This window comes from Lolium perenne, chromosome 1 (assembly GCF_019359855.2).
Source record: "Lolium perenne isolate Kyuss_39 chromosome 1, Kyuss_2.0, whole genome shotgun sequence".
In the NCBI taxonomy this organism is placed as follows: domain Eukaryota; kingdom Viridiplantae; phylum Streptophyta; class Magnoliopsida; order Poales; family Poaceae; genus Lolium; species Lolium perenne.
Window position 1 is genome coordinate 195,499,458 of NC_067244.2, and position 72,089 is coordinate 195,571,546.

A 72,089-nucleotide genomic window follows, 5' to 3' on the forward strand; every position below is an offset into this window, starting at 1 on the left:
TAGGATTGCCTGCACCTGCTCTGTTTAACCTTGATTCCAGGGAGGATTGGTCAGTCACGGAAGGTGCACTTAATGCATACATAGAGGGAGGAAGCCATCATGCAAGAGACAACACGGAGGAGGCTGAGGACCACCTCGACTCGTCATCCGATGCAGCAAGTTCTTCGCATCAACAAGTTGGGCATGAGGAGCCTCCACGCTTTTCTTCTGCATCGGGACCTTATTATGACTACGCCATGTATGATCCACCGGCATGGAACCCAGACCCTCGTTGGGGTTGATCTCCACTTAGGCCAAAAGCCTAAGCTTGGGGGGAGGTATACCGGCATCACTCATTCTTTGCATATTATGGTTGCTGGATACTTGTACATACTTGTTTAGTCTCTTTGAGTGGTTTTCTAATGAGAGGAAGATGATATTTGGGGAAGTGCTGCCTGAAAACAGATTCTGGACTGTTACTAAAAAAATTCGTGCGCACAGCCAGAACGTTATTTTAAGCTGCCAATTTTTGTGCTTGTTCCCCAGGTTGTTATCTAACTTTCATTAGTTGAACATTTTTCGAGCTGAGCAGCGTAAGATTTTCTTAAAAATCGATTATTGTACTGCTGTCAAGTTTTGGCAGATTTCTGCTATCTTGCTTTTCTGTGTTTCTTTTAGTTTTCATTTTCTTATTCTTGCTTTGTTTCTTTCCTAAAACACAAAAAGACCAAAAATATTTCTGTTGTTTCTCTTCACCACTTGTTTATTTTAGTTTCTTGCTTTTATCTTGCTTTATTTGCTATCGTTGGTTTGCTATAAGAAAATCCAAAAAGATTTTGCTTTGTTTGCTTGTTTCCTTTTGCTCTTGCTCTCAAATTCGAAAACACCAAAAATATTTGCTGTTCTTCTTTGGTTTTGCAAAGTTCATTATGAGTTTAATGGTCTTCGGTGGCTGGAGCGTGGTTTTTCATTCCATATTATTCAAGCTACACAAGTGAAAAGGCAATAATGACGATATTCGACGATCTGATTGTGGTGAGAGGCTGGTATGAACTCTATTTGTTTTCATTTTTGTACATATACTCATCCATGTGAGCATGCTTAGTTGGTTCATGTGAGGTATATGTCATTTAAGAAAGTCTAGTAGTTCATGATCTCTCATGTTTAGCTCCAATTTATTAATATGAGTAGCATGTCATGGATGTTTGCTTGCATTGTTTTATTCATAAATAGGTATGATATTGTAGTATCCTCCTCTGAATAATTCGTTTGAATTAACTTGGCACATGCTCACGCATGCATATGACTGAACAAAAGTCAATTAAGCCTCGATGATTTACATTGCTTCAGAATTCTTGTATCACTTTTATGCCTCAGTTAATTTATTTTGCCGCAAGCATGATTATGACAGTTACTGCTCTCTTGATTTGTCGCTCCCTAGTCTTTTGCTAGCCTTCACTTGTACTGAGCGGGAACACTGCTCGTGCTTCCAAACCCCTGAAAACCAAGTTGTTCCAAAGTGTCCACCATAAATACCTATGCATGGCATTTCAAACCATTCCAAGTAAATTCTCATGTGCTACCTTTAAACCTTCAAAATACTTCTCAATTTGTGTTAATGTTTCATAGCTCATGAGGAAGTATGTGGTGTTTAACTTTCAACCTTGTCATTTACTCTTGACGGACTTTCATATGGACTAGTGGCACATCCGTTTATCCAATAATTTTGCAAAAAGAGCTGGCAATGGGGTTCCCAGCCCCGATTAATCAAACTTTACTAATAATTCTCTTCACATGTTTTGCTCTGATTCATCAGTAAGCAACTTAATTTTGCAAATAGATACTGAAAGTGCATGGAGCCCCCATGTGTGGTTTTGGTAATTAATGACAATCCCTATGGACTAATGTTTGCATTGAGTTATATTTGTAGGAGTTGTCCATAGGCAATTCTTGAACCATATGTTGGCTTCAAGGTTGCAATAAGAAGAAATTGATGAAGGATATCAAGTGTCAAGTATGTCTTGAAGATGAAGATGAAGTGAGCCCTCAAGCTACTTCAAGACATCAACATGATGAAGAATGAAGAAATGAAGTGCAAGTTCAAGATGAGCCATCTCGAAGAGATCCTTTGCTTGAGTCTTGCCATCCATATGGTGATCATGGATATGTGAAGATGCGCCGAAGAAGAAGCTCTCCCATGGTGGATTATGGGGGAGCAATCCACATGGTGGTCATGGTTATGTGAAGATGCGCCGAAGAAGAAGCTCTCCCATGGTGGATTATGGGGGAGCAATCCACAAGACTTCGTCAAGCAAGCACAAGCAAGAAAGGCGTTCCATCTTGTTGAGGTCAAGATCGTCGTCATCGAGCTCAAGTGGAATGCGCAAGTATAAGGTTTGCTCTTGATAGGGTTTGTTTCTCACCGGTCTCATGGTGTAGTTGGAGACCGGTTTATAGTTTAGTTGCCGTACTATCAAGAGGGCTCTCGAGTGAGTAACTTGATCGTATCGTTCGGAGAGAGCTCAAACCTTTGCATCCTTGCATCATCTTTCTTGGTTGTTATTTGGACCTTATCCATGTGATGTTTTAGAGCTTGTGCTTATTCTCATGACAAGCTCTAGTTCATCGAAAACGGATTTCGCATAGATCACTTGTTGCGTTTTCGAGTTTGGTTCATCATCTTTCTTGGTTTTATTTGGATCTTATCCATGTGATGTTTTAGAGCTTGTGCTTATTCTCATGACAAGCTCTAGTTCATTGAGAATGGTTTTTGCATGGGCAACTTGTTGCATTTTCGAGATTGGAGGTTTTACCGGTATGTCTTTTTTAGATAGGTCAAACCTTTCATCATTTGTTTCTATCCTACCTTGTTGGACTATGATGGTTTCCTGCATGATCTTGTAGAGCTTGTTCCTAGCTTCAAAACAAGCCCAAGATCATCAAAATCGGAGTCCGGATGCTAAAGTTATGCCCGTTTTAGTTTTGGTGTTTCTGCAGTTTTGCCAGGCCGGATTTTTCAGAAATATCCGGGCCGGATTATCCGGGCCGGATTTTTACGAAATATCCGGGGCCCCCCCAAATCGTCTAAGGACCGGAAGAAAAGCAGCTCTGGATAGGGGCCGGATTTTTGGCCGGATTTTGTCCAGGTTTTGTCCACGAGGCCGGATTATCCGGCCCGGATAAGCCGGCCCCAACTTGGGCCGGAATATCCGGCCCTGTTTTTGCCCAAACGGCTCGATTTTCTTGGGGGGTATAAATACCCCCCTTCTTCCTCCTTGGGCTGGGCTTCTCTCACTCTCTCTCTCCTCCATTGTTGAACTAGAGAAGCTTGCTCTATCTCTCAATCCCTCCATGATTCTTGCCCCCATTTGAGGGAAAAGAGAGAGGAGATCTAGATCTACATTTCTACCAATCAAATCCATCTCTTTGTGAGTGGAACTCTCTAGATCTTGATCTTGGTGTTCTTTGTGAATTCCTTTGTTCTTCCTCTCTTATTCCCCAATAGCTTTTGTAGCTTTGTTGGAATTTGAGAGAGAAGGACTTGAGCATCTTTGTGGTGTTCTTGCCATTGCATTTGGTGCATCGGTTTGAGTTCTCCACGGTGATTCGTGGAGGTGAAAGCAAGGAAGTTGTTACTCTTGGGTTCTTGGAACCCTAGACGGATTCTAGGCCTTTGTGGCGATTTGTTGGGAGCCTCCAATTAAGTTGTGGATGTGTGCCCCAATCTTTGTGTAAGGCCCGGTTTCCGCCTCGAAGGAAATCCCTTAGTGGAACCGTGACCTAGGCCTTTGTGGCGAGGGTCACCGGAGATTTAGGTGAGGCGCCTTCGTGGCGTTCGGTGTGTGGTGTGAGTACCGCATCTTGGGGTGAGGCCTTTGTGGCGTTGGTGTGCATCGAGCAACCACACCTCAAGGTGAGCCTCTTGTGGCGTTCGGGAGCACTAAGCAACCGCACCTCTCCACCGGAGATTAGCACTCGCAAGAGTGTGAACTCCGGGATAAATCATCGTCTCCCGCGTGCCTCGGTTATCTCTATACCCGAGCTCTTTACTTATGCACCTTACCTTGTGATAGCCATCGTGCTTGAAGTTATATATATCTTGCTATCACATACTTGCTTGTATTGCTTAGCATAAGTTGTTGGTGCACATAGGTGAACTCTTGCTTAGAATAAGTTGTTGGTGCACATAGGTGAACCATAGTATATATGCTTTGGGCTTGACAAAGTAAACGCTAGTTTTATTCCGCATTTGTTAAGCCCATCTCGTAAAAGTTTTAAATCGCCTATTCACCCCCCCCCCCCCTCTAGGCGACATCCGTGTCCTTTCAGATACTCCTCCATGGTATGTGATTGATGGAAGGCACCCGAGGATTCGGTTAGCCATGGCTTGTGTAAGCAAAGGTTGGGGGGAGTGTCACCCATAATAAAACTAAAATACGTGTGTAAACAAAAGAGAAGAGGGATGATCTACCTTGCTGGTAGAGATAACGTCCTTCATGGGAGCCGCTCTTTAAAGTCTGGTTGGCGAGGTAGTTGGTGTACCCATTACCATTCGTTGACAACAACAAACACCTCTCAAAACAATTTTACTCCTGTTTTAAAAATGAAAAGCTCTAGCGCATGTTAATCCCTGCTTCCCTCTGCGAAGGGTCAATCTTTTACTTTTATGTTGTGTCTCCATCCTTTCTTTGAGCACTTTCTTGAGAGCACAACTGTTATTCTTAGTGTAATATGCTTGTCTCAAAATATGATTGATTGTGGTATAACTTTGATGCTTTTATCTTTGACAATCACTATTTCTAGTCTTTCTATGAACTTCAGAGGTGCCTGAGCATTTATGTTTTGCTGATCAAATATGGGCAAGCGAGATACCACTCTATCATACTCTTTTATGAACATTGCAATCATGCTTATATACATGATTCATGATGCTTATTATTAATTGTTGGTACCTTTCCATGATTGACATAGCTATTAGATGATCTTATTTGCATGTATCTTATTATGAACTGCCTAAGTGTTAGCCATAGCATGAGAATATTTACATCATATGAACAAATGTGTTCGTGAAAGTTCTTTTATCGCTCAGTTGTTAACTGAATTGCTTGAGGACAAGCAATAAGCTAAGCTTGGGGGGAGTTGATACGTCCAAAACGTATCTACTTTCCCGAACACTTTTGCTATTGTTTTGCCTCTAATTTGTGTATTTTGGATGCAACTAACACGGACTAACGCTGTTTTCAGCAGAACTGTTCTGGTATCTCGTTTTTGTGCAGAAATCCAACTTTCAGGAAAATCCTCAGAAATTATGCAGAAGGTCCTATTTTCCCAGAATATTGGCGGAGCCAGAAGGGCGAGCCAGGTGGGGGCCCGAGGGCCCCACACACTAGGCCGGCGCGGCCCAGGAGGGGCCCGCGCGGCCCTAGTGTGTGGCGGCCTCGGCTGGCCCCCGACGCCCTCCTTCGGACTACTTATTGCCTTCGACCTAAAAACGCACGGGAGGAAGTCGAAGTCGCCAGAAACCCTCCAGAACGCCGCCACATCGCGAAACTCCGTCTCGGGAGCCAGAAGTCTCCGTTCTGGCACTCCGCCGGGACAGGGAATTGGAGGAGATCATCGCCACCATCACCACCGACGCCTCTCCATCGACCAGCCATGTTTCCCCCATCCATGTGTGAGTAATTCCCCAGCTGTAGGCTGAAGGGGATGGTAGGGATTGGATGAGATTGGTCATGTAATAGTATAAGATTGTTAGGGCATAGTGCCTAGTGTCCGTAATTGGTACTTTGATGATATTGTTGCAACTTGTTATGCTTAATGCTTGTCACTAGGGCCCGAGTGCCATGATCTCAGATCTGAACATGTTATTATTTCATCATGATATTCATTGTTTATGGTCTTACCTGCAAGTTGTATACACATGTCGCTGTCCGGAACCAATGGCCCCGAAGTGACAGAAATCGGGACAACCGGAGGGGATGGTAGTGATGTGAGGATCACATGTGTTCACGGAGTGTTAATGCTTTGCTCCGGTACTCTATTAAAAGGAGTACCTTAATATCCAGTAGATTCCCTTGAGGCCCGGCTGCCACCGGCTGGTAGGACAAAAGATGTTGTGCAAGTTTCTCATTGCGAGCACGTACGACTATAATTGGAACACATGCCTATTGATTGCTTTGTGCTTGGACACCGTTTTATTATTATCTGCAAATGCCCTGCTTGATTGTTACATGAGTTTCTCTCATCCATGCAACGCCCGTTATCCGTCCCCGTGCCTACATTATTTTAATCCTGCTGTTTACTAAAATCAGTACTGCTGTCTCTGTTACTCTGCTGCTGTTATTTCACTACTGCTACTGCTATAAAACTGTTACTACTGATAAACTCTTGCGAGCAAGTCTGTTTCCAGGTGCAGCTGAATTGACAACTCCGCTGTTAAGGCTTTCAAGTATTCTTTGTCTCCCCTTGTGTCGAATCAATAAATTGGGTTTTACTACCCGCGAAGACTGCTGCGATCCCCTATACTTGTGGGTTATCAGTTAGTTGTATCCAAAATACACAAATTAGAGGCAAAACAATAGCAAAAGTGTTCGGGAAAGTAGATACATTTTGGACGTATCACCCTCTAATGAGTTTGTTTTGAGTTTGGTGTGGAGGAAGGTTTCAAGGGTCAAGAAAGGAGGATGATACAATATGATCAAGAAGAGTTAAAAGTCTAAGCTTGGGGATGCCCCCGTGGTTCATCCCTGCATATTTCAAGAAGACGCAAGCATCTAAGCTTGGGGATGCCCAAGGCATCCCCTTCTTCATCAACAACTTATCAGGTCACCTCTAGTGAAACTATATTTTTTATTCCGTCACATCTCATGTGCTTTACTTGGAGCGTCTGTATGTTTTTATTTTTGTTTTTGTTTGAATAAAATCGGATCCTAGCATTCTTTGTGTGGGAGAGAGACACGCTCCGCTCGTTCATATGAACACTGGTGTTCTTAGCTTTACTTTTAATGTTCATGGCGAAGGTTGAAACTGCTTCGTTCATTGTTATATGGTTGGAAACAGAAAATGCTTCATGTGGTAATTGGTATAATGTCTTGAATAATTTGATACTTGGCAATTGTTGTGCTCAAATAGATCATGTTTAAGCTCTTGCATCATGTACTTTGTACCTATTAATGAAGAACTACCATAGAGCTTGTTGAAATTTGGTTTGCATGATTGGTCTCTCTAAAGTCTAGATATTTTCTGGTGAAGTGTTTGAACAACAAGGAGACAGTGTAGAGTCTTATAATGCTTGCAATATGTTCTTATGTAAGTTTTGCTATACCGGTTCATACTTGTGTTTGCTTCAAACAACCTTGCTAGCCAAAGCCTTGTACTGAGAGGGAATACTTCTCGTGCATCCAAATCCTTGAGCCAAAAACTATGCCATTTGTGTCCACCATACCTACCTACTACATGGTATTTCTCTGCCATTCCAAAGTAAATTACTTGAGTGCTACCTTTAAAATTTCATTCCTTGTCTTTGCAATATATAGCTCATGGAAAAATAGCCTTAAAAACTATTGTGGTATTGAATATGTTACTTATGTATCTTATTTCTTATAAGTTGCTTGTTGAGCGGTAACCATGTTTCTGGGGACGTCATCAACTATTTTACCTTTGTTGAATATCATGTGAGTTGCTATGCATGTTTGTCTTGTCTGAAGTAAGGGTGATTTATCATGATCAAATGGTTTGAGTGTGCATATTGTTAGAGAAGAACATTGGGCCGCTAACTAAAGCCATGAATCATGGTGGAAGTTTTAGTTTGGACATTAATCCTCAATTTCTTATGAGTATATTATCTGTTGTTGAATGCTTATGCATTAAAGAGGAGTCCATTATCTGTTTTCTATGTTGTCCCGGTATGGATGTCCTAAGTTGAGATTTATCAAAAACGAGAAATCAAATACGATCTATCTCCTTGGACCTTTGTACAGGCGACATAGAGGTACCCCTTTGTGACACTTGGTTGAAACATATGTTATGCAATGATAATCCATGAAAATCCAAGCTAACTAGGACAAGGTGCGAGCACTATTGGTATTCTATGCATGAGGCTTGCAACTTATAGGATGTCTTATGCATAACACATATGAATTATTACTACCGTTGACAAAATTGTTTCTATGTTTTCAAAATAAAAGTTAGCACAAAAATAGTAATCCATGCGTCCCTCTGCGAAGGGCCATTCTTTTTTACTTTATGTTGAGTCAGTTTACCTATTTCTTCTATCTTAGAAGCAAACACTTGTGTCAACTGTGTGCATTAATTCCTACATACTTGCTTATTTGCATTCATCATATTACTTTGAGTTGACAATTATCCATGAGATATATCCATGAGATAAACATGTTGAAGTTGAAAGCAACTGCAGAAACTTATATCTTCCTTTTGTGTTGCTTCAAAACTTTCTACTAAGAATCTATTGCTTTATGAGTTAACTCTTATGCAAGACTTATTGATGCTTGTCTTGAAAGTACTATTCATGAAAAGTCTTTGCTATATGATTCAGTTGTTTAAGTCATTGTCTTTACCATTTCTTTGAATCACTTCATTCATCTCATATGCTTTACAATAGTATGATCAAGATTATGATAGTAGCATGTCACTTAAGAAATTATCCTTGTTATCGTTTACCTACTCGAGGGCGAGTAGGAACTAAGCTTGGGGATGCTTGATACGTCTCCAACGTATCTATAATTTCTTATGTTCCATGCTAGTTTTATGACAATACCTATATGTTTTATTCATACTTTATATCGTTTTGATGCATTTTCCGGCACTAACCTATTAACAAGATGCCGAAGCGCTAGTTCCTGTTTTCTGCTGTTTTTGGTTTCAGAAATCCTACACAGAAAATATTCTCGGAATTGGACGAAACAAAAGCCCACGATCTTATATTTCACGGAAGGTTCCAGAGCACCGAAGAGGGGCCAGAGGGGAGCCAAGGGGGCCCCACCCCACATGGCGGCGCGGCCAGGGGGGCGCCCCCTATGGTGTGGGTCCCCCAGGACACCTCCGAGGCTGCCCTTCCTCCTATAAAGCCTCTCCGTCGCGAAAACCCTAAAAAGATAAGCCACGATACGAGAAAAGTTACGCAGCCGCCGCCATCGCGAAGCCAAGATTCGGGGGACATAAGTCTCTGTTCCAGCACGCCGCCGGGACGGGGAATTGCCCCCGGAAGGCATCTCCATCGACACCACCGCCATCTTCATCGCCATTGCTGTCTCCTATGATGAGGAGGGAGTAGTTCTCCCCCGAGGCTAAGGGCTGTACCGGTAGCTATGTGGTTCATCTCTCTCTCCCATGTGATCTTTATGTGATCATGAGCTTTGTATCACTATTAATCTATGTGCTATTCTAGTGATGTTATTAAAGTAGTCTATTCCTCCTTCATGATGTAATGTGGATAGTGTGTGCATCATGTAGTACTTGGCGTAGGTTATGATTGTGATCTCTTGTAGATTGTGAAGTTAACTATTACTATGCACTCTAGAGTTACTTTAATATGAACTCCGGAATTACTCTCCATGGTGTGACAGTGACAGTGTTTGCATCGTGTGTGATTCCTTTATGACGTTGTGGAGCTTGTTTACTCCGGCTTGAGGGTGCTCTCGTAGCCCTACACAATGAATGGTGTTTGTTATTCAACAATAGAGTCTTTGAAAGTAGCATAAGAGAAGAGAACTTATTTATTTATGTGATCATTGTTGAGAGTGTCCACTAGTGAAAGTATGATCCCTATATATGCCTTGTTTCTAAGCATTGAAACACCGTTTCCAACAAGTTCTGTTACATGTTTGCTTGCTGCCATCTTTATTTCAGATTGCTATTACCACTCATATTCATCCATATCATTTGCATCTTACTATCTCTTCGCCGAACTAGCGCATCTATACATCTGAAAAGTGTATTAGGTGTGTTGGGGACACAAGAGACTTCTTGTATCGTAACTGCAGGGTTGCTTGAGAGGGATATCTTTGACCTCTACCTCGCTGAGTTCGATAAACCTTGGGTGATTCACTTAAGGGAAACTTGCTGCTGCTCTACAAACCTCTGCTCTTGGAGGCCCAACACTGTCTACAGGAATAGAAGCGTACGTAGACATCAGGGTGCGCGGGACGATGGTTAGGATTTCGCCTGAGTTGCCCCTGGGAGCGACGTGAGTATTTCTTCGAATGTTATCATTCTTGTTTGCAGTTGGTTTCTTCAAATAATCCAATTTTATTTCACGACTATCATGAGTTGTATGTACCTCTTCCACATCATCATCATCATTGCATTCATCACCAAATATATCTCCAGGACAACTTGCACTAGCCCATGTTACATGTATCTTCTCAAACAACACGTGCAAATCAGCCAAATGCTTCGGTCCATGCTTCTTGTACCTCACATGGTTGCATTTTATACATTTACCATGAATGTTGCATCTCTGAACTTTGATATATGTAAGTTAGCTAATGAAAAGATATAAATATGGTGCTTTTCTTAGCTGAATATGTTCATCCCGCTATTCTTTAGAAGCATCAACAGTTTGCTTTGCATCATCCCATTCAATTTTAGTAGCAGCAGTTTTCAACTCCATGAACCATGTGTACTCTTTCTTCATATTGTCTTATTTTATTCTTCAGTTGAAGCCTCTTTAACTTCTTTTCAGTTTTTGCTTCAAACTTCTCCACAAGGTTTTTCCAACCAGTCTTTCACCATCGATGTCTGCTCCATCCAGCGTGCGTGCTACTGATCCTACGTCTCTGGGATGGGCTCCTGCGTCCCTATCCTGACGCCACCTTCGCATATGAAGCCGCCGCCGTAGGTCATGGCCGCAATATCGCCCTCCCTGCGTCCCGCCCAATAGGTCTACGAATCACTGGATGTCAGACGAATGAAATACTCCAGACCGAGTGTTTGAGAGCGAGCGTACTGTGTCGTCCATCATCGGGGCGGATGGTGGCATTTCGTCATATAGGTTGTGGGGCACCGACATGTTCTCCTCTGGTACCGCTCGCGTCTTGTGTATCATGGCTGGGCACGAGTCACCGCTTCTTGGCGTCTGGTTGAGGTCAGGAACTGGACCGGCGCGGCCCCGGAGGCGAATCGGGATGCCGCGTGGACCTGCGCATAGGCGGAAGGCGTTCCGGTACACATATGGGAACTTACCGAGCTCACCGATGAGGCCGGGGGAGTGACGCCGAAGATCCTCTCTTGCTTGATGTAGAGCATGGCCTCCGCGAGGCCAGGAGGCAGGCCAACCTTGGTGTTGGCTTTTGCCTGCATTTCCTAGGCCAATTGGGCGGCTACCCTGACCTGATGTGCGACCGCAGTCGCGTCTTTCTTCTCCTTTAGATTCTTGCGCCTACCCCATCGCTTCTGGCCTCTACACCTTTCTCCTCCTTCGTCAGCACCCTTTGGCGCCTTGGCTTTTGTTTCGCGGCCGCCGGTGGCGGCACGCTTTGAGCCCGCGGGAGATGTGGTCTCCATCGGGACTGGGGTGGCGGTTGGGGCGGTTGGGGCGGTGGCTGCGGTGGTTTGTTCAGATTCCATGGAGGCTGCGGCAGCAAGGAGGACGTCCATCACAAGGCTGGGGTGTTGGTGCCGCCCAAATTTGAGTTTTTTGGGACTGCGAGTGGTTTCTGTCGAGAATGTGAGCGGCGTCTGAGCCACTGGCGTGCGGGCTATACATGAGGAACGCTGGTCCCTTGGCATGACCGAGCAGACGCAAACGCGGCGCACATAGGCCACGTTTGTGTCTTGACAAACAGGCCGGTCACTATGCGTCGAACCGATGCAGACGCAAATTTTAACCACACGGTCCGAAATGGTTGCTCGGGCCGTTGGAGATGCCTTGAAGGCGCTGCTTGCGGAGTTTTTGATTGAGACTATGCTTTAACACCACATAAATTGGCTGGAAAATCCAACCAAACGCACGACGGTGCCGAGCCCGCAGAAATTGTGGCATTGGGTCGTTCAAAATGGTCATGGCCGCTCGCCCGCTCCAGAGCCAAGCCAAAAAAGAACACGAAAAACATTGGCTTTTTAGGGTTAAAAAACATTAGGTTTTTAAGGAATCGCAGGGCTTTATTATTCACTAATGTTCACAACAGCAAAGCCAAAAGAAAAAGAAATAGAAAAAAAATTAGCTTTTCTTTAGAGTTGAAAAACACTAGCTTTACGAATAAAAACACTAATTAGCTTTTCTTTAATGTTCACAAGATCCTCCTCATTCTGCAGGGTGAATGATATTTTGTGTGGAAGTGAGAGAAATACGAGTTTCACGCTCCAAGGTCATGAATATCCGGTAGACGCCTGAAGACCAAACTTAGATTCTGGCAATAACAGTCAAGATACAAAAAAATGGAATATCCCATAATGTTAATGGAGTTTTTTTTTTTTTTTTGACACCGTTGCCTAGGAAGTATTTCTGTTACCGTTACAATATACACACTTGCACTAGACTATGCAATCCTTACTAAATCTCATTTACATACCATTACTTCAGGCTATGGAATGTCTCTCATTCCTACTTGTAATATGCACACTCTGCACTAGATTGCTTCTGTAGCAACAAGAAAAACGCACGCTGCCTAACGTTTCTGGAAGTTCAAGACCTTGATGGAATAGCCAAACACGAAGAAGAAGGCAATGATGTAGGCGAAGTGGCCTAGCACAATGTAGCCAAGGAAATCGTGCTGCATTCCCAGATTATCATGCAGAAATTTCTTCACTAAAACTGGGCTCCCACCGGGGACCGAAATAGAGCCGGTGCTCTCGCCAAACTGCGACGCAACGACGCCATAGATGGTCCAGGACACCGGGTCGGCCCAGTAGTACCACCTCCACCAGATTGGTATTGCCTGCAATAGTAACAACAACCATCGCAATTAAAGATTTTTGGTTGGTCGACACGCAACGCGATTAATATAAGGCTTTGCATACCACTCTGAAGACGAGGAATCCAGAAAACAAATTCCAAAGAGGAACTGCAAAGCCTGCCAGTATGTTTGCGAGCAGCGAGGATGGGGTCATTGCCACCAACATCATGCCAAACAATGTGAAGTAGTTGAAGCTTGAAATAATGAAGAACAGGAAATACAAGAACTTGTCAGCTTTCCACTCATAACCAATCATCGAATAGATGACGATTGTGTATAGACACCCCTGCAGGATGTTGTAGATGATCTCCACGCTTGTCTGCACAAATCCAAATTTGCACAAATGTTGAGAACGGATGGGTTTAAATTTGCTCATATCCAAAATGTTCAGAAAACCTCCACATTAGAACTACACAAGCAAAATTAACTCATTGGATTTTTTTATCTTGTTTTACCAAGTATACTAATGCTAATTCTTTTTTGTTTTTCTAGTTTTGGTACTGGTTACAAATTGCTTCCTAGATTTTTGCTGATTAATCGAGAACCAAGCAACATTGAAATGTATGCTCCTTGTATTTTGATCATACCTTTCATCCACAACATGCTCAATGCATCCAGAGCAATGAAATTTTGATCAAAATGAGCATCAGATTAAGAAGAAATTACCTGAGCTAATGCATAGGATAATGGAGAATACATCCCTGCCGCCTTTTCACGGTAGAAAACTGTTCGCTCAATTGCCACAACAGGTTGAACTGTAAAGCAATTGGCAGCCCCAAGGAAGAAGACAGCAGCATAAGTGGCTCCAAGTAGATTGAACAAATCTTGCTGTGAATCACTGCCCACAAATCAAAAACGTGCAAAAGTGTTAGTTTCTCCATAAGAGCTAATGTATCATCTTTCAATAGCACTAGTCTCAACTCTCAACTGTAGCATCAAAATGGGATCATACATTTTTGTTCCTTTTTGCCAAAACACCGTGCCAAAGACAAGCCCATAGAGCAAAGTCATAAGATAGCGCATGGCGTTGTGGGATGATAAGATTTATATTGCTTCCAGATGTTTGCAACACATTGGTTGTAGAAATTCTGAGAGTACTTCGTAGGAAATGAGAGATCCTTATAGCCCGGCGGAGGAACGCTCAATTCCTTAATAAGTTCTTGGTTTTCCCTGGTCATATTTAACAAACAGGAGTTCAGTGTGGATAGTATGAATGAAAACAACTGTATTTTTGGTGCTCATTTGAACGAAATATGCATTTTTTTAATGTATATGACAACCGCTGGTTAAAATGGCGAAGAATTACGCTGAATGACTGAGGTACTTACCTATAAAGAGCAGAATTAGCATAAATTTCAGCAAAATTTATTTCCAAGCGAGCCTCAGATAGAGGGGAGCTAACTTCCAGCATCCATGTTGCAGGATTATATCCTTCTGTGATCTTTGCAACACCTGGAATTGCCTGCAATGCAATCACAGACTGAACGGTTAGTTTCTTTCACTTCTGCTACACTGCAAGGAGTTAAAGACCTGTTTGGTCTTCAATGGCTTTTCTGAGCCCACTTATCACATTTGTAAGCAGGCGTTTAACTAAAAATTAGTGAAATTCTGGCTACCCCCAAACCAAAACATGCATGTAATGCAACTCACCTCAAAATATTCAACTAGTTTATGAGAGTGGCGACCGAGTTCACCAGCATAAATAACTTGCCCTCCTCTTTTCAAAAGCATAAGCTACAAAAGGAACCAGTTGTGAGTTAGATAAAGATAAAAATAAATAGAAATGGAGAGATACATAGAGAGAAAGAGAGTGTACATCATCAAAAGACTCGAATATATCGATGCTGGGTTGATGGATTGTGCAAACCACAGTACGCCCAGTGTTGACTGTATTTCTCACCGCCCGCATGACAATTGCTGCTGCTCTAGCATCAAGACCAGAAGTTGGTTCATCCATGAATATGATTGAAGGATTTGATACCAGCTCCACGGCAATTGTCAGTCTCTTCCTTTGCTCAGTCGATAACCCGTCAACTCCAGGGAGACCAACCATAGCATTGCGCAACACATCAAGCTCTACAAGGGTCATAACTTCCTCCACAAACATCTGCGTGGGTGGGGATTGATTTCTTTAATCAAAAACAGTTAAAAGTTTGCAGTTTCAAATATATATAGCACTGCATCTTTACTTGAGTTTGAATGATGGTATATACCTTTCTCGTTTTGTCGTCAACATCTGATGAAAGACGAAGCCAGGCAGAGTAGAGAATGGATTCGTATATAGTAACATTTGGTGAGTGGACATCACTCTGTTCACAGTAGCCACTAATGCGGGCAAAAGTTTCTTGCTTTTTAGGGTAACCAGAGAGGGTGATACTTCCTTCAATAGACCCACTAGTTTTCCTTCCTGCCAGGACATCCATTAGAGTGGTCTTTCCAGCTCCACTCACGCCAACTAATGCTGTCAGAACACCTGGCCTGAAAGCACCACTGATATCAGTGAGCAACTGGAGACGACTTTCTGCGAATCCTTGCTCCTTCATTTCCTGAAACAAAAGATGACACATTTTACCTTTGTGTCCACTTCTGCAGATAAGTTGCAAACTTACGTCCTAACACAATATGTATGAGGAAGGTAGGTATGCTTACCGCAGGCATGTCCACGTAATAGTTTATATGGTTGAAAGAAAGTGAAAGAGGCTGGAAAGGCAAGTCAATTTGTGACCGAGTTGGCCTGGTTTTGGCTCTGTTAGTACCTACAGAAACTGAAAGTGCAAATAGTGACTAATTAGTATTATTATGAAGGCGCCAACTGGTCTGATACTTAAAGAAGACTGCTAGGGATGTTATAAAGGCTGCAATAGCCGAACATAGATACTTAAAGAAGACCTCACCCATAGGTATTGAAGATGCCGTGGTTGATGATGCATTGGCTTCTGACATTGGCTCTTTGTTTGTGTCATACTCATTATTTTCGTCTGAAACTAGTGTGTTTGAGCTGCCGCTAGCTGGAAGAGAAAATATTATATGTAATGTAAGTACCTAGCTCTTCAAGCCATCAAAGATTAATCTCAACCAAAAGAAAAATAATTGTACTCACGGCTCAAGTACGTAAGGGCCAAGATAAACAAGATGTTGAACAAAATAGTGAATCCGATAAGAGCTCCTATGGAAAGCCAAAAGCCTGAGTCATCAGTAAACAAGCCTTTCGATTTAAGAATGGCCTTGCCTACTGTTGGTGCATCAATAGAGGTGTCGTTGTTCGGCTGTAGTAAAATTGAAAGACTCACATTAGTTCAGATGTTGTCACCTTTACAACACTAGGATATAATGGTGTCCGAGTTTAGAAAAAATAAAGGGTCCTGACGAAAACTTACAATGGCCCATCTACTGGCAAGGAATTCATTGACAGATATTGCGTTTTGACTGTACATCATAGGAGATGACCAGTAAGCCCAGATCCACCATGGTTTGATGTCACCTGTCCACATAAAATTTAGGGACGGAGAAGGTTACTTTCATCTATACAAATGCGGTTCATATAGTTGATTTATCGTGCCTAGCTAGCTAGATATAAATGATTTTGCCATGAAAGAATGCTTACCTCTAGGGATGAGAAATCCTCCAAATATGAAAATAATAAGGATCACAAACATCCCAAAAGTGTTGGCCACAACCATTGATTTCAAAACAGCACCCATCAATCGGAACATAGCCATTGCCATTTGGTGAGTAGCGAAGAAAGCTAAAAGCTGACGAAAGAACCTATAACGAGCAGACAGATGAATTGGAGTTATCAGTTTGAAATTTTCAAATGCAAACTGCTAAGTGGAAACACGGATTATACAGACATGCTTACCTTCCCGCAGAAGGTGCAAAGCCCATCACATAGTACGTGAGGATGACCCATACCCCAGCCTCCATAAGAGAAACGGGAACTTTTAAGAGTATGTTTGCAAGTCCAAAGGTCCACGGGGGGAAGAACAGGAGATCCCTTTGTTTGTAGAACGTAGGAAGCACCTTTATGGTCAGTTGTAGCTCCGCAAACCCATTAAACAAGATGGTGATTAAACTGAAAGTCAGAGCCCCAAGAAATTTGCCACCATCAGAAATTTGCCCACTAGGCATCTTTGTTCTGAGGAATACAGTCATGGCCATGAGCCCAAGGATGATCAACTGGGAGACCTTAAATATGTAGATGAATGAGTTGCGCTTCATCAACAACATCTCTCTCGACATCACTGCCTTGAGTGACTCCTTGCTGGATATGCCATACTTCTTGGTGGTCAACGCGGCAGGATGGGTTTTGGATTTTTCAAAAGGGATTTGCATCTCCTTGAGTATCTGCAAGCCTACATGAAATGACTTGAAACGTTCAGCAAACTCTGGGACTGACACGTGATGATATTGTTCCTGTTCACGGTACCAGTATTGTTGCTGGTCTTTCTTGGAAGTGACCTCTTGAAGGAAGTCAGCAACTCCTTTCCTCTCAGGGCACCGAAAACCAGAAGATTCAAAGAATTCCAAGATGTTCTCCCGTGGCCCATGGTACACTATGTATCCTTCTGATAGAAGAATAATGTCATCAAACAGGTTGTATGTCTCCGGCGGTGGTTGTAGGAGGGATATCATCACAGTCTCATTCATCACGTGGACTAACTGCTTCACATATTTTACGATCTGAAATGTGCTAGAGCTATCCAAACCAGTAGAAATTTCATCCATAAACAAGGCCCTTGCGGGTCCTGTTAACATTTCCCCTGACATAAGCAAATGTAAAATAAAATAAAAAACAGATAAGCATAACAAAGTTTAAATAATAAAAAAAATTGTCCACAATGAATTGAGCGCTTGTGCTTATCCTATCTAGGTGTGTGTGTGCATACCAGTTGTGACACGCTTCTTTTGCCCACCGGAAATTCCTCTTATCATGTCATCACCGATCATGGTATCAGCACAGATGTCAAGCCCAAGCACCTAAGCGCGAGTTTTTTCATAGATTCAATGAGCACAATTTTGTTAGAGAGTTGTCTATAATGAACAGATAGGTCAGAATCTCACCTTGAGAGTAAGATCTGTTACAATATTAGTGTCCTGTCCCTCCACCGCTGTAGCTTTCATGTAAGCGTCGATCGCAGGATCTGGCTTTATGCCCGCAGCACGCTCCCTCTTAGCGAGCTCTGCAAGCATGTCATATCTGGCACCGACACCTAAGCAGCGCCTGGAGAAATCCAGCGTCTCTCTTACGGTCATCTCTGCATTGTGGAGATCGTACTGGCTAACATACGCGCTGGTCCTCTCGGGGTAGAACTCCGATAATGTGTGTCCACAGTATGTGATGCTGCCAGATACCTGAGTGTGTTGCCAGATCCGCAGGATGGTGATTACTTTTATCTTTTATGCATGCAGCCATAAAGCATAATGGAAAAAAATTGACAATACGAGTTAAAACCTTGAGGCTTTTGTCAAGCTTGCCGGTAAGGGCTCGCATAAGCGTGCTCTTTCCTGAAGAAGGAGGTCCAAGAAGAAGAGTCATCCTGAAAATACAAGTTACACGAACAGGTAGAGCTGATCAGTATATGTGCCTGCTATACTCGGATGAACGGCATACCAATCGTAATAAATAAGAAGTAGCAGTAGCAGGACGAAGAAGAAGAATAAGAAGGTGGTGATGATTAGTTTGTTTTGTTACCTGGAAGGTTTGAGGATGCCATTGACGTTTTGGAGTATGCTGATTGTTTTCTTGTTGGAGGAGGCAAGCCGTCCAATAAGACTCTGCGTTCATCAGGAATTGTGATATTGTGTAAGAAAATCATGATATTCTTCAACTCGTCCACGGTGATGCATATACAGAAGAGAGGTAATGGAGATGGGTACATCATAGTACAAAAGATGTGAATAACGAGTGCTAGAAACAAGCAAGGATGCTAGTAGTACTACTAGTTGGTGATCAGCGTCAGTAGGGAATCGTTTGGTGGAATCAGCTCACGGCACGGATGAAGCAAAGGGGCTTGGCCTCTTTGAGACATTCCGTCGAACACCTCCAAGGCGACACCGTAGATTGGAGTCAGCTGATCAATGTAGCATCTACATTAGCTCTGTTCTTGCATACTGATGGACGGAATGTAACGATTTTCATTCCGGCCGCTGAATATGTAGCTCCCTCTTGTTCTCCATTCCTGTCCCTGGCCGCTGACGCCGCCGCATAGCTCCCTGGCCAAAATAGGAAAGTCCTCCTCCAACGGGTGGCAACGTGACCGCCGGCGGCAAGGAGCTGTCCATGATGTGGTATGAGCTGGCGTGCAGGTATGGCTCGGCGGAGGGAGCTGCAGGCTGCAGCCTGTAGTATGTGGTGAGAGGAGGAAGCCTGGGGTGACGCGGGAGCCTGCTTGCCGTACTCAAACCGTTAAAAAAATTGGTCGCCGAAATACACCTACCGTCCAAACCGAACTCACGTGAAAAGAAATAATTTATATAATCAAATTTCAAGAAACTTTAGTTTAAACTAGCACAGGGGCCCTCGCAAATGCGAGGGCATCACCTGTATTACTTTTTACAAACTCTTTCCGTCCCATTTACCTCCTTCATTGAGAAATTCACAATTTATTAAATATGGATATATTCCTAAATGAAATTGTATATGATTGTATTTCTAAGAAATGTCAAATCATTATTATAATTTTTATGGCAACATTTTATTACTTTATTGTGAAACATCTGAACTTTATTTTTTTTGCGGGTAAAAGCGGATTTTATTACTCAATAGGGATTACAAGCAGGTTGGATTCGAGGACCTGACGAAGACAATCAGGCCCCGAATCATCCCAGATCAAAGTTCTACCATGTAGTCTCGCAAAAGATGCAAGACAATCACTAGCCCTATTTTGTGTTCTATCCACTTTTACAAAGGAAATAGTACTACCAGAAATAACTAAAGCTTTAATCTCAGCTATAAGAAACGAAAACGGCGACCGGTCTAGCATAGGATTGTTGATAGCATCATATAGTCACATCTAATATTGGAATATATATATTTAGTAGATCCTAATAATACACGTAAGGTTGAGAAACAACTCTACGATTTTTAATTTTTTTGCATCAAACACGGACTACCCTTGTCGTATATACCTCCATTGCGTGGACATATGTGTAAAAGATTAAACTTGCACCATTCTAATTAGGACCAATCACGATCATGGGTAGTTTGGGTGAATAGCGTATTAGCTTACATTCTTGTACGGAGTATGTATATCTGTTAGTTAGAACTTAGAAGGGATACTTTATTTCCCAATTCAAGTATACAAATCAATAAAAATTAAAGAAGTTAGATTAGTTGATGCACCATTCCTTAAGCCACCTTATGGAGGAGGGCTTTTTTCAGAAGAAAGTCGGAGGGGCTTCCAGATATGACCGATTCAGTTATGAAGATTATTGATATATTGAATTTAAACTTCAAATTTAGTTTGATGTGCACACAAAATTAAATTGGCACGTACATAGTTTGGCTTCTTTTCCTCGTGCATGTGTGTTGCTTGTATACATATCAATGACTTTATCTGTCCGGTTAAAGTCCTTCGTAGCATACACTCTTCAATCACTTGTGAGCCATTTTTAAATCTTGACTATTTCATTAAAATTTTAAAGTACATGTTACACATTTATTAAAATTACAGGCCTAATAGCTAAAATAAATATAACATATATACGATTTATTATAGGCTATAATACATGTCTTTTCGTGTGATGTCAATGTACTTGTCTGGCCAAATGGAGGAAAAAATTGCATGTTAAACTGAACAAAAATATTGATGCAAGTTGTAGCTGGCTAGATCGAACAAACATGTCGGTGAACTGGGGAAATGCACTTTGGCTCATAGGAGCATATGCTCCCATTATGTGAATCCACATTTTAAAATGTTAAAAAATTCTAAACTAAACTTTTACATGTACATCTAGACATTTTATGTTGGTACACAAGTTTTCAAAAGAAAAAACATTTTTCTGTGGCTCATGTAAAAAAGACAAATTTTGATGCTGTAACACGACTACGTACAGGACATTTTTTGTCTTTTTTGTACACATCACACAAAATGTTGTTTTTCCACGAAAACTTGTGAACGAACATAAGATGTCACGATGTATACCAAAAATTTTATGTCATATTTTTTTTGACATTTTTAAAATTGTTTTTTTTATTATTTTCTATAATGGGTGCATATGCACGCGTGTGTCAAAACGCCACCTCCGGTGAACTGACCAACTAAATGTATACAGTAGGATATTTTATTCTTTTCTCTGCGGTGTCATTTTACATCAAGACATATATGTGCCACAATTAAGAGCAATTTTCCTTTACATCATACGTGAACTGAATAGCATATTTTTCTATGCTTAGCAGCTCCATGTCTCTCACCTACTTTATCTATATAGACTCCTACTTTACTTGATTATACAACTCCAAGTTTCTTAGTCTAGAAATTTTTCTATCAGAAGTAATTAGAGTCCCATAGTGACACAATTTGATGCTAAAAAAATTAACGTGAACGCTACGGGTTCCTTTTTCTTTTTTCGCGGTGATCTAGCACGTGTCCTTCCATATTTGATAGTACATAATATTAAACGTGTGACCTATTATCAGATTCTTCACGGTTATTTGCCTAAATGGACTTGCCTTTTAAGGGAACGGACTTGCCTATTAGTACGGATCTCTTCCCCTCAAAGGTTGCTTTCCGTGTATAAGCAATAACGTGAGACCAAAATAAAAAGGAAAAAGTTACGGAGCCCCCAGGAAAATATCATACGTGATCTCTCACTTTCCATGTACAAAAATGTTAAGTGAGTCCAAATTAAAAAAAGAAATACGGCAGCCCATCAAAACTTATACTAACGTGTGAAACTGGAAACTGCACCCACGTTCAGCTAGCTAACTTGATTTTTTTTGTAAGAACCAAAATAGGATACTTTAAATTTGTAGCTAGGTTGACACGTTATTGTGCAAAAAAGAATAACACTTAGTATGAGGAGACTATCAACGTCACGATCAGATTTGCCTTCTGCGCCCGATCTATTCTATCATGTGGAAAAAAAACGTTGATATGTAGTTTCATAATTGATCATGTCAACTGGCCTGCTTTTCAGTTACGTAACAATTAATATTTATTTAAATCATAGTCACAAATTTTAGATATAACTGTTAAAATAATTTAAGTGATGTTGATTAACGTAGTGTCTCTATTTTAATTTCGTATTTTGCTTTTAGTATATAATAGATGGTAATCAAAGTTGAGCATGAACTTTGTTGGATTTCAAACTCGTACTCATGTAGAAAAACAACTTCATTCAACATGAATAGGCAATTAGGCATGCATGATTTTCACGGAAAATACTTTTGTACATACAACATTCTCCATTCCACTACTTGTTGCTCAATGGGGTAAGTTAATTTTCCCTTGAAGAAAACATGGAAACGTGAAATTAATCTAACCCACATATACATAGTACTGAACTAAAAATATGCTCTCTAAGTTCATAAAAGAATGCCTTGGATTTATCTAAATTTAGATGTATATAGATAAATTTAAGATATCTTTTTATAGATAGGGGTACTAGGGTAGTACTATCTTATCAAAAGGTAGAACTCTTGAGTGTGGCGTTTTATAGCTCGAGCTAGATGTAGAATTTTTTTTTAAAAAAATCAAAATTGGCGTTTCATCATTTCAAAAAAATATGAACAAAAAATCTTTAGATAGATAATGTTGTACTTTACCACTGTGAAAAAGAAACAATACGAAAGACTGAAAATTTTGGGTTGTGCAAAATTCACAAATCCATGGATCTGAATAAGTGAACAGTACAGATTTTGAAACCTCCAAAATTTGTCAGAATTTATCATTTTTTGTAGCCTCGAATATAATGTATTTCATCCTAAGATTTTGCACAGTAGTAGAGTACATCATTGCCTACACCAAGAATTTTTTTTTTCAGAATTTTTTTAAACTTCAAATGTTGAATTCGAATTTTGCAAAAAAAAAAAGAGAGCCATGTAACTCGGGCTACATTTGGACTTTCCGTAGAACTCTTATTATACTTGTGCTACAGTTTACACTCGTAAATTTGTCACATGTTGTAGGTATCTCTTAGAATATTGAGATCATATGGTGGCACCCAATTGAGTAGCCCAAGGGCTAGGAGTCCACGTTAGTCGTTTTTATGTCTTTTCATGTTTTTGATATTTGTACTTCATAAATTATGAAAATCGAATTTTTGTTGACCATTTTCTGTTGTATAGACTTTCTTGCGCATAGTACTGAACTAAAAAGATGGGAATATGAAATAAAAAAGATTATATAAACATGTAAATAAGAAGACGGGAAAATAAAAGGATGAAGCAGAGCATCAGAGCATGCATGGTTACAAGTGAAGGAGACGGCGCCTACCTGGAGGAAGTTGGTGGTGACGTTCCAGAGCGTGGGCAACGCCCTGCTGCCCACGACGGCGTCCACCTCGATGGACAGATCCTTGTACCGCACCTCAATGGCCGGGAGCTCGATGCCCACCCTGTCCACCCTGTCCCTCAAGCTCCTCAAGAGCCGCTCGCTGTCGTCCTGGAACACGCGCTCCAGCAGCAACCGCCCGCCGTCCCCACTGGCCAGGTGCTCGATCTCCACCAGGCCGGCCATGTCCTGCAGCTGGTGGTCGCCGCCGAGGAGGATGGCCCGGCGCATGCGGTCGTACGTGGGGAGCTTCTCGAGCGCCGCCCAGCGCAGGTTCTCCTCGTCGTCGTCGTGGCGCCGGGAGGAGGACGCGGAGCCGCGCCGGAACGGGTCGTCGTCCATGCCCGGCTGCCTGAAGGAGTGAGAGATGGAGCTGCCCCAGCTGCGGCTGCTGCGGCGGCTGCCTGAGAGACCTGCCGTGCCGAGCCCCGGCGCACCGGATGATGGCTCCATGGCTGGCTACAGTCTAGAGAGCTATGCTTCCTCTCTGCCTTGCTAGCTAGTACCTTGTTGTACTTCTAGCAAGGCCAGGACTTTATATTCAAGTGGTACAGAAGCACTCTAGAGGAGAAGCTAGCAGGTGCGGAGATGGAGATTGATCTTCGATATGCATGTATCCCTTTCCTGTGCAATCCAATCAAATTAGAGTAGGGGTGTAAACGGAGTGGATAATTTCCGACCGATCGATCGGAGGTACGGAGGGCGAAATGGAATTCGGTCGGATGATTGACGGATACCACTAGTAGTTATTGGATACTGAAAAGAATATGGTATTGCTTACATCCATCCCTATCTAAAAATATACCGTATTTTACGGTTATATCATACCAATATTCGGTAACTAATACATCAAATCTTTGACTTACTAATATATAAAATTTCAGCCAATCCCACAATGGTGACCTCTTTATACATACCCTAACATTGTCGCCCTACACTCCTTCAGTTGCCCCTACACCATACCCATGGTTGCCAGCTCCTTGTAACACCCATAGCTTCTAGGCGCTAGTAGCATCTACTCCTGATTTGTAGAAGAATTTTTACAAGGTAATTTTAGTCCACCAGTCGATCTTATTTTTATTTTCAAAGATAGATTCGACAAAATGTTTATCCACAACTGAACCGTATTCGCCCTATATTCGGATCGTAACCGATAGGCTCTGATTCCGTATCCACACACCATCCACTCTGATTTTGAATCCGAAATAAATATGGATACGAATATGGTTTCGCTACTATTTGATTGTATCCTCTCCGTTTTCACCCCTATATTAGAGCCATCTGGTTCTGGTGTTAGAGCATCTTTAGCAGACACAGATACCTCATTCGGAGTTTCTGCCTAAAAACGGGCCCAAACAGATGTTGTATTTCAACCCACATCATGAAATGCGATGCACGAAATCCCTATATAACTAGGGTTGAGGGTTTGGATGTGGCACCTGCATCCTTTTTCTCCTCTCCCTCCTCCCACTTCCAGCCCTGGCAAAACCGAATCGCCACCGCCGGTCGCCTCCTCTCCTCCCCCCTCTACCTTCTCCCCCGATGGAGGGACCGAATTCTGTGCGTGGCGACCGCACTAATCCATCGCGCGGCCACGGCTACGGGCCGGCGACGCGAGCGCTAGAGACACCCACCGAGCGTACCGCGAGCATCTCCGAGCAAGCGCGTCGGCGCGGCGCGCTCTCCCATTGCAGCCCGTGTTCCCCCTCGTGGGTTGGCCTCCTCTCGGGCGTGCATGACGGCGAGGCCGTCAACGGCATCAGAGCAGGTTTGGGTGCCGACGCCGCTCGGGAGGCCTCTGCTCCCGCCGATCGAGCTCGACTCAAGCCCGAATGAGGACTAAGATGATACCACGCAGGGGGCGCGCCAGCTCGCGGTGGCACGACACAACTCCCTCTTGACGATCGTCACCGACCTGTGGGAGAAGGCAAAGCGCGTCGAACGACATCTGGGAGAAAGCAAACCAGACTTCTGCGACGCTGCCAAGGTGGAGGAACACGACATCCAGCGGGCGAAGCACACGTCTATCTACTCGGAGATGGCGCGTTGTGGCTACCCCATTATCGACTACTCCAACGATGAGTTGGATGTCTCCAACGACGACACTGATGCCGACAACACCACCAACGAGGACGCGTGAAGCTCCGCGTCCGCCGTTTCAGAAGACACCCTAAGTCCCGGTGATGTAGTGATGTTGGTTTAATTGTAGTTTTTAGGAACGTTTTGTTCCTATTTTGCATATATGTTACTAAATTCTCACGGATGTTCTAGTTTCAAATTCTGGCACCAAAATTACAAGAAATCGAGTTTAGGGTTCGGGATGGAATATCTTGAGTTTCTTACTAAAAACATGCGATGCAGTGAACTCCATCCGTTGGCTACCTAGCTGCCTCCCTCATACTTAGAGTGGAGGGAATATATAGGACAAGGGCCATGCATGCCAACATATATGCATGTTCTGGTAAGTATCTGAAACCGAATGAAGGGAAGGCCATATCATTGAGGTTGAGGTTGTCAACGGCAAGCTTTATTCCGACTAGTCAAAAGCCCGCAGCCTCGCATTTTTTTTCACACATTATTATATAGCAGCATTTGTTAGTCAAACCTAGCTTGCCGCGAGGTGCAAGTAATGCAATGGAACGCTGACCAAACACCCACAAGCTGCCCTTGACAAAACACAAAACATTTGCTTGTTTAAACTCTATAGAGACTATTACCATTTCAGGTAGTAGAAAAATTGGCTGATTAAATATAACGAGATAAAATCGGTCGACCCGTCCTGGATCGCTCCCGCGCAACCTAGGGTGCAACCCCAACTCCCCCATCCCCCCAACCCCACCCCATCTTCCCTCCCTCCCTGGCTGCCACCGGTGTGCGCCGCCGGGATAAGCCCGCGCAATGACGGCGGTGGCAGGCCTTCCTTTCCCAAGCGGTAGGAGACTCGACGAGACGGTTTTCTTCTTGGCACAGGTGCGGATCGTAGGAGTCTGCGTGGCCTAGCGTGGCGGTGGCCGGCGAGCTGCGTCAAGGGCGGCTTCTCGCGGGTGGAGGCGGCAGAGGGTGGTGGCGCTTGTCGCTGCTGCGGCCCGTGGAGGCAGCGGTCCAAGCTCGCCCATGCAGCAGCGTCCCTTCTCCCGGAGCCGGAATGGACTGGGACGGACCAGGCAGAGCTAGTCATGGATGGGGGCCCTTGCCCTTGACCCATATCTAGGCCCATTTAGGCCTGATTCGGGCTAGGTGGGCATGTGTCCACATGGTTTCAGTGGCTCCTGCGGGGAGCCCATCCCTCGGCCATGGTGCGACTAAGGTGCTGGATTCGGAACATGGGCCTAGATTCGGTGATCGCTTGGTAGCTCTGGTCGGGAGCTGCGGATTTGACTTGCGTGTCGTTCTGCACTATCCATGGACCATTTGGATGGTCTGACCTCTCATGACAGATCGGAAGGAGTTTATGTGGTGGTGGCTGCCCTGTTAATCGTGCGAGATCTTGGATGTTGGGGCGGCGGCTGCGCAAAGTGGACTGCGTGGGTGTTTCTTCGGTGAATGATGTGGTGGTCGTGATAGCCTTGATCTTCGGTCATGGGGATGGCGATGAGCAGGTTGTGAGGAGATCCTGGTGTTGATGGTGCTTCTGCAAAGGCAACTCCCAGATCGTGTTACGGAGGCCTAGCTCAGGGATAGTGAGCATTCCGTAATATTAGGCATGGTTCGGGAGTTTTTTCGGGAGAAAGCTCAGCGCTCTGGCACCATCGGCGGCGAGGCTTGTGGGCCTCATAACCCTCTTGGGGGCGCCGATGTGGTCACCTTCTCCATGTGTGTGCTCTGGGTGAAAACCTTTAATCGTCTGGCCTCGCTGACGACAATGTGTTGTGTCGTTACCCTGTTGGGGGCATCGGCGTGGAGTTCCGGTACCCTTCGGCTTGTTCCTGAGTTGTCGGTGGCAAGTCTTGGTCTTCTTATATTTTTTTTTATTGTATCTTTGATCTCCTTTGCAAGAGGATCTCCACTTGTATTGATTCGCCCATGTATAGCTTAATTTATAAATAGGGGCCAAAGCCTATTTTGAGGTAGTAGAAAAATGGTGCTTGCAATGCACTCAACGATCATGGTTCTTTGTTTTGTTTGAATAAACATCCACGGTTGTTTGAGTGTGCCACAATGCATATCATTAGGGTTGTCAACGGCAAGCTTTGCTCCGATCAGTCAAGTCCCGCAGCCTCACCATGCATTTAACACATTATTATTAGCTACTCGGTATCTTTCAAACCTGCTACAGTATTAATTTGGATTATACGGTTTCCTCATTACTAGGACTAAAATTTTCTAATGTATAGCTTGCAGCAGGGTACAAGTAATGGAATGCTGACCAAATCATCGACGGAACTGACCAGACCAAGCTGCCCATGCCAAAACACAAAATAATTGTTTGTTTAAGGGGAGAGGTCTATTTGACATTGTTGATCTTGGTTGGCTGTAAGTTAACTTTTCTTTCAACATCATGAAATGACACGTTGTACGTTATTCGATGTTTACTATACACTTTGTTTCTAAAAAAGTTTCGCAACTTTATCGGATACGAAGATATATAAACATGTTTTAGCTATAGATTCATCCGTATTTAAAACAGTTGTAAAACATTTTTAGGAACACATAGAGTATTTTCTTTAAAAGTCAAAAAAGAATACATATAATTTACAACAGAAATCCATGTATATATATATCTCTTAACAACATGTACTTAAATTCAGGTTGTCAACCAGTCGGCGTGCAATCAAACTTTTGGTCACCACGCGTCTAACACATTATTAGCTACTCCATCTGTTCGGAAAAAATTGATGTGAGTGGACGCACATGTTGTACCCTTGTATAGCTAGAACTCACGTCAATGAAAACGGAACGGAGGAAGTAGAAGTATTCATTAGTTGAACCTACAATTAATTTCTATTATACTGCTTCCTCGTTAATACGACTAATTGTTCCTAACATAGCTTGCCGCGAGCTGCAAGTAATCGAACACTGACCATATTATCAATGGAGTCGACAACACCAAGCTAGCCATGCCAAAACACAAAACATTTGTTTGTTTAAATCTCTTATAGATTAACGTTTTAGGTACCACAAGCCATTCCATTGCACTTTTGTCACAACATTCATGGTTCTTCTTTTGTTTGAATAACAACATGTACCAAGTTCCTAGATGATCAGAGTTTAGGTTGATGCCGCATTAATTAACTAGGATCTATTTGACGCATACGCTGGCCGCGGCACAAGCACAACATGCACCCACTGCCACTTCACGCCTCCCCATCTACAAGGAGACAAAATTCGGCATGACTTACGGAGAGACAGGATATGCTGCCCTTGTAGTTATTATATATAATATTTGATTTCATTTTGTTTCCCATACGTCAGCTGATTAGTCAGCCATTATCCCTGATTAGTTAGTTAAATAATCAGCTAATAAGGCGGGCAAGGATGACGCCAACAAAATTCACAGACTCCGTGTATTATTATTGTACGTATGTTTTGCACTCGTGGGTACGTGCTAGCTGAAGAAAAGGACGGCACAACTAACAAGCTAAGCTACATCTTATCATAAGGGGCGTGGCTATTTCTCAGTCGACTAAGAATTAACTTTATTCGCAGTTAGATAATATCATTAAATTTTAGTTGCAACTCATATTGCAATTCATAACTAGCACAAATCACGATGCAAATCAAATGGTGTAAGACTTAACTGGGCACGAAGTTAGTTGAGAACTAGCAAATTCCTTATCATAAACTTCTTACACTACTATAGATAGGACTTTTTAAGGCCTCCTATGGCACAACGAAGGACTTTTAGGTGCAGGGTGACGTCACATCCAATAATTTGAATCATACGTGTGCGGTCCGGGCAGTCCCTGCGTGGGCACAACGAACACAAAAACTCTTTTTGGGCCGTAACATTATGTTCGTACACGGTCACATTAATTAATTTATCTTTACAGTTCTATCGTAATACATATTTAAGAAAATTCCAAATGTTGATCGAAATGAAAACATAGTACAAGACAAACCACTTTAACTTCGAGTGATCTAAGCACCAAGCAAACTCTGCTAAGCAAACACACGTGGTACCAAACATCTTGGTGATGTGTTTCACTTCCAATTAGAGTGTCACTGGTGATGTGACACTTCTCCATGTCTCTCTGGTCTCGTTTTATCAACATTTTTGGATATAAACACTAGTATTTGCCATAGTCCTAATCCTACGGAGGCGTGTCCATGGGGTAAACCCCGTGCTGCTGCGGCTGCGGCGAGGAGGCACGAGGGATGCATCACCGCATGTGCTTACCTCTGCAGGAGAGGTTGCATGTGCTTGTGATGCATGTAAAATGTATGCATACACTTTGTAGTTTATTGCTAATATTTCCACATATTTGCATATTATATAATGTTATTTTCATGTTACATATTATTTTTTAGGATTTTCTAAATAATCTCTTCTCCTCTGGTTTTAACTCTGGCTGGCAGAAAACACCTTCTGTTAGTATGTTTCGACTTTCCAGGAGCTACGAGACTCTAAAAAAGGGCAAGATCAGGAGCCACGCTTCGGAATTTTTGAGACAAACAAAATGAGCTAAAGTGGGACACCAGGGGGTCAATGGGCTGGAAAAAGGGCATGTGATGTGCCCTCCCCCTATGGGCATGCCACATGTGCTCGTTTTCCCCTCGTCCGTCCGATTCGTCTCAATCTTGCGCCCGCGGATTTTGTTTGACCTAAAAAATCCTATATATATATGACCCCACAGGGTTCCTCAAGGCTACGGCGGCGGAGGTCAAAAACACATAAACGGAGAGTCAGCAGGCCACCGCCAGTGGAGATCGGAGGGGGAAATCGTTGCCGGAATCGCCTCAGGTGAACTCCACACCCCCCCCTCCGGCGTGGTCACCATCATCATCTTCAGCAACACCATCAACACCATTTTCATCTACCCTTTGTAATCTCTTGGCAAACATGATGTGTGAGGCAATCTATTGTTTTCCCATGATGTATTGTACCTCTATGTCATTGTTTGAGTAGTGACTTGTTCTTGGCAATTGTGAGATAATTTATTGATTGTTTTTATAAGTATTTGTTATCTTCTATGATGATCTCTTGTACTGATATAAGAGTGCACACATATGTTGGGGAATGCATTACCTAATCACCATTGCATGATGATAGGAGGAGGGACAGCTAGAGCTTGATAGAAACCATGTCTCAATTCTTATATTTATGCTATATTAATTTATAGTTAATTAGCGAGGGGATATAACTATGGGGACCTTTAAACTTACATCGGTGCTTGGACCCTATGTCTTAATAATTCTATTGTTTGCTCTTAATTGGCCTTGGTATCAATCACTAGGGGTGTATTTTCTAACTCTCCGCTGCAGCGGTGCAAGGTCTCTCCCTCTCCTCCGAGATGGCAGACTCCCCTTCCTCCACGGCAACGTCGGCGGGAGAGGCCAAGCTGCAGCCGCCTATTCGTCCTTCTGCACGGTGCCACCTTGGCCTCATGAACCCCGCCTGTACTTCCCCAACCCCTGCGCCTTGTTATGTGGTGATCGAGTTGAGGCCGAGGGAAGAATCAAAAGGAGGTGTGGCTGTGCGAGCTGAGCGGGGCGGCGTCTGGAGATCAGTAGGCGGTGGCCAAAAACCCTAGGCCGGAGCTTTGGAAGAAGATGCGAGGGAGATGCAGAGAGAGAGACCGGCGGGGGCGGGTGGAGACGCGTCTGGGGTCAGGCTTGGACTGGCCACATTGATTGGGATAGACTCACAACCAGCAACTCCACTCGCGGCAACGCAGGCCCACAAGCCCATGCATGCACCAGCAAAACGATGAGGAGCCAACGATTGTAACAGCCGTAATCTATTTAGATAATATTAATGGTTGCACCTATCTATGGCTCCTCTCTAGAAGAAACACTAAAAAGACTATACTGAGCTTCACTAATTATGACAACCACACAAATGAAATAGAAATTTGCATGAACATTTACTCCCTTGAGTCACTCCACTTTACTTCACATCACTTCACATCGACACTCAAGTACTTATCGAACTGTACTGCGGTGATCCCCTGCACTTGGGAGTTGTTAGCTTGGTGCCGACAAAGGGCCGGATGCGCCGAGGCGCGAAGACCCAAATAATGGTGAAATGACACTAGTGTCCTAGATGGGGCGAGTAAGCAATTTGAAACTTTTATAGTTAGGGCTTGAAGAAAGCAAAATAAAATTAGCATTTATTTTTTCAAGCACAAAATATATATATGCTAGGCTCAACTATGTGCACCAATAACTTATGTATGCAAGTCAAGCAACAAGGTGATAAAAAAGACATATAACTTCAAGTGTGAGGGCTATCACAAATGAAATTGCATAAGTAAAGGAGTTCACTAAAGAGATAATGGAGACACGTGTGGACGACGATATATTTCGAAGTTCACACCCTTGAGGATGCTACACTCCGTTGGTAGTGGTATTGATGAGACAGGTGCTACATGGGTAGCTTCGATGAGGTGGAAAGCGATGCCGACATTGGATCACCTAGACAAGGTTGGTACAGGACACGAGGTACCTAGGTTCGGCCCCTCGCGTTGGAGGTAAGGACCAACTCCTTTTTGAGTATATTGATGTCTATATGTTACATGTTGCTGGAGGCGTAGATGGAGAGTATGGAGGCTATGAAGGGGGAACGGGATCTCGGAATTCTGCCTCTACTCTATCAGGTCAAGCATTAGATAGGTTACTTGACCTAGGGTTTTATATCATGCAGTGAGTCATCTAAACCAAAATCGACAGACCACCGTTGGATCCTTAGCTTGTTTTCCACGGTGAACTTGAGAGGATCTACGGGCCTTCACGTTGTTCTGGATCTTGATGACTACATAGGCCCAACAAGGTGGCGAATAGAATAGGACTCGCCATTATCCCCTGAGTGCATCAGGGACTTCCCTATAATCTTTTTTCTTTGCTTAGAGTCGACATGTCGACTTACTCAGAAGGTTAAAAACTGGTGGAAAGTCTTTGATGGACCTGAAACAAACATGAGTAAACCATCGGATTATCCTGGAAAACGTCAACACTCGGTCTTACTTGATTTTTAACTAGGCTAACCGGTGCTTGTTGGGATGCACGACTTAGGCCTTGTTTGGTACTAGAGTGTTTGTGGGGATAATACTCTAGAGTATTGGGTGAATCCCTATGGTCACCCAATCTCCGCAAAACCCCCATCTCCAATCCACTTGGTAGAGTATTGGGGATTGAAAAGAATACACTAAGATTTGGCAAAAAGTGGGGATAAAAAGGAATTAAAGTCGCTCAATACTCTACACCAAACATTCTTATAGAATACATCGGGATTTGAAGTTTGCTGCGGATTATCCCCACTAATACTCTAGCGCCAAACAAGGCCTTAATGGGTTTGCCAGAGGTTTGTGTCCCAAGGAACATGGGTACTCGCGACGACCCAAAGAGGCGTCGAACTCAGGGGGCTGAACACGACTTCCATGCTCACAAAGACCTCGGCAACAACGACACCGAAATGAACCGAGTGAGCGATCACGACAGAAAGAGACACGGTGATGTTACCTAGGCTGGGGTCCTCTTGAGGAGATAACACCCCTACTCTTGCCTTATCTGTATTGCGCCGCGAAGGCTCGCGAGGTAAAAGGGGGTTTAAAGTACCTAGCTACAAGAAGTTCTAGCCTAGATCTAGATGCGATTTCCTAGCTAGAAAATGACCCGAGGAGAGCCCCTTCTACGTTGAAGTTGTCCTCCCTTTTATAGAGGTGTTGGTCCTTGATGGCGTGTGCTCGTTGTACGAAGACACGCTGTTGGGGAACCCCAAGAGGAAGGTGTGATGAGCACAGCAACAAGTTTTCCCTCAGTACGAAACCAAGGTTTAATCGACCAGTAGGAGAAAGGCGTGACTTCCGAAGTTGGTGCTGGCTAACTAGTGGCAGGGCGCACTACCGGAGTCAGCAACAACGTGGAACCTGCACACAACCCAAAGTACTTTGCCCCAACTTACAGCGAGGTTATCAATCTCACCGGTTTGCTGAACACAAAGGATTAGACGTATCGAATGGAAGGAGATGTTTGCAGAAAGTAAACATAACGGGATTGCAGTTGAATTTACCAGTAAAGGAAGAAGGACCGGGGTCCAGAGTTCACTAGAGGTGTCTCTCCATAAAGAAATAGCATGTTGGGTGAACAAATTACAGCTAGATAATTGACAGAATATCGACCATACATGACAAGATGATTACTATGAGATTTGGTCTTGGGCATTACAACATAATACATGGACTGTAATCCAACTGCGTCTATGAATAATAATCCACCTTCAGGTTAGCGTCCGCACCCCTTCCAGTATAAAGTTGCAAGCAACAGACTATCGCATTAAGCAATATGTGTAAAGTAAACAATAGAATTACCCTTGGATAAAACATTGTTGTTGTCGCCCTAGTAGCAACAACACATCTACAATCTTAGAAGTTATAAAGTCACTCTCCCAGAAAACTAGAGGCATGAACCTACTATCGAGCATAAATACCCACTCTTGGAGTCACAAGTGTCCACTTGACCAGAGTATCTACTAGCAACGGAGAGCATGCAAGATCACAAATAACATATGACATGAATATATAATCAATCTCAACATAGTATTCAATATTCATCGGATCCTAGCAAACCAAACATATAGGATTACATAAAGATGATCTTGATCATGTAGGGCAGCTCACAAGATCGATACATGAAGCACAAAGTGGAGAAGACAACCATCTAGATACTGCTATGGACCCATAGTCCAGGGATGAACTACTCACGCATCACTTCGGAGGCGGGCATGGCGATGTAGATGCCTCCGGTGATGATTTTCCCCTCCGGCAGGGTGCCGAGAAGAGCTTCAAAAACCCTCGAGATGGGCTTTGCGATGGCAGCCGCGACGGAAATTTTCGTGGATGGAGGCTCGGGTATCCAGGGTTTTCCCGAGAAGATGTATAAATAGGCGGAGGAATTAGGTCGGTGGGCGCCTGGTGGGCCCAGACCCCCCTAGGCGCGGGCCAGGCCTAGGCCACGCCATGGGGTGGTCTGGCCGCACTGCTGCGCCTCTTCGACCCCCCTCTGGACTTCGTCTTCATTTCGGTAAAATATTGAATTCGGCTTTTATTTCGTCCAGTTCCGAGAATATTTCCTGTACAACTTTTCTGAAATACAAAAACAACAGAAAACAAGGAACTGGCACTGTGGCATCTTGTTAATAGGTTAGTGTCGGAAATCATGTAAAAGTGCAACGAAGTGTAAACAAAACATATATGAATTGGTGTAAAACAAGCATGGATCATAAAAAATTATAGATACGTTTGAGACGTATCAGCATCCCCAAGCTTAACTCCTGCTCGTCCTCGAGTAGGTAAGTGATAACAAAATAATTTTTGAGGTGACATGAAGCCAACACAATCTTGATCAAGCATGTAAAGCATTGTGAGCTGGGATCTAAGTACTCTAACATAGACATGATAGATATGATTCAATTAAACTTAGCAACTATGTTATAACATGAAGAGTGACTCAAACAAAGGATCATGAATAATAGTGCATTTAAAGCAACGGTGTGTTTATAAGCATATAGCAAACATAATAAAGTGGTACTCAACATGTCCTTATGCAATAGCAAAACATAAATGCAAGGACAGCTTCAAAGTTCAGAGGGTGACTAGAGTGCATTCACTTTATCCCTAGTGATGTAGCAAAAGAAAAGGCAAAGCCATAATAGATCTTGAACATATTGTCACTATCCAATCACTAAAACCATGCTACTCCATCTAATACACACATCACCCCACACACGCTCTTGCATAGATATTAGATCAGAACAAATACTTAAGAATGTGCTACATAATATGCATCTATTAATACATCTTACATATAATATAATCAGATCTCATAGCACAATATTATAGAATAAGAATCCACCACATAGGTATTACAAATATGGCCATAATCATATTATGCAGCTCATATGGCACTAAGAACTATGAAGAACATGAGAGAAATAGATCAATCTACTACCATAAACCCGTAGTCCAGAGATGGACTACTCTCACTTGATCATGGTGATGATGAAGATGTTGGAGAAGGTGGAGATCCCTCCGACGGTGATCCCGGCGGAGTTTCCACCTCCAATCTTCTCTGAAGCAGCCTCTATTTTCGTGTTTCTGTGTTTGTGCATCCCCCTTTGATACGTCTCCGACGTATCGATAATTTCTTGTGTTCCATGCCACATTATTGATGATATCTACATGTTTTATGCACACTTTATGTCATATTCGTGCATTTTCTGGAACTAACCTATTAACAAGATGCCGAAGTGACAGTTGCTGTTTTCTGCTGTTTTTGGTTTCAGAAATCCTAGTAACGAAATATTCTCGGAATTAGACGAAATCAACGCCCAGGGTCCTATTTTGCCACGAAGCTTCCAGAAGACCGAAGAGGAGACGAAGTGGGGCCACGAGGCGGCCACACCCTAGGGCGGCGCGGCCCTTGGCCGCGCCGACCTGTGGTGTGGGGCCCTCGTGTGGCCCCCTGACCTGCCCTTCCGCCTACTTAAAGCCTCCGTCGCGAAACCCCCAGTACCGAGAGCCACGATACGGAAAACCTTCCAGAGACACCGCCGCCGCCAATCCCATCTCGGGGGATTCAGGAGATCGCCTCCGGCACCCTGCCGGAGAGGGGATTCATCTCCCGGAGGACTCTACGCCGCCATGGTCGCCTCCGGAGTGATGTGTGAGTAGTCTACCCCTGGACTATGGGTCCATAGCAGTAGCTAGATGGTTGTCTTCTCCCCATTGTGCTTAATTGTCGGGTCTTGTGAGCTGCCGAACATGATCAAGATCATCTATCTGTAATTCTATATGTTGTGTTTGTTGGGATCCGATGAATAGAGAATACTTGTTATGTTGATTATCAATTTATATCTATGTGTTGTTTATGATCTTGCATGCTCTCCGTTACTAGTAGATGCTCTGGCCAAGTAGATGCTTGTAACTCCAAGAGGGAGTATTTATGCTCGATAGTGGGTTCATGTCTCCGTGAATCTGGGGAAGTGACAGAAATCTCTAAGATTATGGATGTGCTGTTGCCACTAGGGATAAAACATTGGTGCTATGTTCGAGGATGTAGTTACTGATTACATTACGTGCAATACTTAATGCAATTGTCTGTTGTTAGCAACTTAATACTGGAGGGGGTTCGGATGATAACCTGAAGGTGGACTTTTTAGGCATAGATGCATCTTTGGATAGCGGTCTATGTACTTTGTCGTAATGCCCAATTAAATCTCACTATACTCATCATAATATGTATGTGCATGGTCATGCCCTCTTTATTTGTCAATTGCCCAACTGTAATTTGTTCACCCAACATGCTGTTTATCTTATGGGAGAGACACCTCTAGTGAACTGTGGACCCCGGTCCAATTCTCTATACTGAAATACAATCTACTGCAATACTTGTTTTACTGTTTTCTGCAAACAATCATCTTCCACACAATACGGTTAATCCTTTGTTACAGCAAGCCGGTGAGATTGACAACCTCACTGTTTCGTTGGGGCAAAGTACTTTGGTTGTGTTGTGTAGGTTCCACGTTGGCGCCGGAATCTCTGGTGTTGCGCCGCACTACATCCCGCCGCCATCAACCTTCAACGTGCTTCTTGACTCCTACTGGTTCGATTAAACCTTGGTTTCTTACTGAGGGAAACTTGCCGCTGTGCGCATCACACTTCCTCTTGGGGTTCCCAACGGACGTGTCAACTACACGCATCAAGCAAATTTCTGGCGCCGTTGCCGGGGAGATCAAGACACGCTGCAAGGGGAGTCTCCACTTCCCAATCTCTTTACTTTGTTTTTATCTTGCTTTATTTTATTTACTACTTTGTTTGCTGCACTATATCAAAATACAAAAAAATTAGTTGCTAGTTTTACTTTATTTTACTGTCTTTATTGCACTCTATATCAAAAACACAAAAAAATTAGTTACTTGCATTTACTTTATCTAGTTTGCTTTATTTACTACTGCTAAAATGGCCACCCCTGAAAATACTAAGTTGTGTGATTTCACAACCACAAATAATAATGATTTCTTATGCACACCTATTGCTCCACCTGCTACTACAGCAGAATTCTTTGAAATTAAACCTGCTTTACTGAATCTTGTTATGCGAGAGCAATTTTGCAGTGTTAGTTACGATGATGCTGCTGCCCATCTTAATAATTTTGTTGAACTATGTGAAATGCAAAAATATAAAGATGTAGATGGTGACATTATAAAATTAAAATTGTTCCCTTTCTCATTAAGAGGAAGAGCTAAAGATTGGTTGCTATCTCTACCTAAGAATAGTATTGATTCCTGGACTAAATGCAAGGATGGTTTTATTGGTAGATATTATCCCCCTGCTAAAATTATATCTTTGAGAAGTAGCATAATGAATTTTAAACAATTAGATGCTGAGCATGTTGCACAAGCATGGGAAAGAATGAAATCTTTGGTTAAAAATTGCCCAACACATGGACTGACTACTTGGATGATCATCCAAACCTTCTATGCAGGACTAAATTTTTCTTCGCGGAATTTATTGGATTCAGCTGCTGGAGGTACCTTTATGTCCATCACTTTGGGGGCGGCTACAAAGCTTCTTGATGATATGGTGATTAATTACTCTGAATGGCACACGGAAAGAGCTCCACAAGGTAAGAAGGTAAATTCTGTCGAAGAAACCTTTTCCTTGAGTGATAAGATTGATGCTATTATGTCTATGCTTGTGAATGATAGGACAAATGTTGATCCTAATAATGTTCCGTTAGCTTCATTGGTTGCCCAAGAAGAACATGTTGATGTAAACTTCATTAAAAATAATAATTTCAACAACAATGCTTATCGGAACAATTCTAGTAATAACTATAGGCCATATCCTTATAATAATGGTAACGGTTATGCTAATTCTTATGGGAATTCTTACAGTAATAATAGGAACACACCCCCTGGACTTGAAGCTATGCTTAAAGAATTTATTAGTACACAAACTGCCTTTAACAAATCTGTTGAGGAAAAACTCAATAAAATTGATATTCTCGCTTCTAAGGTTGATAGTCTTGCCTCTGATGTTGATCTTTTGAAATCGAAAGTTATGCCTAATAGGGATATTGAAAATAAAATTGTTACTACAGCAAATGCCATCCAAGTTAGAATTAATGAGAATATAAGATTGATGGCCGAATTGCGTGCTAGGTGGGATAGAGAAGAAAATGAAAAACTAGCTAAAGAAGATAATATAGCTAAAGTTTGGACTATTACCACGACTAGTAATGCTAATGCTACACATGTTGCTGCACCTCCCACTATTAATAATAAAAGAATTGGTGTTAGCAATGTTTCCACTTCTAATGCAAAGCGCGAGAAACTGCCCGAAACTGCTAAAACTGCTGAAACTGCCTGTGATAAAACTGCTGAAATTTTTCCCAACATTGGGGATGATGATCCCATTGCTTTAGATTATAATGGTTTGAATTTTGATGATTGCCACATCTCTGAAGTTATAAAGTTCTTGCAAAAACTTGCTAAAAGTCCTAACGCTAGTGCTATAAATTTGGCTTTCACGCAACATATTACAAATGCTCTCATAAAAGCTAGAGAAGAGAAATTAGAGCGCGAAGCCTCTGTTCCTAGAAAGCTAGAGGATGGTTGGGAGCCCGTTATTAAGATGAAGGTTAAAGATTTTGATTGTAATGCCTTATGTGATCTTGGTGCAAGTATTTCCGTTATGCCTAAGAAAATTTATAATATGCTTGACTTGCCACCGCTGAAAAATTGTTATTTGGATGTTAATCTTGCTGATCATTCTACAAAGAAACCTTTGGGGAAAGTTGATAATGTTTGCATTACCGTTAACAATAACCTTGTCCCCGTTGATTTTGTTGTCTTGGATATTGAATGCAATGCATCTTGTCCCATTATATTGGGAAGACCTTTTCTTCGAACTGTTGGTGCTATCATTGATATGAAGGAAGGTAATATTAAATATCAATTTCCTCTCAAGAAAGGTATGGAACACTTCCCTAGAAAGAGAATGAAGTTACCTTTTGATTCTATTATTAGAACAAATTATGATGTTGACACTTCGTCTCTTGATAATACTTGATACACACTTTCTGCGCCTAGCTGAAAGGCGTTAAAGAAAAGCGCTTATGGGAGACAACCCATGGTTTTTACTACAGTACTTTGTTTTTATTTTGTGTCTTGGAAGTTGTTTACTACTGCAGCAACCTCTCCTTATCTTAGTTTAGTGTTTTATTGTGCCAAGTAAAGTCGTTGATAGAAAAGTTCATACTAGATTTGGATTACTGCGCAGAAACAGATTTCTTTGCTGTCACGAATCTGGGCTGTTTTCTCTGTAGGTAACTCAGAAAATTATGCCAATTTACGTGAGTGATCCTCAGATATGTACGCAACTTTCATTCAATTTGAGAATTTTCATTTGAGCAAGTCTGGTGCCTCGATAAAATTCGTCAATACGAACTGTTCTGTTTTGACAGATTCTGCCTTTTATTTCGCATTGCCAGTTTTGTTATGTTCGATGGATATTTCGATTCCATTGACTTTCAGTAGCTTTGTGCAATGTCCAGAAGTGTTAAGAATGATTGTGTCACCTCTGAACATGTTAATTTTTATTGTCCACTAACCCTCTAATGAGTTGTTTCGAGTTTGGTGTGGAGGAAGTTTTCAAGGATCAAGAGAGGGAGATGATACAACATGATCAAGGAGAATGAAAGCTCTAAGCTTGGGGATGCCCCGGTGGTTCACCCCTGCATATATCAAGAAGACTCAAGCGTCTAAGCTTGGGGATGCCCAAGGCATCCCCTTCTTCATCGACAACATTATCAGGTTCCTCCCCTGAAACTATATTTTTATTCCATCACATCTTATGTGCTTTTCTTGGAGCGTCGGTTTGTTTTTGTTTTTGTTTTGTTTGAATAAAATGGATCCTAGCATTCACTTTGTGGGAGAGAGACACGCTCCGCTGTTGCATATGGACAAGTATGTCCTTAGGCTCTACTCATAGTATTCATGGCGAAGTTTCTTCTTCGTTAAATTGTTATATGGTTGGAATTGGAAAATGATACATGTAGTAATTCTAAAATGTCTTGGATAATGTGATACTTGGTAATTGTTGTGCTCATGTTTAAGCTCTTGCATCATATGCTTTGCACCCATTAATGAAGAAATACATAGAGCGTGCTAAAATTTGGTTTGCATATTTGGTCTCTCTAAGGTCTAGATAATTTCTAGTATTGAGTTTGAACAACAAGGAAGACGGTGTAGAGTCTTATAATGTTTTCAATATGTCTTTTATGTGAGTTTTGCTGCACCGCTTCATCCTTGTGTTTGTTTCAAATAACCTTGCTAGCCTAAACCTTGTATCGAGAGGGAATACTTCTCATGCATCCAAAATCCTTGAGCCAACCACTATGCCATTTGTGTCCGCCATACCTACCTATTACATGGTATTTCTCTGCCATTCCAAAGTAAATTGCTTGAGTGCTACCTTTAAATTTCCATTCTCCACCTTTACAATATATAGCTCATGGGACAAATAGCTTAAAAACTATTGTGGTATTGAATATGTACTTATGCACTTTATCTCTTATTAAGTTGCTTGTTGTGCGATAACCATGTTTCTGGGGACGCCATCAACTATTCTTTGTTGAATATCATGTGAGTTGCTATGCATGTCCGTCTTGTCTGAAGTAAGAGAGATCTACCACCTTATGGTTAAGCATGCATATTGTTAGAGAAGAACATTGGGCCGCTAACTAAAGCCATGATTCATGGTGGAAGTTTCAGTTTTGGACAATATCCTCAATCTCAAATGAGAGAATTAATTGTTGTTACATGCTTATGCATAAAAGAGGAGTCCATTATCTGTTGTCTATGTTGTCCCGGTATGGATGTCTAAGTTGAGAATAATCAATAGCGAGAAATCCGATGCGAGCTTTCTCCTTAGACCTTTGTACAGGCGGCATAGAGGTACCCCTTTGTGACACTTGGTTAAAACATGTGCATTGCGATGATCCGGTAGTCCAAGCTAATTAGGACAAGGTGCGGGCACTATTAGTATACTATGCATGAGGCTTGCAACTTGTAAGATATAATTTACATGATACATATGCTTTATTACTACCGTTGACAAAATTGTTTCTTGTTTTCAAAATCAAAGCTCTAGCACAAATATAGCAATCGATGCTTTTCCTCTATGGAGGACCATTCTTTTACTTTTATGTTGAGTCAGTTCACCTATTTCTCCACCTCAAGAAGCAAACACTTGTGTGAACTGTGCATTGATTCCTACATACTTGCATATTGCACTTATTATATTACTCTATGTTGACAATATCCATGAGATATACATGTTACAAGTTGAAAGCAACCGCTGAAACTTAATCTTCCTTTGTGTTGCTTCAATGCTTTTACTATGAATTATTGCTTTATGAGTTAACTCTTATGCAAGACTTATTGATGCTTGTCTTGAAGTACTATTCATGAAAAGTCTTTGCTATATGATTCAGTTGTTTACTCATGTCATATACATTGTTTTGATCGCTGCATTCACTACATATGCTTTACAAATAGTATGATCAAGGTTATGATGGCATGTCACTCCAGAAATTATCTTTGTTATCGTTTTACCTGCTCGGGACGAGCAGAACTAAGCTTGGGGATGCTGATACGTCTCCGACGTATCGATAATTTCTTGTGTTCCATGCCACATTATTGATGATATCTACATGTTTTATGCACACTTTATGTCATATTCGTGCATTTTCTGGAACTAACCTATTAACAAGATATCGAAGTGCCAGTTGCTGTTTTCTGCTGTTTTTGGTTTCAGAAATCCTAGTAACGAAATATTCTCGGAATTGGACGAAATCAACGCCCAGGGTCCTATTTTGCCACGAAGCTTCCAGAAGACCGAAGAGGAGACGAAGTGGGGCCACGAGGCGGCCACACCCTAGGGCGGCGCGGCCCTTGGCCGCGCCGACCTGTGGTGTGGGGCCCTCGTGTGGCCCCCTGACCTGCCCTTCCGCCTACTTAAAGCCTCCGTCGCGAAACCCCCAGTACCGAGAGCCACGATACGGAAAACCTTCCAGAGATGCCGCCGCCGCCAATCCCATCTCGGGGGATTCAGGAGATCGCCTCCGGCACCCTGCCGGAGAGGGGATTCATCTCCCGGAGGACTCTACGCCACCATGGTCGCCTCCGGAGTGATGTGTGAGTAGTCTACCCCCGGACTATGGGTCCATAGCAGTAGCTAGATGGTTGTCTTCTCCCCATTGTGCTTAATTGTCGGGTCTTGTGAGCTGCCGAACATGATCAAGATCATCTATCTGTAATTCTATATGTTGTGTTTGTTGGGATCCGATGAATAGAGAATACTTGTTATGTTGATTATCAATTTATATCTATGTGTTGTTTATGATCTTGCATGCTCTCCGTTACTAGTAGATGCTCTGGCCAAGTAGATGCTTGTAACTCCAAGAGGGAGTATTTATGCTCGATAGTGGGTTCATGTCTCCGTGAATCTGGGGAAGTGACAGAAATCTCTAAGATTATGGATGTGCTGTTGCCACTAGGGATAAAACATTGGTGCTATGTTCGAGGATGTAGTTACTGATTACATTACGCGCAATACTTAATGCAATTGTCTGTTGTTAGCAACTTAATAATCGGAGGGGGTTCGGATGATAACCTGAAGGTGGACTTTTTAGGCATAGATGCATGCTGGATAGCGGTCTATGTACTTTGTCGTAATGCCCAATTAAATCTCACTATACTCATCATAATATGTATGTGCATGGTCATGCCCTCTTTATTTGTCAATTGCCCAACTGTAATTTGTTCACCCAACATGCTGTTTATCTTATGGGAGAGACACCTCTAGTGAACTGTGGACCCCGGTCCAATTCTCTATACTGAAATACAATCTACTGCAATACTTGTTTTATCGTTTTCTCGCAAACAATCATCTTCCACACAATACGGTTAATCCTTTGTTACAGCAAGCCGGTGAGATTGACAACCTCACTGTTTCGTTGGGGCAAAGTACTTTGGTTGTGTTGTGCAGGTTCCACGTTGGCGCCGGAATCTCTGGTGTTGCGCCGCACTACATCCCGCCGCCATCAACCTTCAACGTGCTTCTTGACTCCTACTGGTTCGATTAAACCTTGGTTTCTTACTGAGGGAAACTTGCCGCTGTGCGCATCACACCTTCCTCTTGGGGTTCCCAACGGACGTGTCAACTACACGCATCACCCTTCTCCCGAGAACTCTGCGGGACCATATATATAGTGATTTTTAGGGCAAAATACGTTGGTGGGCGAAAGAATTAGGGCAATCGGACGATTAACGACCGAAAGAGCCAGAGTGGCGCATCCTCCGTTGCTAGGCACGCCACCTGGTCTCTTTCGGCCCTCAGGCCTCTCCATGTGTGCTTCCAGGGCCCATGGTGCTTCTGCCGATGAAAAAATGATGCTCCAAAAATCCCATGTCAATTTGGCTCCGTATATTTCTCTAAAAGTGAAATATACGCAAAACGGGGTTTTCCTGTTCTGCAGAGTTATACACCAAATAAAGTGGATCATTGGTAAATCCCCATAAATCAATGTAAAAATAATATTATCATCATATATGTTGCAAATATGTGGGAATTCAATATGATAAAGGAAAATTTTCATGTATGCATTTTACATGCATCAGATTCATGGTTTCATTTGTCTACTCTCTCATAAAGGTGTAATGCACTTAAACAATTCATAAATTATATTATGTTGGTGGAATCTCATATTGTGAAATAAGTATATGTATGGGAATTACGTCCTAACATAGAGACAATGCAACATATATCTCTTATACTCCGCTAGAAAGGGAAAACTCCAAGCAATCCAGTATTTAAGAATTAACAGAGTATAGATGTAATAACTTTGACATGATGTTTGGATCTCAAATATACTACCTTGATTTAACAAGACCACCTAGAATGTCACTAGATGAAACTATAGCACATGTATCCACTTAATCCCTAGTGATGCAACAAAACAAAGGTAAAAACCAAAGTAGATCTTGAATTTGTGTCACTATTCAATAACTACCCCCATGTTACTCCATCTAACACACACGTTCCCCACAAATCTTCTGTTCTACAAGTTGGATCAAAACAAGTACTTACAAAGGGGTATATAATATGCATCTACTTATACATCTCACACAAAAGAGGATTCCAATCTCAAATATCAACTCATCAAAAATAGATCCACCACAAAGGGGTTACATAGATGACCATAATCATGTTGGGCAGCTCATATGGTGCTAATACAATGATATAACAAGAGAGATATAGAACAAGCTACTGCCACAAACCCATAGTCCAGAGGTGGAGTACTCCCTTCTCATCATGGTGGTGTTGATGTAGATCTTGGAGAGGTAGGAGCCTCTCTGGCACAGGTTCCCCCTCCAATCTTCATTGGTGCGACTCTATTTTGCTGTTTCTGATATATGTTGCGCCTCCTTTCTGATACACGGCGGGGGTCCTTTGTATAGGGATTTTTAGGTCAAGACCATCATCCGGGGCTCTTAATGGACAGTTGAGGATGCTTGAGGCACCCAATCCTATGGGTGGCGTGGCCTAAGGTGGGGGCCGCACCAACTTTAGGATTTTGGGCCTCCTAACTCCATTTAAGTGATTTCAAAGCTTCATATCATCATCCCTCGTAAAATATTGATACTTGAAAAAGCCCAGGTCCATTTGACTCTATATCGGTCCCTAAAAATAAAAAGGTACACAAAAAGGAGATTCTTGTTCTTAGAGTTATAACAAAAATAAAGAGGAGCATTGGAAAATCCTCCAAAACAATATAAAACATTGATATAACCTTATATGAGATGCCAATGTGAAGGAATATGTGGAAATAAACTACAAAGTTCGTGTATGCATTTTAGATGCATTATCCCCAAAGCCACTACACCGGTAGTATCCCTCGGGGCCCTAGCCCGCACGTGTCGAGAGCGAATGGTAAGTGGCCGAAAGAGTTGTTGGGCCCAACCGATGACACATGGCAGCACAGGTCATCCGACGGCATCGTGGGCCCACCTATTGCCCTGATCGTGGTGCGATCCTCGCCACGGAGACCAAACGGCAGGTGATCGCGGACTATTGGTCGTACCAACCGGTGAAATGATGGCTTTCTCCGGGAACTGCTCCACACGCTCTTAAAAGTAGAGCCAGGAGCAAAGTAGTCCCCTTCTCAATTCCTCCGCTGCTACATTCGCCCCCAAATCTTGCATCTTCCACTTCCTTCCCCTGCTCAAATCTCTTTGCCAATCTCACTTCCTTGCCTTTATAAGCTGAAGGCTCTCGAGGGAGGCTCAAGTCTCGAGGTTTTGGTATCTCAAAGGAACACTGGTACCTGGGCTAGACCGTTAGGTTATCAGACCACAGGGGTGTCAGGTTTTTATTATTTTTCCAGAATTTTTATAAATGATTTAAAATGAATAAATCTTGTGAAATTCATAACTTATCTATACCTAATAATAAAGGGAGAAGCGTTTCCTTGGTTCGGTCCGTTGTGTTTGTTGTTTCGTCCGTTGGTCTGTGTCGTCCGTCATCCAAAGTCCTGTTATCGCACGAGTTATGATGTCTCCTGTTCCTCCTGATCGGTCCACCGGGTTAGGTTTTGTTTCGCTGCCAGCTGGACTCAACTGCGGACTCAAGATCGCCCGGCAGCTGGGCTCCGTTCTCCCGACGGCTGTAGCCTCGAGGACCCTAGCTGGACTCAGGACTTGGCTACATATACATACCCCGGAATTCACTGAAATTCGATGGAAATTGCGGATCAATGGATCATCGTTTAAGAAGTCTCGCCCGATTAAAGGCATGCCGATGTCCTGAACGCAACCCACGTGGGTTATGACGGCCGCAGAATTCGCCGATCTCCGGACGTCGGGCAGAGTTTGTATCTTACCCGCCTAGCACTGCCACGGGACTATTAATTTGTGCAAAACAATGCGGGGGATGCCGGGCAGCTTGTGCATTGAGATCGGATCAGATCATGGCGTTCAAAGCAGCACGAAGATGCGCAAAAAATTAGCGCTGAGGATTTGGTTTGCTAAGATTTGCGTGCCGCCTCGCCGCCGCCTACTCCTCACTGGTCGATTTGCCAACGACGGTAGCGTCTCCGTCAGGCATGCCCATGGCGAGTTGGCAACACCAATGCACCAGCACCTAGAGGAAGACACCTGACGCAACCAATCGTGGGTAGTATTCAGACGACGGGAACGGAGGCAGATGCAAGTGCAGACATGAAGTGCTTCGAGGATTGGATCCAAAGAAAGTTGCGCTCAGGGAGATTTGTCTAGCTGTTCGTGGAAGCAAATTAGCATGCTTAGCTGTGTTTCCCGTTTTGGGACGATGGCATTACCTTGCTGCAGACGGGAGAAAGGAAGTACCAATGGCTATGAGTAGGGAATCAAGTAGTGGATGTACTTGTAATAGCTAATGGAGCATTGGGGCCAGTCAGACTACTTGATATGCAGATTTGCCAAACTACTTCTTGCACATCCTATGGTTTTTTCCTTTTAACTTGCATCTTATGGATTTTCGGTAAACATGCAAGATATCGTGTGAGGATGAGCAGCCGCTCCGTGACGAGAACGACGACCCGCCGCAACTCCGTGACAAGGATACCATCCCGCTAATCTCTGCACTATCCCAGGTCAGGATGACAAACCACTGCATAACCATGATTGACTCAAAAATCAGATGAGTAGAAATTCCAAAATCAGATGACTACAAATCTTCCCCAATGACCGGTGCTGTTCAACAAGAATTCTTTCCTAATTGATCAGTAAAACATGTTGTCACATCAATCAGTGTCTTGATCATGGAAACATGCATATGTATGAAGCTCTTCGATACTTGGCTTCACCGTGCACCGCACATGCTGACATGGGACTCGAGGTTTGTACAACCTTGGTGATAAAAAAGTATATACCAAGTGTAGTGTCAATGGTATTGTCTTCTTTTCAAAAAACAGTCTCCAAATCTAGGCCAGTCTTTTGCTCTACGGGATAGCACATGGAAAATTAATTCCCCCAAGATTACTTACTTAGGTCAGTGATTTGTCTAATTAGCATTAAAGGTATATAAATAGTACCATGTCGAAAAAAGGTAATAAATAGTAAATTTAGGAAACGTTTCATGAAAGATGATTTAACTTTATCTAAATTTAGGTATATCTAAATAATATTTAGTGTCTAAATTACATGCGGTTCAGTTCCTAGAGCTAGGGTTGGGCATTTTCTTCAGTTTTTTCTTTCTTTTTCCACTGATTTATAGAAAAACAAAAGGAAGAAAGAAAAAAGGGTTTGAGGAAAAAGAAAAGGATATATATTTTTGGTATTTTGCAAAACTTTGTGAGAGATTTTTAAAGTGTTCCAAGCATCCAAAACAACATTATTGTTTTAGTATTTTTTTAAGATATGAAAAAGGGAAAAGGGGTTTATAAAACCCAATATAACAAAATAGGGTTTGAAAATTTTAATAGGAATTAGAAAAGCATGTAAAAACCATGCAATGCAATGATGGAATGACTTAATAATGATGTAAAACTAAAATCAAAACCAAATCTAATTTGGGTATTAACCGAATTGTTATAGTGACATACTTAAAAATTATTGTACGAAGTAAGACGCACAAAGTAAATGTACGATAAATTAACACTTTTATCATTGTGTCCCATATCATCTAACCTGGTGCTACGCACAAGGAATATATTCATGTATTTTGAGTTGTATAGATGCTTTTTTTACAAAATTTTGGAGCCATTAGCGTATACTAATTATAAATTCGCTTGAATTCATATCTTAATAAAATTTTAGATTGGGGCACACCAATATAACCAATTTGCGGCATTACGAGTCGGTACAGGATCAGTCTATAATATAATCTTATTAGACATAGATTATGTAAATAGGAAAAATGTGACCAGTGTCAATGATGGTGACAAAGAGAAGAAGTGTCAACACTGATAATTTTTTTACAGTGTTTGATTATTTGTTTCACCCGGTGCAACGCACGGGTACTTTTGCTAGTTCATTTTTAAATCAGAAAAATATGTATAATATATCAAAATTTTCAGAAAAATGAGATCTACAATTTGGTTACAAAATCATGCATTGTTAAACAACTTTGAACCCTAGTTGTTTTAGAAGAGCTTAATCAACCCCTCTGAGGCTCCGGAACTACTAACCCTAGTCCCGTCGAACCCCAGTTAAATTTATCATGTCTTAGGGTTAGTTTCAATACCTAATTAATATGTCATGTCATCATCCTTGTATGCGTATTGCATCAATGCCATGTGTTGATTCTTCTTTTACCTTTCCGGTATTTGCTTCTTCGCGATCGATAGAGCACGTGCCGAGACGATGATGGTCGACAACGACACAAGTCAATACTTGTCCATCGACGAACAATTCAAGTACAAGATCTCCCAAGATCCATATTCGTTTGTCAGGGACAAAGGCAAGCCCTAACCTGGTTCATATATGGTTTCGAAATGCTTTACTTCCGGTTCTTACATATTGCATCCGCTTCAAATATGTTTTATCGGCAGTTGTAGATATCCTATGTTTGCATATTCCATCCTTGTAGCCCAGAGTTACTGATCCACCGCTCGCAGCAAAACTAGGTCTGAGCTTGTTCGCATCGCTAGAGCCGTATATGTGATATGCTTAGCCATGCTTAGATATTGAAGTATGATCCATCCGGCTGATGAATCAGAGCTACGAATGAACCTAGTTGAACAGGATGACGTGGTAAGATCAGTGGTGATGTTAATAAACATGCTAAAGGCTTGGATGAGCCGCCACATGGGGATGTGGTGATTTGACTCGTTCTCGCCGATACTAGGACCTGAGGTTCTCGCCTTCGGAACCAAGACTGAGCGTACAACCACACGGGACCCATGGGAACCCCTTGGCCCGAACTTACCTATCTGAACCATGAGTCAATTAGTTTGCGAGTTCCATTTGTCATACGCATGGGGGAAAGGTGGAAATGGTTTTCAAAGTGCATCATACATGGCGTGGCTAGGGTGAAGGATGCTAGAGGCATTGAACTGGATCCCCTGCACAGAATGACCGGGACCGCCTCGGAGAATGGCTACCTACGATGACGGAGCGCCCCAGTTAGTTTGACTCATGGAATAGGCGAAGTAAGGGAAAGGTTTTGGTCGACCACCCTCTGCCGGCATGCCAAGGAAGCGTGTACATGACGGCGCTAAGAGTCGGTCGGCGTGTGTGGGTAAAGTTGTACACCCCTGCAGGGTAAATCTTTTCGAAAATCCGTGTCCACGGTTACGGACGACTTGGTGATGGATTCTGTGATCATAGACAACTCTAACCTAATCGTAAAACTTGGAATCAATGTGTGATAAGGATCCCTCCTCAGGGTATCGAGGGGGTGCTCCTAGTTGTAGTTGATAGGTTCAGCTGATGATGAAAATTCGGTGGATTCAATATGATGATCAGTAGAGCTAGAGATATCGCTCTCTTATCCCTTTTATTAAAATGATCTGAATAGACGAGCTTCTGCTCCCTCTTGTTTTACAAAGGAAAACTGGCTTTACGCAAAATAAGCTCCACATAAAGCCTCGCATACCAGCTTTGCTAAAAGGTTGTACTCAGTCTTGCTGAGTCCCTGTAGTCAGCTTTGCATGCTTTGTTTCAGACGAAGTCGCTCCAACAAATGGTGGTTTCTAGGTCGACATCGACAAGTAGCTTGGTATTCCCAGGTGGCAGCCTGGAATCTATGGGCTGGGACATCGCCGTTATGCTCCTAGCATCTTAGGCCTTTTGCTATCTTGCTATTTAGAATAGCATAACTTCGCTTCCGTTGATTCATGAATTGTCAGGTCAGTGACCTCTGCTTGTAATACTTTGGTTTTTAGCTCAGTTATGAGCTTGTATTACTCTTTGAGTCGTAGAGTCACTGTTGTGTTACCGACTCTACCCTATAGGCCCTAGAGATCTAGGTTCGGCTTATGCCAGATGCAGATCTGGGTTTGTCTAGCCTACGACCCCCGGGGTCGCGACAAGGGGGCAAAAAGAAACGCTCCAAGCTGGCCAAAGCCATGGCAATGGCGGAGAGAAGTGATAGCAGCACGACATAGAGAGAGATAGAGAGAGTTACCCAGGTTGAGGGCCCTCTTGGTGAGATAAAACCCCTAGTCCTGCCTTGGAGCGGTAGTGATGTCTCGCTGAGCGAGTATAGTGGTTACAAGGTGGTGGCCTGATCCATATTCAATCTACTCTAGGTGGAAGAACATGGAATCTAAAGGGGATCAGGAGAGGATCAAAGGCCGATCTCTCCTAGGGGCAGCCACCCCTCCTTTTATAGAGGCACCAGCCGAACTCCCAAATGAAACTTGGGGAGGGGTAACCATAGGCATGCACAATGAGGAGGACAGTTGTCCCGGTCTACGCACATGAACATGTTCCATGGCTAGGCTAAGCGCCTTGGTCTACGGGAGTGGACGATGTTGACACCCCCTGTTGTATTGCGTTGTACACCCCTAACCTTTGAAGAAAGGAGCAACGGACATCCTGCTTTATGCAAGAAAGGACATGGATTGCCTTGTGTTCTAGGGCGTGTCATGGCTTGCGTCATCATCCTTAGCTTCATCCCTATGCATCCGTCCTTGCGGAGGGATCCTGCATCGCACCTCCTGGCGCCTGGCAAGCGCCCCTCGTGAAAGGAATCCTGGCGAGAGCTCCATGTCTTCTGGAAAACGCCAAGCCTTGACTTCCTCGCAAGGTGTGCCTCACGAGGGGCTTCATCCTCGCAGAGCCTTCGGACCTCGTGGAGGGACAGCCGCTTCGTACCCCCGTTTCCACTACACCGGCAATAGCCCTTGGGGCCTGGCCCGCACAAGCCTAGCATCGAAGGGACAAGGACCCAACAAGCTGCGGGCCCACGCGTTGGCACGTGGAGGAACATGCCTGCCGCCCGAACATGTCTGCCATCTTGACCGTAGAGACCAAACGACATGCTCCTCCGAATTTTTGGATCGTGGAACCGCCCTGGCCTCCGACTGCTGCATGCGCCTCAAAAGGTGAGCCCCACCCAGAAATTCCCCCACTTCTTCTTGTCCAGTCTTTCACCATCACCACTTGCCCCCAATCTCGCATCCGAACTTGTTGTCACCATCCAACTTCCCTCTCCTCTTACCCCAACCTCACTCCAGGAGCTATGGCGTCGAAACGCGGCACGGGGAAAGCTCCTACCTTATCGTCGTGGGGGGAGGGGGAGCGCTGATGATCAACGCGCCCACCCTCTAGTCGACCCTCAAGAACGAGGGGGATGTCGCCCTTGCCCTCTTGGTGGTTGGCTCCACCATCAAAGAGCATGGGGCCACCATGCTCAAGCACGCGCGATGTGACTGATAACCCACAAGTATAGGGGGTCGCAACAGTCTTCGCGGGAAGTAAAACCCAAATTTATTGATTCGACACAAGGGGAGGTAAAGAATACTTATAAGCCTTAACAACTGAGTTGTCAATTCAGCTGCACCTGGATAAGCACTAGTAACAGGGGTGATGTGAAAGCAACAGTAATATGAGAGCAATAGTAACAGTAACATAGCAGCGGTAATAGTAACACAGAGGCAATGGCACCAGAAAATAGTTGATACTACTTCCAATGACATATAGAACGAGTATATGATGATGAGAGATGGACCGGGGTTCCCAGCGATATACACTAGTGGTAACTCTCCAATAACAAGTGACAAGTGTTGGGTGAACAAATTACAGTTGGGCAATTGATAGGATTGAAATAGCATTAAGACAGAACATCAAGATTATTAATTATGTAGGCATGTTTTCCATATATAGTCGTACGTGCTCGCAATGAGAAACTTGCACAACATCTTTTGTCCTACCAGCCGGTGGCAGCCGGGCCTCAAGGGAATCTACTGGCTATTAAGGTACTCCTTTTAATAGAGCACCAGAGCAAAGCATTAACACTTGGTGAAAACATGTGATCCTCATACCTACGCCTTCCCCTCCAGTTGTCCCAATTTCTGTCACTTTGGGGCCTTTGGTTCCGGACATAGACATGTGCATACAACTTGTAGATACAATCTAAGCAATAATTATAGAGCTTAAATCTAAGATCATGCCACTCGGGCCCTAGTGACAAGCATTAAGCATAACAAGATTGCAGCAACAATAACTTCACAAACTTTATAGATAGACTAATCATAATGTATCCTCCATCGGATCCCAACAAACACAACACCGATTACATCAGATGAATCTCAATCATGTAAGGCAGCTCATGAGATCATTGTATTGAAGTACATGGGAGAGAGAGTACCAACTAGCTACTGCTAGAACCCGTAGTCCATGGGGGAACTACTCACGGAGCATGATGGAGGCGGTGGCGTTGATGGAGATGGCTTCCGGGGGCACTTCCCCGTCCCGGCAGGGTGCCGGAACAGAGACTTATGTCCCCCGAATTGGAGTTTCGCAATGGCGGCGGCGCCCCTGGAGTCTTTCTGGAGTTTCGTCTTCGCGTTTTTTAGATCGAACCCTTTAAGTAGTCCAGAGGAGGGCGTCGGAGGCCAGCCGAGGGGGCCACACACTAGGGCGACGCGCCCCCCTCCTGGGTCACGCCGGCCTAGTGTGTGGGGCCCTCGGGCCTCCACCTGGCTTACCCTTCTGGCTCCCTGAGTCTTCTGGTAAAATAGGCCCTTTGGTATAAATTCCGAGGATTTTCCCGAAAGTTGAATTTCTGCACAAAAACAAGACACACCAGAGCAATTCTGCTGAAAACAGCGTTAGTCCGTGTTAGTTGTATCCAAAATACACAAATTAGAGGCAAAACAATAGCAAAAGTGTTCGGGAAAGTAGATACGTTTTGGACGTATCAACTCCCCCCAAGCTTAGCTTATTGCTTGTCCTCAAGCAATTCAGTTAACAACTGGGTGCGATAAAAGAACTTTCACGAACACATTTGCTCATATGATGTAAATATTCTCATGATATGGCTAACACTTAGGCAGTTCATAATAAGGTACATGCAAATAAGATCATCTAATAGCTATGTCAATCATGGAAAGGTACCAACAATTAATAATAAGCATCATGAATCATGTCTATAAGCAGGATTGCAATGTTCATAAACGGGTATGATAAAGTGGTATCTCGCTTGCCCGAATTTGAACAGCAAAACATAAATGCCCAGGCACCTCTGAGGTTCATAGAAAGACTAGAAATAGAGATTGTCAAAGATAAAAGCGTCAAAGTTATACCACAGTCATTCATATTTTGGGACAAGCATATTATACTAAGAATGACAGTTGTGCTCTCAAGAAAGTGCTCAAAGAAAGGATGGAGACACAACATAAAAGTAAAAGATTGACCCTTCGCAGAGGGAAGCAGGGATTAACATGCGCTAGAGCTTTTCATTTTTAAAACATGACTAAAATTATTTTGAGAGGTGTTTGTTGTTGTCAATGAATGGTAATGGGTACACCAACTACCTCGCCAACCAGACTTTCAAGAGCGGCTCCCATGAAGGACGTTATTTGTACCAGCAAGGTAGATCATCCCTCTTCTCTTTTGTTTACACACATATTTTAGTTTTATTATGGGTGACACTCCCCCCAACCTTTGCTTACACAAGCCATGACTAACCGAATCCTCGGGTGCCTACCATCAATCTCATACCATGGAGGAGTGTCTATTTGCAAAATTAAGTTGCTTACTGATGAATCAGAGCAAAACATGTGAAGAGAATTATTAATGAAGTTATTAATTGGGGCTGGGCACCCCGTTGCCAGCTCTTATTATGAAAGTCCGTCAAAAGTAAATGACAAGGTTGAAAGATAAACACCACATACTTCCTCATGAGCTATAAAACATTAACACAAATTGAGAAGCATTTTGAAGGTTTAAAGGTAGCGCATGAGAATTTACTTGGAATGGTTTGAAATGCCATGCATAGGTATTTATGGTGGACACTTTGGAACAACTTGGTTTTCAGGTGTTTGGAAGCACGAGCAGCGTTCCCGCTCAGTACAAGTGAAGGCTAGCAATAGACTAGGGAGCGAAAAATCAAGAGAGCAGTCACTGTCATAATCATGCTTGCGGCAAAGTAAATTAACGGAGGCATAAAAGTGATACAAGAACTCTGAAGCAATGTAAATCATAGAGGCTTAATTGACTTTTGTTCAGTCATATGCATGCGTGAGCATGTGCCAAGTCGATCCAAATGAATTATTCAGAGGAGGATACCACAATGTCATACCTATATATGAATAAAACAATGCAAGCAAACATCCATGACATGCTACTCATATTAATAAATTGGAGCTAAACATGAGAGATCATGAATTACTAAACTTTCTTAAATGACATATACCTCACATGAACCAACTAAGCATGCTCACATGGATGAGTATATGTACAAAAATGAAAACAAATAGAGTTCTTTTTTTTGAACCTGAAATAGAGTTCATACCAGCCTCTCACCACAATCGAATTGTCGTAGATCGTCATTATTGTCTTTCACTTGTGTAGCTTGGATAATATGAAATGAAAACCACGCTCCAGCCACCGAAGACCATTGAACTCATAATGAACTTTACAAAACCAAAGAAGAACAGCAAATATTTTTGGTGTTTTCGAATTGGAAACAAGAACAAAAGGAAACAAGCAAACAAAGCAAAATCTTTTTGGATTTTCTTATAGCAAACCAACGATAGCAAATAAGCAAAATAAATGCAAGAAACCAAAATAAACCAAATGGTGAAGAGAAACAACAGAAATATTTTTGGTCTTTTTGTGTTTTAGGAAGGAAACAAAGCAAAAACAAGAAAATGGAAACTAGAAAAGTCACACAAACACAAAGCAGCAGGAATTCGTCAAACTTGACAGCAGTACAGTAATCGATTTTTAAGAAATTCTTCCACTGCTCAAATCGAAAAGTGTTCAACTAATGAAAGTTAGATAACAACCTGGGGAACATGCAAAAAAATAGGCTTCACAAAATATCGTTCTGGCTATTTTTTAGAATTTTTTTGGTAACAGTCCAGAATCTATTTTCAGGCAGCACTTCCCCAAATATCATCTCCCTCTTATTAGAAAACCACTTAAAGAAACTAAACAAGTATATACAAGTATCCAGCAACCATAATATGCAAAGAATGAGTGATGCCGGTATACCTCCCCCCAAGCTTAGGCTTTTGGCCTAAGTGGAGTTCAACCCCAGCGAGGGTCGCTGTTCCACGCCAGTGGATCATACATGGCGTAGTCATAGTGAGGTCCCTGTGCAGAAGAAAAGCGTGGAGGCTCCACATATCCAAAATGTTGATGCGAGGAACTTGCTGCATCGGATGACGAGTCGAGGTGTTCCTCGGCCTCCTCCGTGTTGTCTCTTGCATGATGGCCTCCTCCCTCTATGTATGCATTCAGTGCACCTTCCGTGACTGACCAATCCTCCCTGGAATCAAGGTTAAATAGAACAGGCGCAGGCAATCTTACTAGTTTTTCAGTTTTCTTAGTTATTCTCCAAGTTTTCTTATAAAATGTCATCTTGTAAAATAGGTTACCCAAATTAGATGAATCAGAAACAAATTCATGTTTAATCATGGAGACTATGTCAAGTTTTTCTATGGGAAGTTGAATATCAAGATGGTGAGGTTCTACACCATGCAAAGCTAGTAAACGAGAGGCGATGAGACCTCCACAAATTCCGCCCTTCTCACGGTTAATAGCAAGTCTATAAGCTATCAACGCACCCAAATTATAAGCCTTATTACTATGCAATGTAGCAGCTAGAAAAGCTAAATCCTAGATAGATAATTTACTTGCATACTTTCTAGCAAGAACGCACTTAGTAATGAAATAAGCAAAGTAGCGAATAGCTGGGAGTTGAATGCTACTGATTTTACCACCATCCTCTGAGAAGCTCCTTCCATGACAAATCATCTCGAAGAGGTTTAAGAGCTCTCGCGGCGATCCCCTTATCTTCTCGCATGATCCCCATTGCGGCACTCTAATTGCTGTACAAAAATCATCGAATGGCAAGTTGACAGTTTTATTATAAATTTTGTACTGAACCATGGGGTTAGATTGCGACCAATTGAACTTAAAATCCTGCACAACAGACATAGTCAATTTTGCATATTGGTATGGTTCTCCGTCAACAAAATCATTCAACCCTGCACGAGAAATTAGATTCTGAACATGTCCGAAGATTCCTGCACTTCTCATGAAATATGTGCACGGGTAGTAAGAGGGGTATACTCCCTCTTCGCGGTTCACTCTCATGACTTGTTGCACCTCCAATTCTTGTTGATTTAGTTGATGTCTATTCCACTCCATTTTCTGAAATTTTCAACAAACATTATAAAATTTGATTTGGTGACATATAATTGAGGGGAACTACTATAGGAACTTGCTAGAGTACTAATCATGCATCAAAACTAGTTTATACATCTTAGAACAAGCATGCAAGCTCACTAAACATGTTACCTACAGCAGCAAAATATTCAAGATATACTCAACCAAACAAAATTCTACTTGGATAATCGGAGGAGTCACATACCGGAGAGCAAATGTGCCAAATTTCAGACAGAAATCTGGACTGAGCAAAGAGATCGAGAAAACTTGAGCTCTTGAGCAGAAACGCGAGTGAGAGAAAGCTGAAAATGGTATTTTCGGGAGTGAGAAGAGAGTGGGAGGAAGAGATGGAAAAGTGGGGCAAGGGGGAGCCCACACACCAGGGTGGCGCGCCCCCCTTGCTGGCCGCGCCGGCCTGTGGGGTGCCCCACTGGTCATCGCCAGGTGCTCCCAGGTGCGTCTTCCAAAAATAGGACCAACTGTATAATTTTTGTGAATTTTTGAAAACTTTGAAAAAATGCACATTTCTGGGTATTAAATTTATTATTACTGGGCAGAAAAAGATTTTGAAATCTCTAATTAACTAAGGAACTTTGCAAAACAAAAGTGCTACAGCAAGTAAAACAAGTGGAGGAAGAAAGAGATGTTGTTTACCTCCTCTATGCATATAAAAAGTATTTGTTAACAAGGTTGATCAAGTCTTGCCACCAAATAAATTTTACATAGCATAAGAAGAAATAAACCTCAAATCAATCATGTTACCTTGAATTGTATTGATATGGATCCAATCATAAGATTTTGATATCCTTCTTTAGGCTCATATATAGGACAATCAATAGCTCCCACTTTGATAGTTCTCACATTAGAAATGGTATTAACTCCACATACTTTATCAATCCTCTTGGGGAAATAGACGGTATGCTCCTTATCATCAACATTGAAAGTAACCTTTCCTTTATTGCAATCAATAACAGCCCATGCGGTGTTAAGAAAAGGTCTTCCAAGAATAATAGATATATTATCATCTTCAGGCATTTCCAACACAACAAAATCAGTTAATATCAAGCAGTTATTAGTAACTTGAACAGGAACATCCTCACATATACCAACATGAATAGCAGTAGATTTATCAGCCATTTGCAAAGATATATCAGTAGGTATCAACTTATCTAAATAAATTCTCTTGTAAAGAGAAAAAGGCATAACACTAACACCCACTCCCAAATCACATAGAGCAGTTCTAACATAATTATTCTTAATAGAACAAGGAATAGTAGGTATACCTGGGTCGCCCAACTTCTTTGGAACCTTGCCATTGAAAGAGTAATTAGCAAGCATACTGGAAATCTCCTCATTGGGGATTTTCCTTTTGTTAGTGACAATATCTTTCATATACTTTGAATAAGGAGGCAATTTAATAGCATCAGTCAAAGGGATTTGTAAGAATAAAGGTTTCATCCAATCGCAAAACTTATTATAGTGTTCTTCTTCCTTTGATTTTAGTTTCTTAGCAGGAAAAGGCATTTGCTTTTGGACCCAAGGTTACCTTTCATTACCATGTTTCTTAGCAATAAAATCTTCTTTAGTATACTTTTTGTTTTTAGCATGCTTTTCAGGTTCATCTTCAACCTCTTCTTTATCAGAAGCATCGTTCTTATCATTATCATTATCATGTTCATTACCACTTTCAGTTTCCGCATCAGAAATAGAAATACTATTAGGATCATTAATAGGTTCAGAGGGTTCTACAACATTTTTATGTTTCTTCTTCTTTTTCTTAGAAGGAGCACTAGGTTCAATTCGTTGAGAATCTTGTTCAACTCTTTTGGGATGCCCTTCAGGATATAGAGGATCCTGGGTAGAGACACCGCCTCTAGTTGTTACTTCATAAGCATGTTTCTCTTTAGAATTATTTTTTAACAAGTCATTTTGCACTTTAGTGAGTTGATCAATTTGAGTTTGAACCATTTGAAAATGTTTAACAAGCATCTTAACATCATTGGAGGTTCTCACCACAATATCATGCAAATTGCTAATAGCTTGAGAATTTTCCATTAGATGATTCTCTACGCTCATATTAAAATTTTCTTGCTTAACAATATAATTATCAAACTCATCTAAGCATTGAGCAGGAGGTTTTGAATACGGAATATCTTCCCTAGTAAAGCGTTGAAGGGAGTTTACCTCAATCATGGATGAAGGGGGAATTATCTCGCATAAATCTTCTATGGGAGGTAAGTTCTTCACATCTTTAGATTTAATACCTTTCTCCTTAAGAGACTTCTTGGCTTCCCTCATATCTTCATCATTTAATTTAATTAGACCCCTCTTCTTCAATATTGGCGTCGGAGTTGGTTCAGGTGTAGTCCAATCATCATGATTCCGGCCTATTTTAGCCAATAATTCTTCAGCTTCGTCTGGAGTTCTTTTCCTGAAAACACAACCAGCACAACTATCCAAATATGCTCTAGACTCAATGGTTAGTCCACTATAAAATATATCAAGTAAATCATGCTTTTCCAAATCATGTCCAGGTCGAGCTCTGATAAGAGAGCAAAATCTTGCCCATGCTTCAGGCAATTTCTCTCCATCTTCCTGGTCAAAGCTATAAATTTTCTGTAAAACATCAAGCAAATCACCTGGACTTTTAATAGAACCAGGAGGCAAATTATTATACCAAGTTTTAGCATCATCCTTTAATGAGAAAGGTAAAAATTTAGCAACGAAATAAGTACGCATCTTGACATCATCAGAAAACAAGCTACTCATAGAAGAAAGTTCATTCATGTGTTCTACAGCATTTTCTTTTTCAGTACCACAAAAGGGTGTTTTCTCAACAATAGCTATATGAGATAGATCAAGAAAAAAATCATAATCTTTATCCTTAATGCATATAGGAGATGTGGCAAATTTAGGATCAGGAGATAGCTTATATCTAACAGTATATTGTGTGAGAAACTTTTTAATTTTTCTTGCATCAGCAGTAGCATTGCATCTATTAACAAAATCATCATTAAGTTCCACATAATCCTCATCAGGATCATCACTAGAATAATCAAGTTCAGGTGAATTAACATGTGTAGCAGCATTTTCATTAGGAGTTTCAGCATTTTCAATTTGTCTATACCTAGCAATTGTAGCATCTAGAAAGGATCCCAATGAACCACTATCATCAAACACAGCAGAAACATTATCAATATTATGAGAGTTTTTAGATTCAGCAGAAGTACCAGCAAGTGAAGCTTGCGGCGGTGAAACAAGTTGACTTATCACAGATGGTGAATCAAGAGTAGCAGAGGTACTCAGAGTTGTACCTTTTCTTGTAGTGGATGGTAATATGGCGACTTTAGGATCGCGAGATTTACCCATGATGGAGAATTTTCAGCGAACAATATCAATCCAAGTGAACCTCCAAATAAAGCTATGCTCCCCGGCAACGGCGCCAGAAAATAGTCTTGATAACCCACAAGTATAGGGGATCGCAAGACTCTTCGCGGGAAGTAAAACCCAAATTTATTGATTCGACACAAGGGGAGGTAAAGAATACTTATAAGCCTTAACAACTGAGTTGTCAATTCAGCTGCACCTGGATAAGCACTAGTAACAGGGGTGATGTGAAAGCAACAGTAATATGAGAGCAATAGTAATAGTTACACAGCAGCGGTAATAGTAACACAGAGGCAATGGCACCAGAAAATAGTTGATACTACTTCCAATGACATATAGAACGAGTATATGATGATGAGAGATGGACCGGGGTTCCCAGCGATATACACTAGTGGTAACTCTCCAATAACAAGTGACAAGTGTTGGGTGAACAAATTACAGTTGGGCAATTGATAGGATTGAAATAGCATTAAGACAGAACATCAATATTATTAATTATGTAGGCATGTTTTCCATATATAGTCGTACGTGCTCGCAATGAGAAACTTGCACAACATCTTTTGTCCTACCAGCCGGTGGCAGCCGGGCCTCAAGGGAATCTACTGGCTATTAAGGTACTCCTTTTAATAGAGCACCAGAGCAAAGCATTAACACTTGGTGAAAACATGTGATCCTCATACCTACGCCTTCCCCTCCAGTTGTCCCAATTTCTGTCACTTTGGGGCCTTTGGTTCCGGACATAGACATGTGCATACAACTTGTAGATACAATCTAAGCAATAATTATAGAGCTTAAATCTAAGATCATGCCACTCGGGCCCTAGTGACAAGCATTAAGCATAACAAAATTGCAGCAACAATAACTTCACAAACTTTATAGATAGACTAGTCATAATGTATCATCCATCGGATCCCAACAAACACAACACCGATTACATCAGATGAATCTCAATCATGTAAGGCAGCTCATGAGATCATTGTATTGAAGTACATGGGAGAGAGAGTACCAACTAGCTACTGCTAGAATCCGTAGTCCATGGGGGAACTACTCACAGAGCATGATGGAGGCGGTGGCGTTGATGGAGATGGCTTCCGGTGGCACTTCCCCGTCCCGGCAGGGTGCCGGAACAGAGACTTTTGTCCTCCGAATTGGAGTTTCGCGATGGCAGCGGCGCCCCTGGAGTCTTTCTGGAGTTTCGTCTTCGCGTTTTTTAGATCGAACCCTTTAAGTAGTCCAGAGGAGGGCGTCGGAGGCCAGCCGAGGGGGCCACACACTAGGGCGGCGCGCCCCCCTCCTGGGCCGCGCCGGCCTAGTGTGTGGGGCCCTCGGGCCTCCACCTGGCTTGCCCTTCTGGCTCCCTGAGTCTTCTGGTAAAATAGGCCCTTTGGTATAAATTCCGAGGATTTTCCCGAAAGTTGAATTTCTGCACAAAAACAAGACACCAGAGCAATTCTGCTGAAAACAGCGTTAGTCCGTGTTAGTTGTATCCAAAATACACAAATTAGAGGCAAAACAATAGCAAAAGTGTTCGGGAAAGTAGATACGTTTTGGACGTATCAGTGACCTCCACCATGTACCGCTTTTTCATCCAGGCAATGTACTCTGGCTTGGTGCTACCCTTCTCTCCTTTATTCCGGCGCTGCTCGAGTACTACAACATCCAACAAGCGCACCTCCATTCCAAGTCCTTGACCACCATCGCCGTCTTCGGCTTCAGCTGTGAGGCCTTCATGGGCGTCCGGCCCTCGGTGGCCTTGTTTCGCCACTTCTAGTGCTTGCGGGTAAGCACACGGACCTCAGAGATCTTGGGGGGAGTTTCCCTTCATGCAGAGCATCCCTTCCTCGTGGGAAGTGGTCAAAGAAGCTTTACAACTTCCGGAGAGTTGGGTGTGGGTGGACGTTGGCAAGGTGTACACCCTCTTTGACTTCCCCTCGAAGATGGCGGTGAAGCTGCCTAGGTGGAGGAAACATAGTGGGCCGAGGGGCTACTATTTACCTAGTGGGAACTAGGGTCCCCACCATGCTAGACGCGTGGGTGGAGACACTGCTTGAGGCGATGAGGCATGTAGCGCACGATGGCTTGCCGGAAGAACAAGACAACGGCGGGGGCAGCGCCTCGTGTATAAAAGGACCTTCCGTCTTGACGGAGTTCCGCACCAAGCCCACAAGAAGAACATGGAAGCATGCGGGATCTGCATCCCTAGCAGAGGTGCCGCCCTGGAGGAGACATCGCAGGGAACATGTCCAGGGATCTACGGTGGCGGAACTTCTCAAATATGTCGTTCACAGAGGCCACACGACATCTTCTAGGAGCTCGCCCCGAGAGGTCGCCGAGTCAGCCGCGTTTTGCCCCATGTGAGAAACATTGCCCAAGAGGGGCTCCACCCAGAAGCTTTTGCTACTAGGCATGATGCCTCAATTGGTGCAAAAGGTGTTCCCGGGAACGGGAGGTGTGTCCAGATCCCAGGAGCGCATGCTCTCCACCTGGCATTTTCTTCATGAGGAGACCATTGGCGTTGTCACTGCTCGTTAGAGCAGCATCTTAGGCGCAGGGGTAGGTCGACAAGACGGATCGAGGGCATTAGGTCAAGATTGGACAGGCCATGTGGGCTCTCGGCGGCGGTTCGGCCATCTTGCCTCCCTTCCCACTGGTTGCCACACATGCAACATGCACGAACACTTTGTGGTATCCTCTTGTAATATAAAAGGAGGACTTATGTTATGTCGAAAAGGGGGGAGTAGTTGAGGAAGGGATGCAAAGTCACATGCTTGGAGTAAGGAGGGGGAAAATGTAGGGATTCGTTACATAGAAAACAGAAAATTTCCTACCGCGAGAACGCAATCCAAGCCAAGATGCAATCTAGAAGATGGTAGCAACGAGGGGATGAACGAGACTAACCCTTGAAGATTTCCAAAGCCTACGATATTAGATCTCGTTGTTGCAGAAGATGATCACTTGCCGCTTTCAAAAGCGCGTAGAAGATCTTGACGGTGCCACAATCGGGCAGCACCTTGATGACCCACAAGTATAGGGGGTGTATCGTAGTACTTTCGATAAATAAGAGTGTCAAACCCAACGAGGAGCAGAAGGTGTTGACAAGCAGTTTCGATGAAGGATTCACTGTAAATGCTCACAGACAAGTATTCAGGGGGTTTTGATATAGCAGATAAATAAAGTACGAGTAAGTAAAATGCGAGAGTAATAATTGCAGCGAGTGGCCCAATCCTTTTTAGCACAAAGGACAAGCCGGTTTGTTTACTTATAATGACCAAACGTTCTTGAGGACACACGGGAATTTAGTCTAGTGCTTTCGCTTCATATAGCTGATTAATCTTCATTGTTTTGATAAGTGTTGTGTGGGTGAACCTATGCTAATGCACCGCCCTTCCTAGGACTAATACATACTTGTGATTATACCCCTTGCAAGCATCCGCAACTACAAGAAAGTAATTAAGATAAATCTAACCACAGCCTTAAACTCTGAGATCCTGCTATCCCTCCTGCATCGATATACCAACGGGGGTTTAGGTTTCTGTCACTCCGGCAACCCCACGATTAGCAAACGAAAACAAGATGTATTCCCCTGGGCCCATAAAGGTGAAGTATCATGTAGTCGATGTTCACATGACACCACTAGAAGAATAACACCACAACTTAAATATCAAACCATTGAATATTACTCAACATAATTCACTACTAACATTTAGACTTCTCCCATGTCCTCAAGAACTAAACGAACTACTCACGAGACATCATATGGAACATGATCAGAGGTGATGAGATGATGAATAACAATCTGAACATAAACCACTACAAGGAAAAGGCCTACCACCGGCGAACCTAAAAGGCCCATTGCCGGCGCACCACGAGCCCGCCGGTGCGAACGGGCCGGTGATAAATGGCCACTGCCGGCGCACCAGGCAGTGCGCCGGCGATAGGCCGGATACTGCCGGCGCGCCATCGACGCTTCACCGGCAAAGGACAAGTTCCACCGGCGCACCATCAGCTGCGCCGGCAGTAGTGCTTCCAGCACTGGCGCATGCCACGTGCGCCGGCAGTAGGTCATTTAGGTGCGCCGGCAATAAATTCGAAAATTCTTTTTTCAGCTTTTTTCCAGCATATTACAATACATATTTGACAGCAATATATATTTACAACACAGTTCATATTTATACAGCATTACATGCAATATGAGAAGCACATAGAGAGCCAAGTTTCATTTCGGTATCAATACACAAATACGCAAGTCTCGTTTCGGAATGTTGATTCATACAACACATGTGCATATGCAACACCGAACGACGAAGTTTCACAAAGTTAGAAGTCTTGGTACATAGTCGTCACAAGTATCATCATACACCTCACAATGTAGGTCCTAACCTAAACTACAATCACATAGAACATGACCAACATGGTCATGATGACCATCATCACGAAGGCCATGGTCTTCATCCGGTTCCTCCTCATGTCCCTCATCTCTCCCGCTAGATAACGGGCGTATCTTCCTTCCGCCTCCACCCTAGTGGGGTATCCCTTGTAGCTGTTGCCGCTGAAACGGTGCACCTGTCTCCGACAGTCCTCCCAGTCGTCGTAGACTCCAGGAACCCTCCCCTTGTACACGACATATGTCGTCGGCATCTCCATTCACAAGAGAAGTAAAACGTTAGTACCAATGCAATGAACAAGTGCCAACTCAAATAAGAGACAAGTAGTATGAACTAAATAGCATGTGCCTCATACTTTGTTGGTCGAAATAAATAATAACATACATGGATGGGGTCAGTGAGGCTAGGTAGGATGCATAATAGATTGATATTTGTGGCCATCACACCAAGCCTCACTGGCCCCACCCCGGAGTGTACAAGTGACCGAACATTTTAGTCATCGGCCAATGCAATTAAGAAGTGCGGACTCAAATAGAAGACAAGTAGTACGAATTAAATAGCGTGCCTCATACTTTGTCGGTCGAAACAAATATTAACATCCAGGGATGGAGTCAGTGAGGCTAGGTAGGATGCACAATAGATTGATACTTGTGTCCGTCGCACCAAGGCTCACTGGCTCCACCCCCGAGTGTACGAGTGACCGAACATTCTAATCATCGGCGAACTCCAAATACGAGGCAAGTAGTGGTCGAGTAAATGCAAATAATTATTAAGCTATGTACGCCATAATCTTGAAATATATAGCAAAGTAAATGAAACTATAGACACATGTTCACATGCACATTCATACAACTAAATAAAAGCAACTAGTCGATTCTATGGGAATATATAGCAATTATTACAATACAGAAATTGAAGGACATATCGTTCAAGCTTTAGCAAGTGTTCCTGTCGTAGGATCAGGTTGTACATCTAGGGGGGAATGGACGGCAGCCCTCAAGCGAGTTGAATGGCCTCTCATCACGCGACATCTCCAAGCGGAGTTCTATCTCGTCATTAGGTGGTAGACCGTAGCCGTAGAAGAACTCGCCAGACCTATTGGTGACATCCTGCAGGATTATCGTGCAAATGAACTGCTGGATGCGACCCCAGTTCTTTCTAATCTCTCTATCAGGGACATCCGCCATGTTTGCAAACCTGTTTCTGAGATTCTCTGGTAGCAACATGTCATCTGCGTACTTTATGTACTCCTACATCTGAAGGATGGCGTACCACGCGTCCATCCCATTGTCGTGCGTCGACTGCCTGAGGCAGGAGAAGTTGGTTGTGTGGGTTAAGACCAAGCCTCCTCGGGATTTCCTCTCTACTTTGAGGGGGCCTGCCTTGTTGGCGAAGCCGGTGAGAGCATCATTGAGAAGGGCCTTGATGTGGGCGTAGTCTTTCTTGTGGTCCCTACCCGAGTCGAGATAGACTGCATGCGAGTGTTGCGGGTGCACGACGATGAGGGTGCAGAACTTGTCTCTGCGGAAAACACACGGATTAACCTTTGGAAATGAAAATGGAGATATAGGATAGAATGGTAATGGGGGACTAGCGAGTGATTACTTACTCGGGGAAGTAAGGGATGAGAATGGCGCCCTTTTTAATGTTCGCCAGCATGAAATCCTCGACCTGCTGGGTGGCAATCGCCCGATCCCCAGCGTTGCAGATGATGCTCTCCCGCATATAGAAGGGGTCCATTATCGCGATGGTCGGCGTATCCTACTTAACAATCTGGGCAGACAAGCTAAGAGCAACTAGGCGAACCACACTAAAGTGGAGCGCTTGCATGCGATAGATGCTGAAGATGTCGTTGAACCGGATGAAGCACAAGTCCGCGGGGTACTTCTCGACGAAGTTCATGCCAGTTGGCACCTTCGCCACGAAGAGAGGGTAACCAGGATCTTTTGATTTGAGAAGAAGGTTCTCCACATGCCTGACAGTCTCATGCAAGCTCCTCATATCCGGGGTGAGTTTCTTCAGGACATGCTCCGGCAGCATCGGTTCACCCAAGTGATGGAGAGGTCACCAATTGTTTGGCAACTTGTCAAGGAGTGGGACCTTGTCCTTGGATTTGGCCACCGCCGCCTTGTCTTGGGCGTCCTTCTTATTTTGCATCTTCCTCTTCTTGGGTTGTACTGATGGACCCTCCATCGCCGTAGTGGCCGTAGCACGGAGTGTGTTTGGGCTCAACATATTTTTGACGGCGGCGGTGGCGACCTCCTCAGGATTTTCCTCCTCAGCCGTTTCTTGAGAATCGAACAGCTTCTTGGAGCACACATATTTCAAGGCCGGCGCATCCTCCTGAACAACTTGTGAAGACGTAGGAATATCCCATTGGAAGTTGTCACATTCGTATTCCTCGGCCTCTGGCGCAGCTGGCTGTTGTGGTGGGGCGCTGACCTGCGCAGCTGGCCGTTCTGGTGGGGCGATGACCACGGGCACCGCTGGCTGTCGTGGAGGGACGCTGACATGTGGCGCCGCAAGGTGCTTGTCTTTGCTTGCCGTCGACCCCGAGTAGGTGTTGATCCGAATTAGGGTCTTCGGCCATAGCAGTACCCAACCCTTCAGTGAGGCCAGATTCAACGGGCTATCGTCATCGGCACCATGCGGTTGATTAGGAGGAAACAAATCCTCATAGCCCGGTAACGCCCGATCCACTTCAACCCGGTAAACGTCATCCGCCATATCTCGTGTGTGCCACTTCTTATCCAGGGGCCGAAGGATGGACCCCCTCGCGACGTCTTTGAGTTCGTCGTTTACTCTCATCAGGAAGGTGCATGGCGTTGAGAGCGCCTGCGAGAACATGTGTATGGCATTAGAGAGAGGGCAAGGATGACGAAACTAATATATTAACTTGATGTACACATTAGTTAATTACCGTGAGGGCATTGAGCTCGGCTAATGTCGACGGGCCAGCACATGCGGCGGCGGGCGTGCAAGTGACGGAGGGGCTGCTACCCGGCATGGACGGTGAATCCCTAGCACCAGCGACATTGCCGGCGGCCGGAGGAGTCTCCATTATAACATTGTCATTGCCGGCGGAAGGCGGCACCATCGAGTTGCTGCCGTCGAAGCTAACCACTTGCATTTTCGGGGGGGGGGGGGGGGGGCTTGTTTGCCACCCTCATACCACGCGTGTAGAGCGTTGAAATCTTCTTGGACTGAAGCGGTGACTTCAGCTTTGACTTCAGGTACGAGTGTAGCTTTGAGTTGCGGTACCAGTTGCGGTACCAAACCAGCTTCGACTTGGGCTAGGATTGACTCCCTCATTTCCTCCGCCTCCCGCTGCTTCCTCTCATTGCGCGCATTTTTATCGGCCGCAGACGACAAGGCGTAGTGATCATGCTTGTGGCCTGTACCGGCGCCAGCCACACGGCCTCTATGCGGCCTTCTCGTAGGTGAATGCTCATTGACGATGTTTAGCGCCCGTACGAGAGGCTTGTCCCATGCTACCCTGCCCATCGACGCCTGGGACGAGGAGCCTTCGTCACCTTGAGAAAGTCTTTGTCTTTCTTCTTCCTGCGGAAGAAACGTGAACCATTTAGAAATGTTGCTACTATTATATGAACGATACTTGATCTAATAAAACCGGTAAATTGCTTACCAGTTTTTTCTCCAACGACAGGACCTTCTGGTCGTTCATGAACCAAATTATGTCGGTTACGACCTTGGGGTCCGTGACAAGTTCCCCGGTTAGTTTCTTCTTATGGTACCGCGACCTGATGAATCTTCTTTCAAGCGGGTCCTTGTACTTGAGCCAGGGGTTCTCAATGCCGGCATTTACATACGCCTCGTCCTCCTTCGCCCAATAGGGCTCCTTTCCCTCGTACCCACGGCTCCCAAGGTTGTGGTTGCCGATGTTAAGCTCCCGCATTTCCTTCCCCCACAACTTACGATTCTTCGTCGCTTGTAGCTCTTCATTGGCCACAAAAGCATCAAAGTCCGCCTGGGAGACATGCGGAAAGGCAGAGTGGAGCTCTTCGAAACCTTTGCCGTCAGCAATCATCTTCCGCACCATGTACTTATAGCTGCTGAGATGTTTGGTGAACTTCAAGAGGGCTTGTGAGTTCACAATGTTCTTGGATTCATCAGTGGAGGCGTAGTCGCCTAGGAACTTGTATCGTGAGTGCAACCTCGCAATGAGCTGGGCTCGCAAATGCGCTTTGCTCTCAGCTCGGAGATCCGTCTCGTTGAGATTGATGACCTCTCGGAGGATACATGCCAGTTGGTTGCCGTACCCCTTGGCAACATCCTTAGGCTCCACCGGCAAACCACTGGCGGGGTCCACCTCTTTGACTGTGTCTCTGCCGGTGCCGACCGTGTTTTGGCGCCTTGCCTTCCGCGGCCTCTTGGCTCCACTTGTCCCGGTGGCAGTACTCCCGGCGGCGCCGCTAGGATCATCGCCGCTTGTCTCGCCGCCACCCCCGGCGGCGCCGGTTGCCTCATCGCCGCTAGGCTCGTAGGTACTACCCCCGGCGGCGCCGCTTGCCTCGTTGCCGCTTGGCTCGTCGGCACTACCCCCAGCGGCATCCTCCATCTCATGGTCCTCATCGCCGCCAACACCAGCGGCCTCGGCATCCTCCTCCGTCCTAAAGAAGTGCCTATTGTAGTGCTCCTCTAACTCTTCTTGAGACGACATGGTGTCTTGCACTAATAGAAGATGAAAAAGAGTTAGAATTCACGGAAAAATTCGGCATGACCTTTGCTAAAAATTGGTCATGCCGAGTGCTAGAATTGCCGGAACGGAAATGAATCGACATTCCGGCACTCAATAGCAACTCAATCCCTGTAACAGAAATGCAAACATATAAATGCCATAACCATAACCATAACCATCTCCATAACCATGCCATCACCATAACCATCACCATATAAATTACAGTAGCATTTCAGCATATACATTACAGTGGCATTTTACATCAACATAAAAATAACACTTGACAGCATCCATTTAAAACCAGAAAAGGAAATATTTGCAACTTAACACTTTAAATCCCATTACTGCTAGCATAGCAGTAGCTAGCAACTTAGCATTACTGCTTATTTACATAAACAAATGAAATATTTGCAACTTAACACTTTAAATCCCTGGCACCTACTGAGAACCTTGCATACTAGCTACTGCTAGTAAACCTACTGCTAGCAAATTAACAAATGAAGTAAATCCCTGGATCAGTAGCATGCACAAGGAAAGCTGACAAGTGAAAAATAAACTAAATTTTAGCTACTGCAAGTAAAATCAATTTTGAACCAAACCTCTATTTCATTTTCTTTTTTTGGTAGTAGGTAATGATGCATTTTCATTTTGAACCAAATTTATTTACAACCAGTGAACATGCATGAGCATTTTGAACCAAACAAAATACACATTTCAGCAACAACAGCAGTAGCAGTAGCATGACCAGTAGGAGTAACATGTAAAGCATTTGCTACTGCATTTCATCATTTAAAGCAAATAGCAACTAGCATAGCACCAATTTAAATCCTAAATCATTTAATACACATGTATACAGGTTATTTAACTTTGGCATGGTTTTGAAATGTGACAGTAACATGAGCATGAGCATGAGCTTTTTTTGATAGTAGCATTTCACCGGAGAGCAAAACCTAAATGAGAACCAATTTTTATCATTTGCCCCAAATACCAAACTTCTGTTCATTTTTATTTTTTCATGTTTGAACCAAACCTCTGTTCATTTTCTTTTTTCCTACTGCAACCTGCAACTAAATCAAGTGGCATATATATGGTTCATTTTAAAATTGGTTTAGTTTCAAACAAGAGAGCATACAACATACAGAGATTGTACCCACTTATAATAGCATGGACTGCAATAGCATATTTTTATGATGGAGTAACAAATTCATTTAGTTATTCATCAAGATTATCCAGAAATTCTTCTATGCACCAACAATATCATGCATTATTCCAATATCAGCCATTCTTCTATGAACAAAAAGAACCAAAACCAGAGAACAATACTGCTAGCATTTGAAGCTACTGCTAGCTTTTCAAACCAATTTTAGCATTCAAACCAGAGAACAAATTTCGTTAGGGCTACTGCAAGAACCAATGAATGAACCCTAATAGCAATTTCGTTGGACATCAAGTTTAAATTAAGTAAACAAACTTCCTTTTTTGCTACTGCTAGCAATTAACCTCCTTATAAGCTGATATATTTCAATGAACCAGAGAATGAACCAGGGCATCAAATTAGGATTTGGGCAGTACCTAGCAGCACCAGTTCATCGTGTGGCATCAAATTACAATTGGGCACTATGAACCAGGGCATCAAATTATCAGGGATTCAATACACAATCTTATCAGTGTTGCAAAAAGCCTAACATTGAAATATGTATGAACCCAAAATCATCATTTTTTATAAACCAGAGAATTGATGGACAGAACAGGAGGGGATCGAGCATACTGCAAGCATTTAAATGAACCCTAAATCATCAATTTCATAGCAATGCAGGGTACAGGAGGGGATCGAGCATCAATTTGAACCAATTTCATAGCAATTGGAAGAAATTTGAACCAATTTCAGGGAAGGGGGAGGGGAGAGGGAAGGGGAGAGGGAAGCTCACGGTGGCGGCAGCGTGGTCCTCCTCCAACGGCGGCGACAGAGTGTTCCTCCTCCAACGGCGGCGGCAGCGTGGTCCTCCTCCGACGGCGGCGGCAGCGTGGTCCTCCTCCGACGTCCCCTACTCCAACGGCAGCGGTGGCGTGTATGGGGCAGGTGGTGGGGGCTGGTGGAGGGGGATGGTGGCGAACGGTCGAGGACGGCGTGGCGGGGCAGTGAAGCTCACGGCGTCGCTCACGGTGGCGGTTAGGGTTCGTCGTCGATGAATTGGGAATGGGGAGGGAGAAAGCTAGTCTCGCGTGCGGTTAAGTCCCAAGTATACACGGGGTACACTTATTGCCGGTGCACCAGGGCTTTGGTGCGCCGGGGACAGGTGGACCCCCAGCGCACCAAAGCCCTGGTGCGCCGGCAATAAGTGTACCCCGTGTATACCTGGGACTTGGCCCAGATCACATGCAATGACCTCCCCAACTATTTTCTTTTGTTTTTCTTTATTTCTTTTCTGGCCTTTTCTATTATATTTCTGTTCTTATCTTTTCAAGATAATAGCCAAGAAATATGCATGAGTTATATATGCAAAAACAATTTCAAAATCTTAATTAGGCATTACAAAAAAAATATGAGTTATATATACATACACAAAATATTGACCAACACAATATTAATTAGTCATACATAAAATATTGGCCATGACCATATGAGTAGTTATGAATTACACAAAATATGAGTTATAGATTGCATATAAAGTTTTACATCATCGA

The 72,089-nt window shown here is 43.3% G+C and overlaps 1 pseudogene; it reads right to left on the minus strand.

Annotated features, from left to right (window-relative positions):
• Positions 1 to 12,425: 12,425 nt before the first annotated feature.
• Positions 12,426 to 23,998, minus strand: LOC127317531 (ABC transporter G family member 48-like; annotated as a pseudogene).
• Between the last annotated feature and the right edge of the window lie 48,091 nt (positions 23,999 to 72,089).